The following is a 72,089-nucleotide window of genomic DNA, read 5'->3' on the forward strand; positions in this document are numbered from 1 at the left end:
TAAACCATGTTTCATCACAGTGATTTTATGGGGGTTGCGCATGGAAAGGAGGTGTTGACAAATGCTTCTTCAGGAAGAAGGAAGACAGAGACATAGTAAAAGTCTATGTCACAAAGCAGGCAGCCAGAACACTCCCTTCTTTCACTGGCTTATGGGCAGAAAAAGAGGAAGAAATCATAAGATATCACGGGGAGGAAAACAGTCAGACATGGGGTTTTGATGAAGGATGTGCCCTTTAAGGAAAATCAAGGCAACGAGGGTTTTGGCCCAGCCGCCCATTAGGTCTCTGGGAGGAACCCATGAACAGAGTGGCCCCACAAAATGAAATGGCCCACATCAGGTAAGCAGGTGGACTGGCATACACACACTGAGTCAGAGTTCTGTTTTTCCTCCTGAAACCCCCTTAGGTACTGTGTAATGTGAATGCTGAGTTGACAGCCCAGTCCCTGGCCAAGCCAAGCATACTCAACCACAAGCTCATCAGATATAGATGTCAGCAGTAGACACTAGCAGAAAGCCCAAGGGTGGGACTGTGCCAACCACAGCTCACTGGATCTCAGCCAAGTACACAAACAAGGCAGCACAGGATGGTGGTTAAAGACATGGGTTATGGAGCAGTCTGCCTGGGTACAATTCTTGTCTCTGTAGTAACTTTGCATAAATCATAGTGCCTCTCTCTGCCTCAGTTTCTCCAACTGTAAATCAGATTAATAACGGGACAGATGCTTTTAGACTTATGATGGGATTGTGGCCCAATAAACCCATTGTAAATTGAAAATATCATAAGCTAAAAGTGCATTTAATAGGCTGCGCACGGTGGCTCATGCCTGTAATCCCAGCACTTTGGGAGGCCGAGGTTGGCGATCACCTGAGGTCAGGAGTTCAAGACTAGCTTGGCCAACATGGTGAAACCCCATCTCTACTGAAAATACAAAAATTAGCTGGGCATGGTGGTATACGCCTGTAATCCCAGCTACTCAGGAGGCTGAGGCGGGAGAATCACTTGAACCCTGAAGGCAGAGGTTGCAGTGAGCCAAAATGGCACCACTGCACTCCAGCCTGAGCAACAGAGACTCTATCTCAAAAAAAAAAAAAAAAAAAAAAAAAAAAAAGGCGCATTTAATATATCTAACCCACTGAACATTATAGCTTAGCCCAGACTACCTTAATTAAATGTGCTCAGAACACTGACATTAGCCTATGGTTGGACAAACTCATCTAACACAAAGCCTATTTTATAATGTGTTGAATATCACATGTAATTTATTGAATACTGTAGTGAAAGTGAAAACAGAATGGTTTTATGATTACTCAAAGTAGGATTTCCACCGAGTGTGTATTGCATTCACACCATCATAAAGTCAAGAAGTTTTAAGATAAATTATTGTAGGACAGGAACTGTCTGTGTTTACCTCACAGAGTTGTGATGATTAAATTAAGCAATGCATGTAATCAACTTAGAACAATTCTGGGATTATAATAATCATTCATTAAACATGCTTGAGTTACCCAAGAACCAGCATGAGGCCAGGAAATTCCCTTTCCGTATTGCTATGATGACACATAAATACTTCCCCCTTTTCCAACTTGAGGAAAGCAAGGAGTTCAGAAGTCATGTAAAAAATGAAATAATTGTATCAAACAAATCTAAAGGTGATTTAAATCCTTGGATTGAATTAAGTTTTAAAGTGAAATATACTACATAGAATTTCTTTTTCACTTTTCCTTGCTACTAGCTGGTGTGGTTGGGGACAGGCTCATGAGTAAGACCACATTAGTTAACAGACCAAGAAAAAAAGACTTCATTTTCTTTGCCTTTAATAAATTGTAGTGTAGGTAAAAGCCTGGTCCTGGGCCCAAGTAAATGAATGACCATTTTCTGATAGTAATGATTTGTGACAAAACTTCAAGTGAATAAAATCATGTATAATAACGGGTCAAAGCAGGAACTTTAGAGCCAGGGAAGAACTCACTGAGAAGGTAACATTGGAGTTTAGATTTGAATTTGAGAAGGAGCCACACTGACTTATATTTGGAGGAAGAGCTTTTCAGATAGATGGAGTAGCAACACAAAGGTCTGTTGGCCACAATGAATTGCTGTGTTTTCGGAACAGAGGGAGAGCCAGTGTGCCCAGAATGATGGAGGTGGAGGCACATGACATTGAAGTATTTGCAGGCTGTGGTAGAGAGTCTAGGTTTTATTCTAAAAGTAATGAGAAACCATAGAACATTTTTAATCAAAGAGTAAGATGACAGATGTACATTTTTACAAGTCACTTATATGCATGGAATATGGATTCTAAAGGGACATTAGTGGAAGAGATGTAGACTGTCCACTGTAGGTAATCCAGACAAGTGAACATGATTTGAACTAGGGTGATGGCAGTGGATATGGGAGAAAGTGGATGGATACAGAATATATTTGAGTAGTAGAGACAACAGTTTGTGCCGATGCATTAGTTGTGAAGTTGAGAAATTAAATACCCCTTACTGAGGTGAGAAAGAATGGTTTTTGGGGTTTGTGGCCACAAGACAGAACAGGTATCAAATAGTCTGTTTTGAATGTATTTAATTTAAGGTGCTTAGTACCTAGCCAAGTATAAATGCCAAATAAGTAACCAGTATGAGTGAGTCTAGAGCTCTCAGTAAAATTCATGTCTTTAACATCTAAATCTAGGTGTCACCATCCATATAGAAAGATTTGGCATCATGGGACCATAAGCAATCATCTATTTGGAGAATGTAGATAAAGAAGAGGAGAGTGCTCAGATCTATTTAGGATGAAACAAAACCAAAACACAACACATAAAGAACAAAAATGTTTCTTTTTTTTTTTTTTTTTTGAGATGGAGTTTCGCTATTTTTGCCCAGTCTGGAGTGCAATGGTGCAATCTCGGCTCACCACAACCTCCGCCTCCCGGGTTCAAGCGATTCTCCTGCCTCAGCCTCCCGAGTAGCTGGGTTTACAGGCATGCGCCACCATGCCTGGCTAATTTTGTTTTTTTTTTTTCAGTAGAGACGGGGTTTCTCTATGTTGGTCAGGCTGGTCTTGAACTCCCGACCTCAGGTGATCCACCCGCCTCAGCCTCCCAAAGTGCTGGGGTTACAGGCGTGAGCCACCGCACCCGGCCACAAAAATGTTTCTTTATCTGTCTTTTTTGAATCTGCCAATACAGTGGAAAAGTGTACAGAGAATACAAGCTAAACTTGGAACACTGACTCTGACATGGTTGTGGGATTGGAGGAAGTTGAAGGAAAATGTTATCTTTTTGCTTTATGCATTCTGTATTGTTTGAAGACACATGGCTTCAAACATGGAAAGTATCATAACTAATACATATATATTATAGACAATTTAGAAGATAATACCAACCCCAAAAATAAAAGAAACTTTATTCATAACCCCACACTCAGAAGCAACTACAGCTAACATTTTAACATACAGTCCTCTGGATTTTTCTTGTACAAACATATTTAGATATAGAACCTTAAGTATTTTATTGTTAGTATTTCTCAAAAAAAAGTTCCCCAGAGTTTGTGTCGTCAGTTTTCATACTATCCCAAGTTGATTTTTCTCAATGCCTAAGTTCTGATACCATTTATACCTCTGATCCAGAGTTTAATTCTGCTTATCCTACTTTTGTATCCTTTGACTACCTGTAGTTCCACCTGTGTGCCCTCTCAGAAGCCCAGATTTAATATATCACACTTGAAATGTATGTTTCCCCGATCTGCGCATTCTGAATTTTCCAAACCAGAATTTTCAGGCAGGCTCTTATCCTTGACCTATTCCATTCTCTTACTTTCCATATCTAAAGAGTTAACATGTTCTATATCTTTTATACTCTGTACGTCCTTTAAATCCAAATTTAGATATCCTTATTGCCACTGCTTACATTCAAGCTTTTAATTTTTTTATTTAATTGTTTTGTTGCTGTGTTATAATCTGATTTTTCTAAAAAAGTAAACCTGAGTATGTCACTCCCTCATTTAAAGCTACCTACTGCCTTCAGGATAAAAGCTGAACTCCATAGTTTCACATAAGCCATTTGCTGATGGGGTTCCTCTGCCTTGGCTGCATTGTATCTTATCACCTTCCTTCTTGCATCTTTATCTCTAGCCACAGGGAGGCACTTGCAGTTTCCAGAATATACTCCAGCCTCCAATTTACCTACAGTTTCTGACGGACTCCCTGGAACCAAATAGTCATTCCTTACATGCTTATTGAATACCTAAATATAAGTTTAAGAAGGCCTCTAAAACTTACAATGTGGACATGAGAAGTAGCCGACTATGTAGAGACGAAAAGTCCAAGTGAAAACATGAGCCACAAATATCAAAAGGGTTCAGAATCAGGAAGGAATATTTGAAACTATAGGGATGTAGTATCCAGGGATTCATATTCTAATCCAGTGCTGTCCAATAGAAATATGATGTGAGTCACATAGCTAATTTTAAACTTCCTAGTAGCCACATTTTAAAAAGTGAAAATAAACAGGTAAAAACAACTTTATTAATGTAAGTAATATAGCCAATATATTGCAAATATTTTTCAACATGTAATTAGCATTTAAAAATTAATATTAAAATGACTGAGATATGTTACTTTTTGAATAGTACTCAAAATCTAGTACAGGTGTATATATGGCAATCGTTACTTTTTAAAGTTTTATTTATTTATTTATTTATTTATTTATTTATTTAGAGACAGAGTCTCGCTCTGTCACCCAGGCTGGAGTGCAGTGGCGTGATCTCGGTTCACTGCAACCTCTGCCTCCTGGATTCAAGTGATTCTCCTGCCTCAGCTTCTTGAGGCAGCTGGGATTAGAGGCGTGCGCCACCACGCCCGGCTAACTTTTGCATTTTTAGTAGAGACAAGGTTTCACCATATTGGTCAGGCTGGTCTCAAAGTGCTGACCTTGTGATCCGCCTGCCTCAGCCTCTCAAAGTGCTGGGATTACAGGTGTAAGCCACCATGCCCAACCTAAAGTTTTATTTTTTTAATCAACTTGATTAATGAGATAATTTTTCATTAAGTTGAAACAGTAAGATTTTTTTGTTGTTCTTCTTTTGATTTTTTTTTTTTTTTTTTTTTGAAGCAGGGTCTCACTGTGTCACCCAGGCTGGAGTGCAGTGGTGTGATCAAGGCTCACTGAAGCCTTGACCTCCCTAGGCTCAGTAATCCTTCCACCTCAGCCTCACAAGTGGCTGGGACTACAGGCCTGTGCCGCCGTACCTAGCTAATTTTTATATTTTTGTAGAGATAGGATTTCACCATGTTGCTGAGGCTAGCCTTGAACTGGGCTCAAACAATCCTCCCACCTCAGCCTCCCAAAGTGCTGGGATTACAGGCATGAGCCAGCATGCCCATCCTGATATATAGTTCTATAAATTTAACATATGTATAGAATCATGTAATCATCCATAAATGAAGGATACAGAACATCTGTATCACTCCAAAAAATTCTTTTTAGAAAATTGACATGTAATAATTGTACATATTTCTGAGATACATAGTGATGTTTTAATACATGCACTGTATAGTAATTAGGTCAGGATAATTAGTATATCCATCTCAAGCCTTTCTCATTTCTTTGTGTTGGGAGCATTCAATATCCTCCGTCTAGCTATTTGAAATTACATAATATATTATTGTTAACTATAGTCATCCTACAACTTCTTTTTTTTTTTTTTTGAGACGGAGTCTTGCTCTGTCGCCCAGGCTGGAGTGCAGTGGCCGGATCTCAGCTCACTGCAAGCTCTGCCTCCTGGGTTCACACCATTCTCCTGCCTCAGCCTCCCGAGTAGCTGGGACTACAGGCGCCCGCCACCTCGCCCAGCTAGTTTTTTGTATTTTTTTAGTAGAGACGGGGTTTCACCGTGTTAGCCAAGATGGTCTCGATCTCCTGACCTCGCGATCCGCCCGTCTTGGCCTCCCAAAGTGCTGGGATTATAGGCTTGAGCCACCGTGCTCGGCCTGTCATCCTACAACTTACGGCACATAGTAATATACTCAATATATACAATATAATTAAGCCACATTCTCAATATAGAGTAGTCACATATATTGCACATATGTACAATAGATAGTATACACATCATAATGCAGATTAGGGCTCCATAATCTCATGTGGCTAGTGACTACTGTATTCCTATAAAATCTCCTAATCTTCTTCTACAGAGAAGAAACTGGGGTGGGTGCAGGGAGATCTGTTGAATACCATGTTGCTGTCATTGGGGTAAGAGCAAGCATCCAGAAGTTCAAGTTTGAGGACTTTAGGAACACCAGTTCACTGTCTGTGGATGAGATTTGAGATGAGTCAGAAAAGTTGAAAGTAGTGACAAGAGTAAAAGTGTTAGTAAGAAATTTCATGATGAAGGGTGACAATAATAACCATGATGCAGAAACGGGAAGTCCCAAATTAAAAGTTCTATGACTGTGGTACAAGAAAATAGACCTACTTCAGGTAGGCTATCAAAAAGTTTATGTGACTGGTCATGTCATGGTGGTTCATGCATGTAATCCAAGCACGTTGAGAGGATGAAGCAGGAGGATTGCTTGAAGCCAGCAGTTCAAGACCAGTGGGGGCAGCATAGCGAGATCCCCATCTCTGCAATACATTTTTAAAAAGATTTTCCAGGCATATGGTGCATGCCTGTAGTCTCAGCTACTTGAGAGGCTGATGTAGGAGTATTAGTTTGACCCTGGAGGTTCAAGGCTGTGGTGAGCCGTAATTGTGTCACTGCACTCCAACCTGGGTGACAGGGCAAGACCCTGTCTCAAAAGAAAAGAAAATATTTTTTAAAAGTTTATGTATTTAGGCTTTGCAAAAGCTGAGTGTATTTGCTATTTTTTTTTCTGGTTTACTTTTCATGGCCTCATAAAAACAACTGACCAAATATTTCAGAGGTTCTTATAGTTTATTATTTATTTCACAGCACTTTTCATGTGTTGTTATTAAAAATCCAAACCAATGGTTTTCATTTTTGTCACCTTGAATATCAGTGAATCAAAATCTCTAAAATAGTACAGGGTGGCCATGATCTCTAAACCAACTTGATGACAGTACCCCATCCTGCCCTTCAATAAATATGCTGTGAGTCCAGATAGAGAAACCTAGCACCTTTATTAGATAAGGACACTAATTATAGTGAGGTAGGGTGCGTTCAGTCACATCCTCTGGTACTTCTGAAGAAGCAGGAGTAATGATGTGTCAGAACCGATAAAAGGTGCTCAGAAACATGTTTCCTGCTTTTTATCCATAGGGAATACACATCTGTGACTAAAGACATGTTAGTCTTTCTGTGAAAAACTCAACAGGCAATCTTTATAAGGAAATTTTTCATTATTAGGCTATCTATTTGCTAATAAGTAATACATCAGAGTTTGATTTATGTATTTTTTTTTCTGATGTAATGTTTCAACTCTTGGAAAGGTAGTTTATGAAATTTTTAAAAAAGAAGTGCAAAATATTACACTAAAAGCAGAAAATCCTTTTACATATTAAATTAATTGGCTATTTGAACAGTGTCCTAGTTTTCACCATATCTGCAAGCATCTCTTGATATAATATACAACAAATATTAGCAAATGTTATTCTGCTATAGGGTCTTTTCTTATGTTACTACTCCTGATTATATTACCCAAAAGGAGGAAACATTTATGGTATTATTTAGCTTTTTTGTTTTTTAACATTCAATAAGCATTTAATGAGTTTCTTCTATGTCCATTTCAATTAAGAAGCTAGATTTTCTTTACTGATTTTGATTTGATTTTTTTTCTGCCAAACTTAGACATCTTTTAAAAGTTGGCACTAAAATAAGAACAGTAAGAACAATACTTAATTTGTATTACAAATAGCAAAGATTGATGCATGTAGACTACAGAAGCTTGGCTACAAAGCTAGACTTTTGGAGCTAGTAATATGAAGTCTCTCTAATGATGTATAGGTCTTCGTGACCCATATTTGGTTCAAACTTAGCCCTTTACAGGTGGGGGAACGTGGGGCAAAGAGTGGGGAACAAGTTGGGTTCTATTAGCAGGCTGGAGAGTGAAAGGGGTTCTATTAGCTGGATGTAGGAGTGAAGTAAGTCTACCAGCTATTGCACAAATAATGAGTTTTGAATATTGCAGGGAAAACTGTGGTTATTTGTTGCAAGAAAATAAAGTATCTGCCATTTCTGCATTTGTTTCAGGTTAAACAAATGTTTAAATGTATTTTTAAGAAAGACATGTGTTCATGGAAACTAGTAATTTTAATTCTACTTGAAAAATCATGACATAATTTTCACTTTTTTCTTCTCAAACAAACCCATGCTTCCCAGTTGATCTTAAATTGGGACCCCTTCCTCACAAGTTTTAAACAGGTCTAATTCATGACAGTTCATATCCATATCTGAAATTTATGGCAGTGACTCTCTATGCCAGTGGTCACTATCACATGGCCCCATTCAGTTCCCAGAAGGACAATAGTGAGTCAAACTTCTCTAACCCCCATCAGGCTTCAGGGAGAGAGAACATTCTCATCAAGGAGATCCTTGAGAACCCTGGTTTAAAGTCAGCTCCCGTCACTTTGAACCTACAATTTTGCTACAGTACATCTGCTGATTATCTTATACAATCATACACATTTATTTGATATAGAGAACTGTTTTCCTCTGCTTCTTCTAAGCTAATTTTCTATAAGTATTTTCTGTAGAACTGGAAATAATTTGACCAGAGGGAATTGTCAAAGCCAGTCCATACAATAGAGGAATGAGGTTTAGATAATTTGTATTGGCCCAGGATTTACTTTTACTTATAGAAAACTTTAAAAAATTGCTTTTAAAGGCTTGCTGTATTGGGCCTATTTGTTTGTTTCTCTGTTTTGCTTTTGCTTTTTAATTTTTTATTTATCTATGTATTTTTTGAGACGGAGTCTCCCTCTGTCACCCAAGCTAGAGTTAAGTGGCATGATCTCAGCTCACTGCAACCTCCAGGGTTCAAGTGATGCCAGTGCCTCAGTCTCCCTTGTAGCTGGGATTACAGATGTGTGCCACCATGCTCAGCTAATGTATGTGTTTTTAGTAGAGATGGAATTTTGCCATGTTCTCCAGGCAGGTCTCAGACTCCTGAGGCTCAAGCGATCCACCCACCTAGGATTCCAAAAGTGCTGGGATTACATGTGTGAGCCACTGTGCCCAGTCTGCTTTTACTTTTTTAAAGACAAGAATATAAAGTTACTTTCTGAGGGATTAAGTAATACAGTAGGTGTATTTAGTACAACTAGTTACTTCACTTGGTTACTCACTCTGTAGCCACTAAAAGTACAAATCTAATATGTAATAAGACTTTAATAAGAAGAAATAATTAATGAAAAATTAAAATTTAATTTTAAGCATTTAGACCAACTATAGTTGAAGCATGTCTTAATAAAGCTTCTTTTAAAAAGGGATGGAGACCAGGCATAATGGCTCATGCCTGTAATCCCAACACTGTGGTAATCCCAGCACTGTGGGAGGCCGAAGCAGGAGGATTACTTGAGCCCAAGAGTCTGAGACTAGCCTTGGCAATAGAGTGAGACTCTGTCTCTACAAAACAATAAAAAGATTAGCTGTGCATGGTGGCATGCACCTGCAGTTCCAGCTACATGGGAGGCTGAGGCACAAGCATCAGTTGAACCTGGGAGGTCAAGACTGCAGTGAGCTGTGTTTGAGCTACTGAACTATATATAGCTACTGAGCTATATTGCCTGGGCAATATAATGAGATCCTGCCTCAAAAAATTAAAGTAAAATAAAAAGTAAATAAAAAGGGAGAAGGAGCTATTATCAAGGCCCAAAGTAAAAATTATAGTGAGATTGATGTTCAAAGTTAATAACACCTGTAATTTTAACATGTTCTGATGTAGACTTTATTGTCAAGTAGTTAAAAAAAAAAAAAGACTCAGTCTCCATTTATAGGACAGTCAGTGGCCTGTGGCAATCTGTAAGGATGAGAGAGAGAAAAAAGCAGGATTAACATCTCACTCTCCTGTGGGACTGAACCATGGGACCTGCAAATCCCAAGACAGAGGGGGACTCATACAAGGTCACTTGGGATTAGGCATGCAAACTAATGGCCTTACTAATTGTTCCAAGGGGTCCTGTGATTGGGCGTAAGGCCAGCACACTTCAGCCAACAAAGCCTTTCAATTAGGTACAGTCACAATGCCAAGTTCCTCAGCAAGAGCATGTGAAAGGGCTGCTTTTGACTTTTGATCAAATCCATTGAAAATCTTTGCCATGGGACCCTGAAAATCACCCTTGTAAAATATGCCTGGAATGTCTCATACCTGGGAGCTAATATTAGATATTATTCTTACTATAGAGCTTATGACCAGTGAATTGGTTCATAATGCTCTCAAGTAAATGGATTTCAAAACAAAATACTGCTGTAGATCAGGCTGGAGACAGGAAATCAACCCGCATCTGCCAACAATGTTAGACTATCTCCTTTTGAAGGCAGGGTCCTTGTCTTATACCTCTGTGCAGGTGCAGAGCCCAACATATGGTAGACATTTCATGAATTGTTTTTCTGATTATATTGATAAGACAAACAGTGGATTTCTTGAGCTTGTAAAATATGCCTCAATCAAATAGGTGGTTTACGGTTTGGAAGACTCTTTTCTCCTCTATTTTCTTGGCTACCCATGGTGAGACTTGAAATATTTGTGCTTTTAGGATAGCAGAAGAGCTTGTTTTCCTACCCTGGGAAATCCAGCCCAGTGGCAGTGTGCCGGCTTCGTGGTGGTTGTCTAATCCCTCCTGCTTTGGAACGCTCGTTTGTGCGAGATGTGAAGTCTCCTGTCTTGGATCTGATCATAGAACTATGGAGAAGGGCTTTCACTTCAGTACGCTTTATTTTCTTTTCAAGTGTAAGAAAAACAAGCTTGGACCTACACGTAGTCCTGGATACTTTGTTTTCAGCTCTTCTTTGTCCTTTCTATTGAATTTTTGGTGACAGTAGTGATTCACAACCAAAAGAAGGATTCAGATTTATTCTCTTCAAAAGGGATACTCCCATAATTTCAACTCTGGTGAGGTAGATAAAATAAGGGAAGTTATGGAACCCCAAAGCAAAAGAGTTAGGACGGACTGCAGCAATTTCTGTGGCCTGTGCACACAATCATCTGCCTGTTCTGCCAACCTCTATGTGGAATCAAACAAGTCGTCAGAGAAAGGAATTCAATTTGTTGTTTTTCTGGTGAAGAATGCGGGAATTTAGGAGACATTGAACTTACATCTTAACCATGAAAGTCTGGAGAATGTAACCTGGAAAAATATACTTTTAAAAATTTCAACAATATTTGCAAATTCAAATGCCTACAGAGACCAAAAAGGTAAGAAATAAATTTGTGAAGTGGGGCAGGTATTAGGTGAAAGAAGTGTTAGGGCTGTGGCAGAGTGGTAAATTTATGCCTGTTCCAAAGTTATTCAAATTATTGAACATACACACACACCTTGGGCCAAACATTTCAGTGGCTATATGTAGTTTTTTGGCCATTATTTTAACCCATAGATCCTATCTGGCATTTTGTTTAGGTTTTCCATGTTAGGAAAGTTTTTCCACGAGGGACTTAAGCCTAGATTCGCTTACTGTCATGTGACATTTAAAGACAGGTATGATTTCAAAAGAACTAAAGATTGAGCCATGTGGAAGCAGGACCTTCTTAGCCCTTCGTAATTCACCAAAAGCTCAATCTGCTACTACAGTGACCCAGTGAGGACTGTCTGGACCCTCATTCAGTACTCTTCTCCTTGAGCTCCCCCTAGAGGTCAGAGTCCTCCATTAACAGGCCCCCTGCTGTTACCCAATATCTTCTGAAAGGTGAGATAAATACGCTGGAATAGGAGTGGTACTGGTGTTGATGCTAAGAAAAGAACAATCAAAAGAGAACTAAGAACAATATTTATATGTGTTTATTCCTCATGTCTTGTTCAATAAATATTGAGGGCATACTACACGCATAAAATTATGATAGGTGTCCTGGAAAACACAGAAATCAACAATACAATACCTCGCTCTTTGGGGAAACTAAAAACCTGCATAAAGCAGCCATTCTTTCTGCCATTTAACCGTTCTTTCTGACGTCTTACAATTATCTTTCACTAATTTTTCTACTATGTACTTCTTAAGTAATGATGTTCTTAAGAATTCTTTCTGAACTTTCTTTCCTCATTTTACAGACCTTTATTTAGGTACTCCTGTTCTATCTTCTGGTTTCAGTTACCACCTATTTTCTGAAGATTTTCACCTTTATATCTCTGTATCTCTAGACTGCACCCTTCCTGAGTGACAGACTTAAGTTCACAATTTTCTGCTGGAATTCTCCCTTAGAATGTTTCAAAGTCAATTCAAATCCAACATATCTCAATGAAAATTCAAGGCCATAAGTATTTGGTGCCATATGTGCAATACTAGCGATAAGTGCTATGAATCTAGATCACTTTGAGCTGAGATGCCTGGGAAAGTCTTATGGCAGAGGTAGACATGGGCAAGACTTCAAACAAAGGATTGTTTATTGGGCAACACTGAACAAAATCAGGAGCACACCTACCATTGTTTCTTTTTTTTTTTTTTTTTGGAGACAAAGTCTCACTCTGGCTGGAGTGTAGTGGTGCAATCATAGCTCACTGCAGCCTTAACCTCCTGGGCTCAAAAGATTATCCTGCCTTAGCCTCCTCAGTATCTGGGACTACAGGCCAGTGCAGCCACACCTCGATAATTTTTAAATTTTTTGTAGAGACAAGGTCTCACTTATTGCCTAGGCTGGTCTCGATCTCCTGGTCTCAAGCAATCCTCCTGCCTTGGTCTCCCTAAGTGCTGGGATTACATGCATGAGCCACAGTGCACAGCCTTATCCCAATACTTTGGAGGTTCAAGCTCGGTTTTGACCTCTATTACAATCCATATATTTTTTTTTAAGTGGAAACTTCCCTCATGGCAATCTTTTTCATTCTGTCTGTTTTATTTTTCCTCTTCTAATTGAGGAGCTTGGAGATTGAAGACTAGATAAGCAGAAGTCCCAGCCATATTCAGCTCACCTCAAAAGTATACATATTTTCCAAACATTTGTAGATTTCTTGATGCCTAGGAAACAAAAAGAACAATCCTGAATCCCAGTTGAGAGGCAGCTTTTGAATTCCAGGCATTTTCTTTATTCACTCTCCCTCCACTTAAGAGTAGCTCTGGCTCTGCCTTTGTTTCAGCCAGTAGCTGAATGCAGCCTCTCAGGCTCACAGCACTGCCCTGTAATCCCCTGAAAGGACTGCTGTTCTTTCTGTTCCCTCCCTTACAGTGTGGCACTTCCAGCTTAAGCAACTCTCAGCCCAACTGAACTCTTTTATAATCCCACCAGGCAAGCTCTTTTGATGCTTATTTCAAAATAAAATAGATGTTTTCTTCTTTATATCTTATGCAATGTTGCTTAGAAGGAACACAGAGAGGATTTTCTGTTCCCTGAGTAATCACAGTAGTTGCTTTTCTTCCTAGAATTGTAGATAATTAAGAACATGATTTTTTTTTTTTTTAATCTACAACTGGGTACACCATGAAAATCTTAGCTGTGTTGTACTTTTTCACGAGAAAAAGTGACAGCCTCAGGGGTGAAATAAGTTATACTATGACAGCTTACAAAAAAGGCAATATACTTGTGAAAATTCGATAGAAAACAAGAGGCTCTATTGAAGAGTTTTAATGTCTTGTGGTTTTTCCTTCCACAATGACAGTTACTAAAATTTTTAAAATTTAATTAATTTTTTTGTAGCCTCTGAATAGAAAACTGTCCATTTGCAAAGCAGGTAAATAGCTTTAAACATTTATCAACCAGGGTCATGAAAGAGATCTTTTATAATTGTATCTACTGAAGTTAATTAGGCATATTATATATCATGGCTTGTTTACCTTAATACTGGCTTTGTTCTTAATTGAAGTGTTATTTGGTGAGTCTGTTTAATGGAGGCTTATGTGTTTTCTCTTGTAATTCTAAAAGTCACAAAAAATTTAGCCCAGATGAATAAATGAAGTTAAAAAGCATTTGAAGAAAGAAAGGAAGTTTCCCAATTTTTGTTAGTTTGTTAAGCTAGTGCTCGCATTGGAAAGTAGTGAAAAATCTGTTTTGTTTTTAAAGGCAAAACCAGACAACATTGCACTTGGCTTAGGTTTTGATGGGATAGTCATTTGGCTTTTAAAAATGCATTCTACTGATACTAAGAGCATGCACCGACTAGGAACCGGCATGACTTGTTTCAAAGTTAAGGACACAAATATGGTTATAATATAGTCATCTCCACCCTACCTCCACCAATCAATCGTTTACTCCCCTGTACCTCTTTTTAGAAAACAAAACAAAACAAAATGATATCTTTCTTTAACACCCAACTTGGCTTTCCCTGCTAGGCAAAAAAAAAAAAAAAAAAAAGAAGAAGAAAAAAAAAAAGAAGAAAAAATATCCAAGAACCCTAGGAAGGGTGACACTTACCCTGATTCCAACACTAAGCAGAAAGGAAACTATCTGCCCAATTAGACTCCTTCTGCCACTGCTGTTCCCTGACACACAATATTGATGTTAAGGCCTGAGCCTATAAACTGATGGACAGTGGTTATGTACCATCGCTGACGTATTCTTGCTGTTATATATACATGCCAGGCCATAGGGGTGTCCTGTATTATGTGCCAAGGTGATAGCTCTTTTTGGTTTATATCACCATGCTCAGCTACTGTTGCTGAAAGCACTTAAAATGTGAGGAAAGAATATTTCAGAGGTATAAAATAGCATGTGTTACACTTCGAGACAGAAGAGGTATGGTTATGTCTAGACAGAAATACACTGGAAAACATCACTTTCTAACAGTGAATAACTTTGGACTATAGGATCATAGATGACTTTGTTTCAACTTTCTTAGTCTTCTGCAAGAAAACCACATTACCTTATTATTTAAAAATGTTTAAGTAACCAAAGGAGTAAAAAATCAGTGACAGAGGAAAAAACAAAACCTAGAAGTGATATTATTTTTATTTTTATTATTATTCTTTTTGAGATAGGTTCTCACCGTCACCCAAGCTGGAGTACAGTGGCCTAATCATAGCACTGCAGCCTTGAACTCCTGCCCTCAAATGATCCTCCCACCTCAGCCTCCTGAGTAGCTGGGACTACAGGAACATACCAACATGAATAGCTAATTTTTAATTTTAATTTTTTTTTTTTTTTGTAGAGATGGAGTCTCCCTTTGTTGTCCAGGATGGTCTTGAACTCCTGGCTCAAGTGGTCCACCTCAGCCTTCCAAAGTGTTGGGATTATAGGCATGAACCACTGTGCCCGGCTAGTAATATTTTAAAAAGTGTTATGGAGCAGTACTCAAGCTATATAAGAAGAAGAAAATGAAAAAATGAATTCATCAGATTTAAGGAAAGCATAGATATAGGAATCCAGGTCTCAAATAAAGCCTGGATCTAGGTACTGGCAGATTCTGTGGAGAAGGTTATGGAGAAATGAGAAAGAATATAGGGCTGAATTCAGCATGGAAGATTTTCTTACCTGTTTTTTCTATGTCAAAGGTGTCACCCACAGAGATGCCTGAGAATTTTCCTTAGTCCTTCACTCCCATCTATTTCAAGATTTTGCTTTATGTCTTTGTTTTCCTGCATCTTGAATGTAATATACCAAAGTATAAGAATTTTTATGTTCATCCTGGCTGGTGTCCTCTGAACTTCTTAGATCTGTTGTTTTGTGACTTTGAGGGGAGACAACTGTCTTGCCCTGCTCAAGTGCAACAAAGCAGATAAAAACATGCAGATTATCAACTAAAGTAACTAGAATCAGTCATTAACCATGCCCCTTGTTCCTCTTCCTATCTCCTTTTGGTTTTAATAGATTTTATTACTATTAAGGCATAGTAAAACCAACAGACCAGGAGATAACTGCCATTGAAAAGGTGGTTTATTATACTCTCAGATTTCAAGAGAAGGAATATAGGTCATGCCACAGAGGCCACACGGGGAAGTGCCAGGGTTGGTCCCGAAGCAGAGGGAGAGGGGAAAACTGGTGCCCATGAGCCTTCACCATGGTTTCTATGGGAAAAATGGGCAAGGCAGGGCAATCAGGCTTAGAATGGGAGAGCTTGAAAATTCCAGTGAGTTCTGGGGCGTGTAGGTTGTCCCTAGTTGTCTGGCATCTAGCCCTAAGGTGATTACAGCAGGTGTATAGTGGCTTGGAGTGTGAGATAAGGGAGGTGGTTGAGGGTATAGACTCTGAATTAGTTTCAAGCTTACAGAAGCTGGCAACATGGTTAATATACCCTTCTCCCTCTCATCCTCTTTCTGTCTCCCTCTGGCTTTCATACCTCTGTGAAGAGGCTTATGACAAAGGTCCAGTGTACTTTGCTGATGCATAGTGGGTGGAGAGCGGTGGGAGAGTTGAAAATGGGATGGGGCAACAGCATGAATCTCCACTCTTGGGTGCCTCACAGCATTCCCAGTTACTAAAGAACTTCACTTTATTGAAGAAGTCTTTGGAAGAATTTTGTGTGTAAAATCATAGCTAAGAAAGATGTAACATTAAACTAGTGATAGCTCTGTTGTAAAAAATTACCTTAATGATGAATAATTTTAAAATCATTAAAATGCCTTTATGCATAATTTTTACTCCAAATTTGAATATTTATTAAGCTATGTATGTGTATATATGTGTGTGTGTGTGTGTGTGTGTGTGTATGGTTTAGAAAATACATATTTAGAAAATATAAAGTACATATTTTACAATCTTGGTTTGTATATTAAAAATATAAACACTATATTGTATGTTTTCTATTACAAATATATTTATACATATATAAATGTATAAGTGTTATAAGAATTAAAGTGATAATGCATTTATTATACATGGTGTTGACCATGGTTACCAACTTCCAACTTTCTAAATCACAAGTCTTCTTTAAAACCTATTTAAAGTACCACATCCTTGGGGAACTTGGGAGTAAGCCTTGCTCCCTAACAGGCTCATCCTGCTCATGGTATTGCAGGATTACACTTGCTAATCTACCCCAGGATATGGCCAGTCGTGGCCACTGGACTGCCACAGTGTTCTACAAATAAAGGCTTTTTTCTGAATATTTCTGATCACAGTACTCCTAAACCTGAGTTTTTATCTTGAGTGTCATTATCTCTCTCTTCTCCAACTCCCCATGTCCTCACATTCTGTATGCTCAATTCCTAGAATTCTATCTTGACCTGTGTTTTGAGTTTTTGCAATGGTATCCTGCCTTGCTGCTTGGGTCTGCTGAAGGGTTTCTGCCAGTACAGAATCCTAGTCTTTGTACATCATAGACTTCCTAGATGGTGATGACAAGCCTGTCTCTACTGCCAAGTATCTCCTACTGTTATTATGTGTCTTGCCACCCCAAACCTGCAATTTACTAACAGATGAGTCTATTTCTAAATCTTGGACATTATCTTAAATTAAACCTTACCTTGAGTAACTAGCCATGCCTAGATGATGAGTTGTAAAATAATATACTAAGCGTTCCAGCTAGTTTTGCTCTCTTCTCACACACTTTATGTCAAACACATTGACTTGTTTTGCAGCCAACCGGATTCAGGGAATCACTTCTCCTGTTACATTTGGAGGAGCTGTACTTCCTCCTGTCTACAATTCATCCTTCCACTTGAGCTTTGAATTCTCCCTGCTCCCTGCTTCTGAGACCTCTCACATGTGATTATTTGATAAATGTCTACCTCCCACAGTAGGCTGTAATTTTTAGGAGATCAGTGATCTTATTCTATTTTTGATTCCTATTGCACCCCTAATGCCTGGCAGACTGCCTGGCACATAGTAAGTGCTCAATAAATATCTGTTGAATAAACAAATGAAAATGCTAAGGCCCTTGAAGTATGGGACTGTATAATGTAAACTCTATCTTAGAATCTACGGTTATGTTACTCAGACTCTCAAAATGTATGTAAATGATGAATGAAGACACTCTTGAAGAAATATATAATTTAATGCTGTGTTAGAATTCATAGACTTTGGAAGATTAATCTTCAATTTCAGATAAAATTATTCTGCATAGAAGTTTGGACCTAAATGAAAGAGAACATATCCCTAGATAAAAGTTCAGACCAGCTCTCAATGATATGGTGTATTCCTAGGCTCATTTTGATAGTCAATATCCACATTCCTATTTTGAAATCTGTTTAGATAATTTTCTCCTTTTCATATTGGCAACAAAACAGAATCGGTTTGATCAAAAGACTCAATGCAGTTTCTAACCATGGCACAAGCCAACAGAGGCTCACTCTGGGTTCATTCTTGGGTTAGTCCACATCTCCATCATTTATTATGGAATGTAACTGGTATTTCCTGCTTTCAAAAAGAAACTCAAACCCCAAATGAAATATCAAGAACTCAAAAGCATGAAGCTGTGTTTTCTCCATTCGTAAAACAAGGAATCCTCCCTCCACAAAAGTCTCAAATAAGACCTGAGGGCCTAACAACAGCAGTCCCAATTCTGTTTGCTCTGTAGCAGTGCTGTCCAGTAGAAACTTAATGCCAGTTTCTTAAATACAAGCCACATGTATAATTTAAAATTTTCTAGTATCCACACCTAAAAAACGGTCAGAGAAACGTTGAAAATGATTTTAGTAATGTATTATTAAAACGTAATGCTGTTTATTTAATTTCAAAAATATTTCAGCATTCTAAACATACAAAAAAGAAAAAACAGAATGTTGGCGATCATGTTTAAGTACAGGAGGTTCTTGAACTTTCATTGATGCAGTGGGTCTTCGCTTTGTTGACAATGAAACGTTCTACAGTTTAAAAACAAATGGTTTAAAAACTACCACACTTAACTGAAAAAAAAAAGCAGAAACAGAAAGTAAACACTTCTGAAGTCAGCTGACCACCTTTTGTTCACAGCTAGGAATGGTAGTAGAATGCTATGTCATTAGATACAGAAACAAGACAACCTGAAGTGAAATGAATGCACAGTGCAGTCAACAGGCCCAGCTTCATAGTGCACAGCCTGAGCTACGGCCACTCCCAAAGGCATCTTCCACCACAGCCCGAACGTCAAACAAAGAACAGCAAGAGTTTGTCTTGGTTGTTTTTACAAACTATAGATATATGCAGTTGATAACTCAGGATTTCTAGCCAATAACCATGTAGTTAACACTACCTTCCAAATTAAAAAAAAAAAAAAATGCCAGAAGCACCTTTAAAGGCCTGATCGCACTAACAACAAAGCACACAGAGTGAGGGGAGCATGAAGTTGCCTTTTCATTTTAAAAATATTTGGAAATATGTACAACTTTGATACAGTTTCAGGTTGCTCTAGACCCACTTGGCCACTTCATGTGAACAGTTTCTAGTTTGAGAGACAACAATATGATCGTAATCAAACTTTGTAATTAAAACTAATGAGGGCAACAGACACTTCTCAAATAGGAGATGTGTCAGTTACAGCTCTCCCCTACTTTAAGGCAGGGGTCTCCAGTCCCTGGGCCATAGATAGATAACAGTCTATGTTATCTATGTGCCTGTTAAGAACCAGGCACACAGCAGGAGGTGAGCGGCAAGTGAGCAAAGCTTCATCTGTATTTACAACCACTCCCCATGGCTCACATTACTATCTGAGCTCCGCCTCCTGTCAGATCAGCAGCAGCATTAGATTCTCATAGGAGAATAAACCGTGTTGTGAACCGTGCATACAAGGGATCTAGGTTGTCTGCTCTTTATGAGAATCTAACTAATGCCTGATGATCTGTCACTGCCTCTCATCAGCCCCAGAAAGACTGTCTAGTTGCAGGAAAACAAGCTCTCGGCTCCCACTGATTCTACGTTATGGTGAGTCGTATAATTATTTCATTATATATTACAATGTAATAATAATAGAAATGAAGTGCACAATAAATGTAATGTGTGTGAATCATCCCAAAGACCATCCCCCCACCCATCCGTGGAAAAATTGTCTTCCACAAAACTGGTCTGGTTTCCAAAAAGGTTGGAGACTGCTGCTCTAAGGTATTCACAAGGAGACAGAGTTTTTTAAATTTTTTACTCCTCCTCTTCCTCTTCCTTTTCTTCCTCCTCATTTTTTTTGTTGTCCTCTTCCACCTTTTTTCCAGGCAACTTTAGTGGAACCCTTTGGGCCATCAAACTTTCCTTTAGACTTACAGTCAGCAACGTCCTTCTCACACTTCTTCAGCTGTGACACCTTAGTGATGTAAGGCTGCTTTTTACTGTCTTTTACTGTCATTTAAGTTATTCCACATCTCACCCAGCTTTTTGACACGTCTCCAATAGAGATGTCAGGGTTTGTAGATTTGATCTTGTGGCAGAATTCTGAACAGAACAGAAAGAATCCAGATGGTGGCCTTTTGGGGGCATTAGGGTTCTTCTTGCTTTCCTTAACTGGTTCGTAATTCTTCATTTCCCAATCATAGTGTACTTTATCTGCCTTTGCCATTTCGTCAAATTTAGACTTCTCTTTCCCAGATATTGTCTTCTACCTCTCAGAGCAATTCTTGGAAAATTCTGTAAAATGAATAGGGAACTCTAGACTTTTCTTTTTATGTTCTTCTCTGCCCATCTGCACAAAGAAGGCATAGGTGGACATCTTGCCCTTAGCTTTCTTCGGGTCAACTTTGTCCATCCTGACTATATTGTTCCGATATATTTTATTTAGCTTAAAATATCAAAAAAGTCATTTCGACATGTAATCAATACGAAAATTATTGAGATATTTTACATTTTTTTCTATGCTAAGTCTTTGCAATCTGATGTGTACTTTACACTTCAATTCAAACTAGCCAAAATTTGAGCGCTTAATCGCAAGGTGTGGCTAATGTGCCACTGGGCATAGCTGTACCCGCAGATGACTCCCTCTCCCCGGGTCAGCCTGCGATGTTTCCCCTTAGTCCTCATGCATACTGAGCATCACATGGGCTGCTTGGGAGAGATGGAGATAGTGGGGCAGATTCAGAACCCAGGTCTCCATTCACATTGGGCAGCATAGTTCTAGAATATGCTTCTGTGCTGTTGTTTCCCATACAGTTGAAAGAGATGTCCACATTTATTTCTACTGCAGCCATTGGTACCATAATGAGGAAAGGCCAGCTGCTGAAATCTCTGAAAAGTTTTAATAGATTCAGTAAGCAAGATCTATCCAAGTGCTTCAGTTCTCTCCAAACCTCTGCTCACTGCAGCTGCAGTTGCTAGATTAAGCTCAGCTTTGATACAATGTGACTGGGTTCATGCTGCTGCTCTGATTGCTGCCCTCATTATACAACCTTGTCCAGGCTCACTGTGGCCAGACACAGGAAGAACTCTTTTCCCTTTCATGTCAAGTACAACCAAGTGTGCTCAAGCCAAAACTGACTTGACATCTCAGTCCCACAGCTTTTGTCAGATTCACTCACATGTATTCCTTCTGTTTATCTTACTCTGGGTAACTCTAACGATCAGGAAGCATCCTTCTAGGCCAAGTACCTATAAATGCTAATACCTAGAATAATATATATATGAATTTTTAAATTTATTTTTATGAGACAGGGTCTCACTATTACCCAGGTTAGAATGCAGTGGTGTGATTATAGTCCACTGCAGCCTCAAATTCCTGTACTCCAGCAATCCTCCCTCTTACCTCAGTGTCCTGAGTAGCAGGGACCACAGGTGCACACCACCATATCTGGCTAATTTTTTAATTTTTTGTAGAGATGGGTTCTATGTTGCCCAGACTGTTTTTGAACTCCTGGACTCAAGCAGTCCTTCTGCCTTGGCCTCTCAAAGTGTTGGAAATACAGGTGTGAGCCACCCAACCACACTCGGCTGAATACTTTTTTTTTTTTTTTTGAGATGAAGTCTTGCTCTTGTCACCCAGGCTGGAGTGCAATGGCACGATCTTGGCTCACTGCAACCTCTGTCTCCCGGGTTTAAGTGATTCTCCTGCCTCAGCCTCCTGAGTAGCTGGGTTTACAAGTGCATGCCACCACGCCTGGCTAATTTTTGTATTTTTAGTAGAGACGGGGTTTTACCATGTTGGCCAGGCTGGTCTCGAACTCCTGACTTCAGACAATCCATCTGCCTTGGCCTCCCAAAGTGCTGGGATTACAAGCGTGCACCACCACACCCGGCCCCAAATAATATTTTTTAAATAAGATTTTAACAGACAGGACGAATAAATTTGTGGACAATTAATAAACCAAGCTTTAGTGTCATGAGAATAGCATAAGTTTTCTTAAATTTTCATATGTAGTAAACCACAAAGATTATACTGTGGATTCTGATAATTTCCAGCTCATCTTTAATAGGGAGTGACTGATAGTAGATCTAACCTAAGATGATGTTGTTGATTTTTCAAACTATGTCGCTTGGACCTAATGCATCTGCTGAGCCTGCTGCTGGGAGCCCTGGGGCAGAGGAGAGAGGCAGGTGTGGATAAAGGGTGGCAGGCAGCAGGGCATTGGCTTCTCATTCTCCTCTTCCCAAATCCCCGTCATTGTCTTCCACTGTTTTTCTTTCAATGCTTCTGGGCAAGATCTGGTATGAATGAATGGTTTCTGTGCCCAATTTTTAAAAGCTCACCTACTTAAGGGAATTGTCTCTGTTTTGATTCAGTCTGCATATTTCTTGTGCTCCCCATATTACATTTTTATCCTGCCATCTGTGCTGAGATGTCCACGTTTTCCTTAGAGGCTTTACTACTAAGTACTGTCTTTGCTTGTGCAACTGTTCAAAGAAAAATCTTTCGGTACCACATATTTTAAGCTCATTTTTATTGTGTGTGCGTGTGTGTGTGTGTGTGTGTGTGTGTGTGTGTGTGTGTTTTGGCTTTCTGTTTATTTAAGTAATATTCTTACTGTGGAGGAAGAAACTAAATAGAAAAAAGGACATAAAAGTCATCCATAATCGCATCACACAGAGATAAAAATGTTAACATTTTGATAAATTCCTCCTGAAATTTAGTTCATGTATATTTTAAGCTAAATTTGAACCATCTTTTATGTGGTTATCATTATTGTGATCTTGTGTCTATTTCATTAAAGCATAATTGTTATTAACTTTAAAATTCTTTAAAAAAAATTTTTTTAAATTACACTTTAAATTCTGGGGTACATGTGCAGAACGTGCTGGTTGTTACATAGGTATGCATGTGCCACAGTGGTTTGCTGCACCCATCAGCCCATCATCTACATTAGGTATTTCTCCTAGTGGTATCCCTCCCCTACCCCACCCCCAACCCCTGACAGGCCCCAGTGTGTGATGTTGCCCTCCTTGTGTCCATGTGTTCTCATTGTTCAACTCTCACTTATGAGTGAGAACCTGCAGTGTTTGGTTTTCTGTTCTAGTGTTAGTTTGCTGAGAATGATGGTTTCCAGCTTCATTCATGTCCCTGCAAAGGGCATGAACTCATCCTTTATATGGCTGCATAGTATTCCATGGTGTATATGGGCCACATTTTGTTTATCCTGTCTAACATTGGTGGGCATTTGGGTTGGTTCCAAGTCTTTGCTATTGTGAACAGTGCCACAATAAGCATACATGTGTGTGTGTCTTTATAGTAAAATGATTTATCATCCTTTGGGTACATACCCAGTAATGGGATTGCTGGGTCAAATGGTATTTCTAGTTTTAGGTCCTCGAGGAATCACCACACTGTCTTCTACAATGGTTGAACTAATTTACACTCCACCAACAGTGTAAAAGCGTTCCTATTTCTGCACATCCTCTCCAGCATCTGTTGTTTCCTGACTTTTTGATGGTCACCATTCTAACTGGTGTGAGATGATATCTCCCTGTGGTTTTGATTTGGATTTCTCTAATGACCAATGATGATGAGCCTTTTTTCATATTTTTGTTTGCTGCATAAACGTCTTATTTTGAGAAGTATCTGTTCACATTCTTTGCCCACCTTTTGATGGGTTTGTTTGCCGAGACCAGCTCAGTAGCGGAGACCCTAACCCAGTGGCACTAGAGGAATTAAAGACACACACACAGAAATATAGAGGTGTGAAGTGGGAAATCAGGGGTCTCGCAGCCTTCAGAGCCGAGAGTCCCAAACAGAGATTTTTACCCACATATTTATTAACAGCAAGTCAGTCATTAGCATTGTTTCTGTAGATATTAAATTAACTAAAAATATCCCTTGGGAAACGAAGGGATGGGCTGAATTAAAGGAATAGGTTGGGCTAGTTAACCGCAGCAGGAGCATGTCCTTAAGGCACAGATCGCTCATGCTATTGTTTGTGACTTAAGAAGGCCTTTAAGTGGTTTTCCACCCTGGGTGGGCTACGTGTTCCTTGCCCTCATTCCCATAAACCCACAACCTTTCAACATAGGCATTATGGCCATGATGAACATGTCACAGTGCTGCAGAGATTTTGTTTATGGCCAGTTTTAGGGCCAGTTTGTGGCCAGATTTTGGGGGGCTTGTTCCCAACAGTTGTTTGTTTTTTTCTTGTAAATCTGTTTAAGTTCTTTGTAGATTCTGGATATTAGTCCTTTGTCAGATGGATAGATTGCAAAAATTTTCTCCCATTCTGTAGGTTACCTGTTCACTCTGATGATAGTTTCTTTTGCTGTGCAGAATGTCTTTAGTTTAATTAGATCCCATTTGTCAATTTTGGCTTCTGTTGCCATTGCTTTTGGTGTTTCAGTAATAAGGTCTTTGCCCATGCCTACGTCCTGAATGGTATTGCCTAAGTTTTCTTCTAGGATTTTTATGGTTTTTGGTCTACATTTAAGTCTTTAATCCATCTTGAGTTAATATTTGTATAAGATGTAAGGAAAAGATCCAGTTTCAGCTTTCTGCATATGGCTAGCCAGTTTCCCCAACACTGTTTATTAAATAGGGAATCATTTCCCTATTGCTTGTTTTTGTCAGGTTTTCCAAAGATCAAATGGTTGTAGATATGTGATGTTATTTCTGAGGCCTCTGTTCTGTTCCATTGATCTATATATCTGTTTGGTACCAATATCATGCTGTTTTAGTTACTGTAGAATTGTAGTATAGTTTGAAGTCAGGTAGCGTGATGCCTGCAGCTTTGTTTTTTGCTTAGGATTGTCTTGACTATGCAGGCTCTTTTTTTGGTTCCATATAAAATTTAAAGTAGTTTTTTCCAATTCTGTGAAGAATGTCAATGTTAGCTTGATGGGGATAGCATTGAATCTATAAATTACTTTGGGCGGTATGGTCATTTTCACGATACCGATTCTTCCTATCCATGAACATGGAATGTTTTTCCATTTGTTTGTGTCCTCTCTTCTTTCCTTGAGCAGTGGTTTGTAGTTCTCCTTGAATAGGTCCTTCATATCCCTTGTAAGTTGTATTCCAAGGTATTTTGTTCTCTTTTTACCAGTTGTGAATGGTTTAGATTTTCTAGATATTCAGTCATGATTTGACTCTCTGTTTGTCTATTATTGGTGTATAGGAATGCTTGTGATTTTTGCACATTGATTTTTGTATCCTGAGACTTTGCTGAAGTTGCTTATCTGCTTGAGGAGATTTTGGGCTGAGACATTGGGGTTTTCTAAATATACAATCATGTCATCTGCACACAGAGACAATTTGACTTCCTCTTTTCCTAAGTGAATACTCTTTATTTCTTTCTCTTGCCTGATTGCCCTTGCCAGAACTTCCAACACTATGTAGAATAGGAGTGGTGAGAGAGGGCATCCTTGTCTTGTGCTGGTTTTCAAACGGAATATTTCCAGTTTTTGCCCATTCAGTATGATATTGGCTGTGGGTTTGTTATAAATAACTCTTATTACTTTGAGATACATTCGTTCAGTTGGTTGAGAATTTTTAGCATGAAGGGCTGTTGAATTTTAGCGAAGGCCTTTTCTGCATCTTTTGAGATAACCATGTGGTTTTTGTTGTTGGTTCTGCTTATGTGATCAATTATGTTTATTGATTTGTGTATGTTGAACCAGCCTTGCATCCCAGAGATGAAGCTGACTTGATCGTGGTGGATAAGCTTTTTGCTGTGTTGCTGGATTCTCTTGACCAGCATTTTATTGAGGATTTTCACATCGATGTTCATCAGGGATAGGCCTGAAATTTTCTTTTTTTGTTGTGTCGCTGCCAGGTTTTGGTATCAGGATGATGCTGGCCTCATAAAATGAGTTAGGGAGAAGTCTTTCTTTATCTATGGTTTGGCATAGTTTCAGGAGGAATGGTACCAGCTCCTCTTTGTACCTCCAGTGGAATTCAACTGTGAATCTGTCTGGTCCTGGGCTATTTTTGGTTGGTAGCTATTAATTGCTGCCTCTATTTCAGAACTTGTTCTTGGCCTACTCAGGGATTCTTCTTCTTCCTGGTTTAGTCTTGGGAAGGTGTATGCGTCCAATAATTTGTCCATTTTTTTCTAGATTTTCTAGCTTATGTGCGTAGAGGTGTTTATAGTATTCTCTGATGGTAGTTTGTATTTCTGTGGCATTGGTGGCGATATCCCCTTTATCATTTTTTATTGCATCTATTTGATTATTCTCTGTGTTTTCTTTATTGGTCTGACCAGTGGTCTCTCTATTTTGTTGATCTTTTCAAAAAACTAGCTCCTGGATTCATTGATTTTTTGAAGGGTCTTTCATGTCTCTATCTCCTTCAGTTCTGCGCTGATCTTAGTTATTTCTTGTCTTCTGCTAGCTTTTGTATTTGTTTGCTCTTTCTTCTCTAGTTCTTTTTATTGTGATGTTAGGGTATCAATTTTAGATCTGTCCTGCTTTCTCTTGTGGTCATTGAGTGCTATAAATTTTCCTCTACACACTGCTTTAAATGTGTCCCAGAGATTCTGGTATATTTTGTCTTTGTTCTCACTGGTTTCAAATAATATCTTTATTTCTGCCTCATTTCATTATTTAGGTTACCTAGTAGTCATTCAGGAGAAGGTTGTTTAGTTTCCATGTAGTTGTGAGGGTTTGAGTGAGTTTTTAAATCCTGAGATCTAATTTGATTGCACTGTGGTCTGAGAGACTGTTTATTATGATTTCCATACTTTTGCATTTTCTGAGGAGTGTTTTATTTTCAATTATGTTGTCAATTTTAGAATAAGTATGATGTGGTGCTGAGAAGAATGTACATTCTGTTGATTTGGGGTGGAGAGTTCTGTAGATGTCTTTTAGGTCAGCTTGGTCCAGAGCTGAGGTCAAGTCCTGGATATCCTTGTTAATTTTCTGTCTCACTGATCTGTCTAATACTGACAGTAGGGTGTTAAAGTCTCCTACTATTATTGTGTGGGAGTCTAAGTCTCTTTGTAGATCTCTAAGAACTTGCTTTAGAAATCTGGGTGCTCCAGTATTGGGTGCATATGTATTTAGGATAGCTCTTCTTGTTGCATGGATCCCTTTACCATTATGTAATGACCTTCTTTGTCTCTTTTTAGCTTTGCTGGTTTAAAGTCTGTTTTATCAGAGACTAGGATTGCAATCCCTGCTTTTTTTTGCTTTCCATTTGCTTGGTAAATATTTCTCCATCCCTTTATTTTAAGCCTATGTCTTTGCATGTCAGATGGGTCTCCTGAATACAGCACACCAATGGGTCTTGACTCTTTATCCAATTTGCCAGTCTGTGTCTTTTAATTGGGGCATTTAGCCCATTTACATTTAAGGTTCATATTGTTGTGTGTGAATTTAATTCTGCCATTAAGATGCTAGCTGGTTATTTTGCCCATTAGTTGTTGCAGTTTCTTCATAGCATTGATGGTCTTTACAATTTGGTATGTTTTTGCAGTGGCTGGTCCAGTTGTTCCTTTCCATGTTTAGTGCTTCCTTTGGGACCTCATGTAGGGCAGGCCTGTTGGTGACAAAATCTCTCAGCATTTCCTTTTCTCTAAAGGATTTTATTTTTCCTTTACTTATGAAGCTTAGTTTGGCTGGATATGAAATTCTGGTTTGAAAATTCTTTTTTTTTCGTTTCTTTCTTGAGATGGAGTCTCACTCTGTCACCCAGGCTGCAGTGCGGTGGCATGATCTTGGCTAACCGCAACCTCCACCTCCCGGGTTCAAGTGATTCTCCTGCCTCAGCCTCCTGAGTAGCTGGGATTAGAGGTGTGTGCCACCATGCCCGGCTAATTTTTGTATTTTTGTAAAGACAGGGTTTCACCATGTTGGTTAGACTGGTCTACAACTCCTGACCTCATGATCTGCCCACCTCAGCCTCCCAAAGTGCTGGGATTATTAGCGTGAGCCACTGCACCCAGTCTGAAAATTTTTTTCTTTAAGAGTGTTGAGGCTGGACACGGTGGCTCATGCCTGTAATCCCAGCACTTTGGGAGGCCGAGGCAGGTGGATCACAAGGTCAGGAGATCGAGACCATGGCTAACATGGTGAAACCCTGTCTTTACTAAAAATACAAAAAAAAAAAAAATTAGTCGGACATTGTAGTGAGCACCTGTAGTCCCTGCTACTCAGGAGGCTGAGGCAGGAGAATGGTGTGAACTTGGAAGGTAGAGATTGCAGTGAGCCGAGATCACGCCACTGCATTCCAGCCTGAGCTACAGAGCGATACTCTGTCTCAAAAAAGAAAAAAGAAAAAACAAAAAACAAAAAACAAAAAAGAATGTTTGATATTAGTCCCCTCTCTGTTCTGGCTTGTAGGGTTTCTGCTGAGAGATCTGCTGTTAGTCTGAAGGGCTTCCCTTTGTGGGTAACTTGACCTTTCTCTCTGGCTGCCCTTAACATTTTTTTCTTCATTTCAGCCTTGGTGAATCTGATGATTATGTGTCTTGGGGTTGCTCTTCTCGAGGAGTATCTTTGTGGTGTTCTCTGTATTTTCTGAATTTGAATGTTGGCTTGCCTTGTTAGGTTGGGGAAGTTCTCCTGGATGATATCCTGAAGAGTATTTTCCATCTTGGCTCCATTCTCCCCGTCACTTTCAGGTACACCAATCAAACATGGATTTTGTCTTTTCACATAGTCCTATATTTCTCAGAGTCTTTATTTCTTTTCACTCTTTTTTCTATAACCTTGTCTTCTCACTGTATTTCTTTGAGTTGATCTTCAGTCTCTGATATCCTGTCTTCTGCTTAATCGATTTAGCTGTTGCTACTTGTGTGTGCTTCATGAAGTTCTCGTGCTGTGTTTTTCATCTCCATCAGGTCATTTATGTTCTTCTCTAAACTGGTTATTCTAGTTAGCAATTCTTCTAACCTTTTTTCAAGGTTCTTTATATTTGATTTTCTGGGATCTCTCTCTCTCTCTATACACACACTCTCTCTGTATACACTCTCTCTGTATACACTCTCTCTGTATGCACTCTCTCTGTATATACACACACACAGAGACACTTTCCTGTGTGCTATAACACAGTTCCTTTGAGTGCTATAACAAAGTAGCATAGATTGAGTGGCTTATAAGCAACAGAAATTTATTTCTCACAGGTCTAGAGGCTCAATGTCTAATATAAGGGTGCCAGCATGGTTGGGTTCTGGTGAGGGCCCTCTTCACAGTTGCTGACTGTATTATTTCATTCTCATACTGCTATAAAGAACTACCCAAGACTGGATAATTTATGAAGAGTTTTAACTAACTCACAGTTTTGTGGGCTGTAATGAAGCATGGCTGGGGAGGCCTCAGAAAACTTAAAATCATGGCAGAAGGCAAAGGGGAAGCAGGCATGAGTGGGGCAGGATAGAGAGAGCAAAGGGGGACGTGCCATGCACTTTTAAACCATTAGATCTCGTAAGAACTCAGTATCATGAGAACAGCACGGAGGAAATCTGCCCCATGATCCAGTTGCCTCCCACCAGGTCCCTCCTCCAACATTGGGAATTACAATTCAACATGAGATTTGGATGGGGAGGCAAACCATATCACACTCTCTTTACTTATGCAAATTTCTGCAGCCAGCTCCCCACAAAATGGATTTTTCCTTTATACTACATGGTCAAGCTGCAAATTTTCCAAACTTTTATGCTCTGCTTCCCTTTTAAATATAAGTTCCAGTTTCAGACAATCTTTTTGTTCATGCATATGGGTGAGTGCTGTTAGAAGCAGCCAGAGCACATATTTTTTATTTTTAATTTGTTTGTTTTCAAAAATCAAATACAGTCATGTTCCTTAACTCCATACAGCAACAGCAGAATGGCATAAGTCAGTTGTGCAACAGAGAGAGCCAGGATTTTTCTTGCACTACAGTGTAACCAAGAATGGGGAATATTCCCATCCATAGTTCTAAATATAGTGCTACAGATCACATCTTGAATGCTTTGCTGCTTAGAAATTTCTTTCACTAAATAACTTAAATCATCTCTCCACAGATCTCTAGAGAAATGGCACAATGCCACCAGTTTCTTTGCTAAAGCATAGCAAAAGTGACCTTTACTCCTGTTAGTTCCCAACAAGTTCCTCATTTCCATCTGAGACCACCTCAGCCTGGACTTCGTTGTCCATATCAGTATCAGCATTTTGGTCAAAACTATTGAACAAGTCTCTAGGAAGTTCCAAACCTTTCCTCCTCTTCCTGTCTTCTTCTGAGCATTCCAAACTGTTCCAACCTCGTCTGTTATCCAGTTCTGAAGCTGTTTCCACATTTTCAGGTATCTATATAGCAATGCCCCACTTCTCTGATACCAATATTCTGTATTAGTCCATTTTCACACTGTTATAAAGAAATACCTGAGACTGGGTAATTTATGAAGAGGTTTAATTGATCACAGTTTTGCAGGCTGCATGGGAAGCACAGCTGGGAAGACCTCGGGAACCTTGCAGTCATGGCAGAAGGTGAAGGGGTAGTGTCTTCACGTGGCCAGGAGAGACAGAGAGAGAGAAGAGGAAGTGCCATACATTTTTAAACCATCAGATCTCATGAGAACTCACTCACTATCATGGGAACAGCAAGGGGGAAATTTGCCCCCATGATCCAATCACCTCCCACCAGGTCCCTCCCCCAGTATCAGGAATTACAATTCAACATAAGATTTGTGTGGGGACAAAGATCCAAACCATATCACAGACTGTCAACTTCTCATTGTATCTTTACATGGTAGAAAGACAGTGAGAGAGCTCTCTGAGATCCATTTTATGTCACTAACCCCACTCATGAGGGCTCCACCCTCATGACCTACTCACCTTCCAAGAGTCTCACCTCCTAAACTGTCACATTGGGAGTTAGGATTCCAACATATGAATTTTGACATTAGGTATATAGCAATTCTTATAGTAATTTTTCCTCGCAAATGTCAACAATTTCAATTTTATTGATGAGGACATTTTGTGTTTCAAGGATAAAACATAAATCTTGACCTATCATATTCATTGTAAATGAAAATGACCCAGATTTTCTTTAATTTTTAATTTTATTGTTTTTTTGAAGGGGTTGACACACAGGTTTGGTCATAAGCACTCTATTTATTCTGTCACTTCAGGCAGCTTCATCCACACACGGCTTCTATTACACTGAATTCACACAAACTTACATATCCCAGAGCCTGAAATAGAGAGGGCCTATCTTAAAGATACATGTTGAAGGCTTTTATCTAAAAGAGTAGAAAGTAAATTGATAAAAATAAAGCCCATAAGGTTTTATAAGAAATTGTATCAGCTTGAACTATAAGACAGAGAGGCAATACAAAATTAAGAGAGGCCTTTGGAACTCCTGAATTACTATAGGCAAAAGGAAGTTAGCGAAGATGACTTAACTGTGAACATGAAACACTTTTTATGAAAATATCACTCAGAGGGATGAGCCAAAAGTCCGGAATATAGTCAAGAGTCATGGAGAAGTATTCCCAGGTAATAGGATTGAGCCTTGGTCAAGGGAATGGAAACATGTCTCTACATATATTTCAGAATTGCTATGGACCATGACTGTTTTGCACCTCTTTTGAATAGAAATGTCTATTGCAGGTATCCTATATTTATCTTATGACTATATGTTGTGGTTGGTGGGGATGTGATGATTAATTTTATGTGTGAATTTGACTGGGCTGTGGGCTTTCCAGATATTTGATCAAGCATTATGATGAGTGTTTCTGTGAGGGTGTTATTTGATAAATATAACATTTAAATTGATTGAGTAAAGAAGGCTGACCTCCTGCATGTGGGTGGGCTTTACCAAGTCAGTTGAAGGGTAAATAGAGCAATAAGTTGACTATTCCCAGAATAAGAGGAAATTTCTTCTGCCTGAATGTCCTTGAGTTGGGACGTCTTTTATGTTTGTTTGTTTTTATGCCTTTAGACTTGAATTAAAATATTGGCTCTTCCTAAGTCTGAAACCTGCTGGCCTTTTATCTGCATATAGACCTGATTTAGAGGACTTACACTTTCAGCCAAAGCCTGATGCTACAATGAGAAAAGACTCGTCAGGGGTCCTGGCAGAGGCTTAATGTATTTTGTTTTTATTATTTTTGTGATTTCAGTAGTTTTTGGGGAACAGTGGTGTTTGGTTACATGGATAAGTTCTTTAGGTGTGATTTCTGAGATTTTGGTGCACCCATTACCCAAGCAGTGTACACTTCACCCAATGGGTAGTCTTTTATACCTCATGCCCTCCCACCCTTCTCCCCAAGTCCCCAGAGTCCATTATGTCATTCTTATGCCTTTGCATCCTCATAGCTTAGATCCCACTTATAAGTGAGAACATATGATGTTGGATGTTTGGATTTCCATTTCTGAGTTACTTCACTTAGATTAATGGTCTCTAATTCCATCCAGGTTGCTGTGAATGTCATTGTTTCATTCCTTGTTATTGCTGAGTACTATTCTAGGGTGTGTGTGTGTGTGTGTGTGTGTGTGTGTGTATGTGTGTGTATGTATATATGATATATATATATCTCACACTTTATCCACTCTGTTGATTGGTGGCCATTTAGGCTGGTTCCATATTTTTGAAATTGTGAATTGTGCTGCTATAAACACGCATGTGCAAGTGTCTTTTTCATGTAATAACTTCTTTTCCTTTGGGTAGATACCCAGTAGTGGTATCGCTGGAGCCATTAATACCTCTTACCCTACCTGTGGCTTGGTTTCTTCTTGACCACCTTTCTAGGCCCTGCCAAGAAAACCCTTAGCTTCATTTTGCCTTTCATAAGTTACATACCCTTTTATTTGGATTTAGTTCTTGTTCTCATGGACTTCAGAGCCCACTTGTGCCCGCTATTTGGGATCCAAATTCTCTTTAGTCCATGATTACAAGCAAGAACCAGCCCCAATGACTTTCATATCAGACACATGGTTTTAGAACTTCAGACTCAGTTACTGCCTAGAAGGAAAGTTTGAGTAACACACAGCAAATCTACTAATGTTCTATTCGGTCACAGATATAGACTGGTCAAGTTATAACATGACTATTTAATACTTTAGGTTTTCATATTATTGTTGAAAAAATTTCAGTAACATATTGTGTAGAAAATCTTTCATGTTGAGATATTTGCATCTATAGACATAAAGTTCTTCATGGTAATAGTTCATATTTTGTTTTGTTTTGCAGAGGCAAGGTCTTGTTATGTTTCCCAGACTGGTCTCAAACTCCTGGTCTCAAGAGGTCTTCCTTGCTTGGCCTCCCAAAGGGTTGGGATAACAGGCGTCAGCCTCCATAACTGGCCTTTCATATTCTGTTGTTTTCCCTCTATTTCTTAATTTTGAATTTTCTCCATAGTTTTTAAATTATATTTATAAAAGTTTATAGTTTTTCCTTAAAGATTTATATCTTGAGTTTATTAATTCTACTATCTTTAGATTTTCAAATGCTGGATTTCTGCTTTAGTACCTACAGTTTTCCTTCTTAGAGTTTGTTTTGTTGAATTTTTCCCCTGAGTGTTTGAGTTGAATATATGGTTGGTGCCTTTACATTCTTTCAATGTCTTCTGAATATTGAAAACTTTATATATATAATATAATCTTCTTATTTTTTTAATTGACAAAATTTTACATATTTATAGTGTAAATGATGTTTTAAAATATGTATACATTGTGAAATGGTTACAAAAACTTATTAACATGCATTACCTCACATATTTATTTGTAGTCAGAACACTTAAAATCCACTTTCTTAGCAACTTTCAAGTATACAATACATTGTTATCAACTATAATCACCATGTGGTACATTAGACCTCTTAAACTTACTCCTCTTGTGGTGTAATTGAAATTGTGTATCTTTTGACCATCATCTCCTCAATCTCTTTACTTTCCCCACCACCAGCCCCTGATAGCCACCACTCTTCTCTCTCCTAGCATGAGTTAGACTTTTTTAGATTCCGCATGTAAGCAACATCATATGGTGCTAGTATTTCCGGGCCTGGCTTATTTCATTTAATATAATGTCTTCCAGGTTTATCCATGTTGTTGGGAATCTATGGAATGGGAGAAAGTATTTGCAAACCATACATCTGATAAAGAGTTAATATCTAAAATATAGAGGAAATCACATTGTTCAATAGCAAGAGAGCAAATAACCCAATTGAAAATGGGCAAAGGATTTGAATAGACATTTCCCAAAAGAAGACAAATATGTCCAACAAGTACATGAAAAAAATGCTCATATCAGAGAGATATAAAATAAAACCACAATGAGATATTACTTCACACGTGTTAGAATAGCTGTTTTGAAAAAGGTAACACGTTGGTGAGAATGTGAAGAAAAGGGAACTGTAGTACACTATTGGTGATCATGTAAATTAGTACAGCCATTGTGGAAGACAGGATGGAGGTTCCTCAAAAAATTAAAAATGTAACTATCATATGATCCAGCAACCCCACACTGGGTATATATTCAAAAGAAATGAAATCAGTATGTCGAAGAATATCTGCACTGTTATGTTTGTTGCTACACTATTCATAGTAGCTAAAATGTGGAATAAACCTAAGTGTCCATCCGTGGATGAATGGATAAAGAAAATGGATACAGGCCGGGCGCGGTGGCTCAAGCCTGTAATCCCAGCACTTTGGGAGGCCGAGACGGGTGGATCACGAGGTCAGGAGATCGAGACCATCCTGGCTAACACGGTGAAACCCCGTCTCTACTAAAAAAATACAAAAAAATAGCCGGGCGAGGTGGTGGGCGCCTGTAGTCCCAGCTACTCGGGAGGCTGAGGCAGGAGAATGGCGTGAACCCGGGAGGCGGAGCTTGCAGTGAGCTGAGATCCGGCCACTGCACTCCAGCCTGGGCGACAGAGCGAGACTCCGTCTCAAAAAAAAAAAAAAAAGAAAATGGATACATACAGAATACTATTCAGCCTTAAAAATAAAAATGTTACATATTTAAAACAGAATTCTTGCTTAAATTCTGCTTTGGTCACATCCCATGTTTTTTGACATGTAAGATTTCATTGTTTGAATTTTATTTTATTTTTATTTTTATTTTTTATTTTTTTTGAGACGGAGTCTCACGCTGTTGCCCAGGCTGGAGTGCAGTGGCGCGATCTCGGCTCACTGCAAGCTCCGCCTCCCGGGTTCCCGCCATTCTCCTGCCTCAGCCTCCTGAGTAGCTGGGACTACAGGCGCCCGCCACCGCGCCCGGCTAATTTTTTTGTATTTTTAGTAGAGACGGGGTTTCACTGTGGTCTCGATCTCCTGACCTTGTGATCCGCCCGCCTCAGCCTCCCAAAGTGCTGGGATTACAGGCTTGAGCCACCGCGCCCGGCCTTATTGTTTGAATTTTAAAACTGACCTGCATTAGTATCTTGATTTTTATTTTAATCTTTCTTTTTTGCCAGAGAATATTTTAAAACTTAAGTGTTTTTGTGTTTTTGGTAGTTTGTCAGTCAACTTTATGTGTGTGGGTTAATTTTATTGTAGCCAGCTACTTCGGTCTATTCATTCTCAACTTTGGGGAATATATAGTTTTTATTATGTCCTAGTGTATGATTAACTATTGTACAAACCTTAGTATAGATATCGTATCCTAATTCAACTGCATTATTTTATTCTCACTCTCTTTAAATTTAAAATACAAATAAGTATTAAATTTTTGTATTTTGTACAAATAAGTATTAAATTTAATTTGCATAAAATACAATTAAATATTAAATTTTGCTTATTTGAGATCAAAAGCTGAGAAAAGAGTGTGAAAGTCTTCCATTACAGTTGTGTTTTTCCTTACTTACCTGTATTTCTAAGTTTTGGCTTTTTATAATTTGATCCTGCATCCCCATGTTTGTCATGACTCTTACAATGTTATTGTGAATTGTATATTATTTAAAATATGAAAACATTCTTGATTAATAAATGCTTTTCCCTTTTCAAAATCATCTTTTTAAAAATTCAACTTTTAAGTTTAGGGGCACGTGTGCAGGTTTGTTATATAGGTAAACCTGTGTCATGGGGGTTGTTATATAGATTATTTCATCAGCCAGGTGTTAAGCCAAGTACTCATTAGTTATTTTTCCTGATCCTCTCCCTCAACCCAACCTCAACCCTCTGTTGGATCCCAGTGTCTGCTGTTCCTCTCTCATCATTTAGCTCCTACTTATAAGTGAGAACATACAGTATTTGGTTTTCTGTTCCTGCATTAGTTAGCTAAAGATATTGACCTCCAGCTCCATTTATGTCCCTCCAAAGGACATGATCTCATTCTTTTTTATGTCTGCATAGTATTCCATGGTGTATATGTACCAAATTTTTCTTTATCCAGTCTGCCACTGATGGACATTTAGGTTGATTCCATGTCTTTGCTATTGTGAATAGTGCTGCAATGAACATATATGTGCATGTGTCTGATATAATAGAATGATTTATATTTCTTTGGGCATATACTCAATAATGGGATTGCTGGGTTCAATAGTAGTTCTGTTTTTAAGTCTTTAAGGAATCACCACATTGCTTTCCACAATGGGTCAAAATCATCTTTTCATTTTAGAATAGCTTTAGATTTTTAAAAAAGTTATTAAGATAATACCTTTCCCCACAATTTTTCCTATTACTAATATCTTACCTTACCATGATACATTTGTCACAGTAAGAAAATATTGGTACATTACTACTAACTAAACCTCACACTTTATTCAGATTTCACAAGTTATTATTATTATTTTTTAAACTGGTATCTTTTCTCTATTCCAGAATCCCATTTAGTAATACCACATTACATGTACTTGTTGTAGTTGTTGTGTCTCCTTAATCTCTTCTGGTCTGTGACAGTTTCTTAATCTTTTCTGTGTGTGTGTGTGTGTGTGTGTGTGTGTGTGTGTGTGTGTGATCTTGAAAGTTTTAAGGAACAGTGATCAGTTATTTAGTAGAGCAGAAGATTTATCTGACGTTTTCCTCATGGTTAGACTGGAGACATGACTTATTACTGGTGATGTTATCCTTCATACCTGGGCAAGATAGTGTTGGATAGTTTTCTCCACTGTAAAGTTTCTTCTCCTTCCTGTCTCCCCTCTTTTTCTCTTTCTTCATATTTGATTCTTTGGAAGCAAATCATTCAGAACAGTCCATATTTAAAGATTTAGGATGGGAATAATTAAGTTTCACCTCCTGGAAGGGAGACATCTTTCACATTTAATTGTATTTTGAGATTTCTTTCATTTGCACTTGACTTGTGAATTTTTATCTGCCTTTAAAAAAAATTGTTAATCTGTATCATTTTTTCATATGTTACTTTTACAGTTGAATTCTATTTTACAAGCCAATGTGTACCTCTTTGTCTTTTATCAGAGTAATTCCTCAAGATTTTATCTTTATTGATTGATTTCTAAGGGATACTACTTGCTTCTAACATGTTAATCAGCAATGTAGGCTCTGGCATAGCTTACCAACCCTAACAGTGGCAGGGAGTTGCTCTGTGTAATGGTGTAGTACTCCGCTGTCTTCTCCATGGTGGGTGAGTTCTCTGGATGGGGTCAGCTTTCTTCACATATCATGGAAGTGAAAGGGGACAATTGAAACCTATTTTGAAAGAGTGAGTAATTTCTAAGCAAGCAATGTAACCTAAAAAATAATCTCTTATTTTGTAATACCATAATCTTTCTGGTTCAGATTTTAATGGCTACCATTTGTACATTTGGCATTATCCTGGACGCTTTACGTATAACATTTTATTTCATCTTCCCAACATTCCTAGGGGTAAGCCTTGTTCTTCCCATTTAAGATGACAAACTCCTCCTAGGAAATAGCAGAAGTTTGAAAACAAGCCCATCTTACTTCTACACCTTCTTTTCTACTGCACCAATCCCCTAGTAGGCAGAAAAATCCCTGACAGCACATTCCTTCTGCTTCCTACCCTTTCCTGGAGGCTTCCAAAATGTTACTATTTATCTGATTCAGGCTCAGAATCAAATAGGCAATTTTACTCTTCTGCTCCCATTAAGTAGTGCAAAAATCAGTAAGTGGTGGTCTAATGCAGGCACACAACAAAGAAAACAGTAAAAGTCACAACGTGAAATTGTAAGGAGAAAAGAAAGCCAACCTTAAATAAATTCAATTCGGCCAGGCACGGTGGCTCAAGCCTGTAATCCCAGCACTTTGGGAGGCCGAGATGGGCGGATCACGAGGTCAGGAGATCGAGACCAGCCTGGCTAACACGGTGAAACCCCGTCTCTACTAAAAATACAAAAAACTAGCTGGGCAAGGTGGCGGGCGCCTGTAGTCCCAGCTATTTGGGAGGCTGAGGCAGGAGAATGGCGTAAACCTGGGAGGCAGAGCTTGTAGTGAGCTGAGATCTGGCCACTGCACTCCAGCCTGGGTGACAGAGTGAGACTCTGTCTCAAAAAAAAAAAATAAAATAAATAAATAAATAAATAAATTCAATTCAACAAACACTAAATTAGTCCCCTGCTCTATGGAGATCCTTGGGAAGATCAAAGAGTGAATTAGACACAGTATTTCTACATTAGGAACTCTCAGATTTTTATTGAAGGAAACCAAAATGTTTCTCTCCAAAATAGTGAGGATTGTTAGATTACGAACACTGAAAACACAGGGGAACACTCTGTCTCAGGCTCTGCTTGCCTGATGGCAGGCTATCAATCCTTCCTTGAGACAGAGCTTGCTTATCAGCCCAGAGAAGTCACCAGGAGGCAACAGAAAAAATTGCAGACATATTTTACTGTCTTCCTACGTTTTCCTACCTTTTGAAAGACTGAAACTGCTCTCTCCTTTGTCTTTCTGCTATATCAGATTGATGGTTCTTTGTGGAAATACTATTTAAGCAAGTCCCCTAAGCCACTGCCTTGAGAGAGGAATACTTTTGAACTGAGGCCTCTCCTGCATGATGGGTACAACATGCATTAATAAACTTCCGCTTGTCTCTTTTGTTAATCCGATGTTTGTTTTCAGGAAACGATCTCAACGAAGAGCCTAAAAAAGAAAGAAAAGAAATTTTGTTTTCTCCCCTACATAATAAATAAGCAAGAGTTGCTTTTTATAAGAATGGGAGTATCCAGAACAGGAGACCGTATCACGACAATGAGGATCACAGTCAGAGGGCTTGTCTCCATTGACATTTAAGCACCATGCTCTGAGCCCTGAGTCAGTGACTCAGTTGGAAAGAATGACCTCAAATGGCCTGTTGTGTATTAGCCAAGAAATTGCAAATTTTAAAAGACTTAAGAAGTTTCCTAGACCGTTCAACTTCTCCCTAGCATACAAAGGAGAGAGTATAAAAAGTATAGAAGACTTTTTTTTTATTTCAAAATTTTTTTATTTACCTAAATTTGTGTCAAGTAGACACTTCACAGACTTTTCAGAAAGTTACTAAACATTAGCTCGGCATAGCACAATATTTCTAATATTATTGTATTAATATTACCCACATAAATTGATTATAAATTTGTTTCTCCCACTGTGAGTAGTATCATTTTTTAAAAACCTAATGTATTTCAAGGAAACAGAACATATTTGTGATAGATAGTTCAGTTGGTATTTGCAATGCCCAAGTTGACTTGGAAGAATTGAAACCTACCATACTATTATTCCAAATTTTGATCATAAGTGCCCAAAGTGTATGTTTGAATCTTAGCTTACAAAGTGCATTTGAAACTAAAATGTTACAGATTTTTTTAAGCTCAAGACTATCTGTACAGTCTTCTCTCTGATTTGAAATATTTTTTTTCAGATTTCAGTGGGGTTATCTTCAAATCTGGTATTTGTTGAAATGGTGTCTGTTCAAAAGTTGGACATTGTGTTACACATTATCTAATTTGGTGACATTAGTTGTATCAAGTTTCCTGTGTGCAGTCTCTGTCCCTCTGCAAAACTTGTAAAGAGAATCCTAGCCCACACTGGTAGTTTAAGATTTTTAAAATCTTAGTGTACTAAAGTTTAAAAATAAATAAGTTCTATTAAAGAAGATAAGTAGAAAAGTACTGTATTTAGCTTCAGGGACGTGGTATGAAGCCTTGCCTTATGATTTAACTACATTTCAAATTGCAAGACGTGAATAAAGATAAAACTTTATGAGACTATAGTTATTTCTTGTGCAACACTTGCTAGTAAAAATTCTTCTCTGCCTTCATTTATCTTTATTTTTAGTTTAAAAGCTAAAGCCAAGTCAGGAAGAGGAAGACAAGATGAGAAACGCCAAATCAAGGTAAACATTGCTTTAGCAAAGGATAGAATTGTGAAGTAAACCAGAAGGAACATTATCATGCCTGTCATCTAGGTATCTCCCCACATCTCCTCCCTTGCAAAAAAACTTGCTTTACTTCTCTTGATAGTCTTTCTATAAAACAGATATTGTGTGGTCTTTTTTTTTTTTTTTTTTTTTTTTGAGATACAGTTTCGCTCTTATTGCCCAGGCTGGAGTGCAATGGTGTGATCTTGGCTCACCGCAACCTCCGCCTCCCAAGTTCAAGCGATTCCTCTGCCTCCGCCTCCCTAGTAGCTGGGATTACAGATGCCCGCCACCACGCCCAGCTAATTTTTTGTACTTTTAGTAGAGACAGGGTTTCTCCATGTTGGTCAGGCTGGTCTCGAACTCCCAACCTCAGGTGATCCACCCGCCTGAGCCTCCCAAAGTGCTGGGATTATAGGCATGAGCCACCACGCCCAGCTTAAAACAGATACTGTTAGAGAAAACATTTCTGCATTCTCATCTTGTAGAAAAATATGTTTCATATGAAATGTGTTTCTTTTTCTCATTTCCAGCTGATAGAAATATGAAAGATATTTAAGCCTTGCCCAGATGTTGAACAGATTTCTTAATTAATACTATAAAGGCTAAAAAAAAAAAAAAAAAAAAAAAAAAAAAAACTTTAAAAATAGCTTAAATTTGATAATCATCTGCACATTTTGGTCTACACCTGAGTTTCAAACTCATGTGAAAGTACTGTGAAGGTTTCAGAAGATTCTCTATTTCTTCTTATTTTCAGGTATATATACCTAAGTAGAAGGTATTTCAAGGGCTGTTTTTAAAAGATGGCATTTTGGCATCTTTGCTTCCAGCAGTAGTTGGTCAAAGAGCTTTTTTAAAAATTTTGTTAACCTTGCATTTCATGAAAGTGGCTAAAAAGAAGAGTTAAAACAGCATAGTTGATGGCCTGAAAGGCAAAGATAATTACCACATGATACTAAATATAAAGCGCTAAATTTCTTCAATTAAACTGAAACTTTTGATTACTTTAATGAGGGAATCAAGTCAATGGATTAGTTAACACAAATAATTAACCTATTATCTATTACAGGGACAAAAAAGCTGGAATTGAATAAACAGTAGTCATTGGAATACTTATAATAGTAATAAACTTAAAGTTTTAATGTGCAAATTATTAGGATTATAAAATATTCCATTATTTTATATTAACTGAAGGTGATAAAATATGGGAAAATCACTTTTAATTTAGTAAAATTGCTACTCAAAGATAATTTTTATTTTAAAAAAAGGGTGCTTGGTAAGACAGCTTTCTTTTCTCTTCAAGTTAACAGTATATAATAGACACAGAGTTGAAATAACTCATATTAAATTAATGTTGCAATGAGTTAAAACTTTAGGGCCTGTTGGAAGGCATGCTTGGTTTGAGATTTGGGAGGGGCAAGGGGCAGAAAGATATGGTTTAACTGTGTCCTCACCCGAATCTCACCTTGAATTGTAATAATCCCCACGTGTCATGGGAGGAACGCAGTGTGAAATAACTCATACTTACTTTACTACTGCCTCCTTCATATGCATTGCCTCTCAAATAAACCTGGTCTAGCCCATTCATGGAAAACAAAAAAAACAATAAATCAACATATCGTAACTTGGTAAATATATGAAGCTGAATTCAGTTCACCCATCTGATGAACCTGACAGTTAAATTCTAAGAAAATGTCTATCATGTTCCCATGAATTTACAATGAATGACACTGCCCAATTGTTGCATATAACCTAACCCTTCACACATCTCCACATGCAGACACTTGGCAGTTTTGGTGTGATCAAATAAGCAACAAAGTAGTTGTGTGTCAAAAAACAAAGGAAAAGAAGAAAAAAGACTTTTCTATATCAACATAAGTCCCATAGTAGCTTAACAAATTATAAAATACAAGAATTCCAAAAGGCATAGTGGTGAACATAAGCCAAAATACTGTAAAAGTTTGAAGAGTGGCTGAAGTTAGATAACTTTGGTTGGTTTCTGCCATGTGTTCCCTGCCTTTTTTCTTCTCTGTGCTCCTGCCTGCCACTCTGTCCCCTAGTGGCCACATACAGTCTGACCCAGGAGATCATAGTAGGCTAGGAAGTAGGAAGTAGACCAGGAAGCTCAGCCACCACTGAGTGACACTTAAAATGAAGTCATGTTACCAAGAAGACATGACGTTTTGTGTGCCTGGATTAAGCCCTATTAACTAGCGTGGGATTTTTAACGTTCCCTTCTGTTCTAATTTTCCTGGATACCTGACTTATTTAAAATAACAAGTCTGACTCAATCCATCTTTGTTTCCTTAGCACTGCATCTTAGTTGCTGTGCCCCATCCACTGCCTGGGGCTCATTGTGATTGGACACATTGCCCAGAAATCAGGATGGAGCATCTCACTATCACCTGAGAAATATTAAGTCAAAGGACCTTTCACTGTTGTCCCTTATTTATTCATTTATCCAGTTGTTCATTCATTCATCCATGTATTAATTAATACATTTATATATTTATTCAGTATCTCCAATAGAAATTTTTTAAGTAGAATCATCAATAATTAGTAACTGATTGGATATACGTGGAAATAAATGGAGACGTCTACCAATTCTAGTTTTGATAAAATCCAGACTTTGCCCCACAAGTATCTGCTACCAGGGAGTCAGATTACAACCCTCAATTTTGCACCCCTCTCCTTCCTGACTCCATGATACACCCTAGTAAAGGAATACCTCTGTCTATAGCCTACTATTCTCTCTCCTCTCCATGCACTTCTTTTACAGCCTGCCTTTTATGCTTCTTGGGGAGGTTGCTTCCATTCTCAATTTGACTTAAAACTTCAGAGAGATAATTTCATATTAGAAGTTAAACATGTAAATTGCACAACCTTATTTTTGCTATTTAGTATAAATGGCAATTAAACTCCATATTCCAAAAGCTTTCCTTAAAAGGAATAGTGACTGGATAAGCTAAATATCTTTAGGTATTTATAAAGCATAGTAAAATATTTAATCAGCAAATGGAATTTGGTGTACATTTCTTATTTTCAGAAAAACTTTCTTTCGGTGTCCATTCTGTGATTTTATCATGTTACCCTTATAACGGAAAGGAAAAGCTTAATTTGGAGAATTGTATTAGTCCATTCTCATGCTGCAAATAAAGACATACCCAAGACTAGGTAATATATAAAGGAAAGAGGTTTAATGGGCTCACAGTCCAGCATGGCTGGGGAGGCCTCACAATCATGGTGGAAGACAAAGGAAGAACAAAGGGACGTCTTACATGGCAGCAGGAAAGCAGGTATGTGCAGGGGAACTCCCCTTTATAAACGCATCAGATCTCATGAGATTTATTCACTATCATGAGAACAGCATGGGAAAAACCCACCCCCATGATCCAATTACCACACCCTTGGTTCCTCCCATGACACGTGAGGATTATTACAATTCAAGGTGAGATTCGGGTGAGGACATAGTCAAACCATATCTTTCTGCCCCTCACCCCTCCCCAGTCTCATGTCCTCACATTTCAAAACCAATCATGCCTTCCAACAGGCCCTAAAGTTTTAACTCATTACAACATTAACCCAAATGTCCAAGACCAAAGTCTCGTCTGAGACAAGGCAAGTCCCTTCTGCCTATGAGCCTGTAAAATCAAAAGCAAGTTAGTTACTTCCTAGATACAATGGGGGTATAGGCGTTGGGTAAACACACCCATTCCAAATGGGAGAAATTGGCCAAAGCAGAGCGGGTACAGGCCCTACGCAAGTCCAAAATCCAGCAGGACAGTCAAATCTGAAAGCTCCAAAATGATCTCCTTAGACTCCATGTCTCACATCCAGGTCACACTGTTGTAAGTGGTGGGTTTCCATGGTCTTGGGCAGCTCCAACCCTGTGGCTTTGCAGGCTACAGCCCTCCTCCTGACTGCTTTCATGGGCTGGCATTTAGTGTCTGTGGCTTTTCTAGGTGCATGATGCAAGCTGTCAGTAGGTCTACCATTCTGGGGTCTAGAGAATGGTGGCCCTTTTCTCACAGCTCCACTAGGCAGTGCTCCAGTAGGTACTCTGTGTAGGGGCTAGCACCGTACATTTCCCTTCCTCACCGCCCTAGTAGAGGTTGTCCATGAGGGCTCTGCCCCTGCAGCACACCTCTGCCTGGACATCAAGGCATTTCTATACATCCTCTGAAATCTAAGTAGAGATTCCCAAACTTCAATTCTTGCCTTTGTGCACCCACAGCTTCAACACCACTTGGAAGCTGCCAAGGCTTGGGGCTTACACCCTTTGAAGCCACAGACTGAGTTATATCTTGGCCCCTTTTAGCTGTGGCTGACGAAGCCAGGACACAGGCACCAAGTTCCTAGGCTGCACACAGCAGGGGCCTCTGGGTCTGACCCATGAAACTACTTTTTCCATTTAGGTCTCTGGGCCTGAGATGGGAGGGGCTTACTTGAAGGTCTCTGACATGCCCTAGAGACAGTTTCCCCATTGTCTTGGTGATTAACATTGGGCTTCTCATTACTTATGCACATTTCTTCAGCAGGCTTGGATTTCTCCCCAGAAAATGGGTTTTTCTTTTCTGTTGCATGGTCAGGCTGCACATTTTTCAGACTTTTATGCTCTGCTTCCTTTTGAACACTTTGCCATTTCTTCCACCAGATACTCTAAATGATCTTTCTCAAGCTGAAATTTTCACAAATCTCTAGGACATGGGCAAAATGCCACCAGTCTCTTTGCTAAAGCATAACAAGAGTCACCTTTGCTGCAGTTATCAACAAGTTCCTCATCTTCATCTCAGACCACCTCAGCCTAGACTTCATTGTCCATATCACAAGCAACATTTTTGTCAAAACCATTCAACCAGTCTCTAGGATGTCCCAAAGTTTCCCACATTTCCTTGTCTTCTTCTGAGCCCTCCAAACTGTTCCAACCTCTGCTTGTTACCCAGTTCCAAAGTCGCTTCCACATTTTCGGGTATTTTTACAGCAGCACTCTACTCCATTGGTACCAATTTACTGTATTAGTCCATTCTCATGCTGCTAATAAAGACATACCTAGTCTGGGTAATTTATAAAGGAAAGAGGTTTAGTGGACTCACAGTTCCACATGGCTGGGGAGGCCTCACAATCATGGCAGAAGACAAGGAGGAGCAAAGTGACATCTTACATGGCAGCAGGCAAGAAGACATGTGCAGGGGAACTACCCTTTATAAAACCATCAGATCTCATGAGACTTACTCACTATCACGAGAACAGCATGGCAAAAACTCACCCCCATGATTCAATTTCCTCCCACTGAGTCCCTCCCATGACATGTGTGGATGATTACGATTCAAAGTGAGATTTGGTTGGGGACACAGAGCCAAACCTTATCAATAATGAAAAAAATGTAATGAAGAAATGACACGTTTCAAAAATGTGAGCTACTTTTTAAGTTATCCTCAGTACACATCTTTTATTTCTATAAAGTATTTAAAGCAAATACTTTGTATGTAAAACTGCATTCCATGGAAGATATGTGATTGATTGCCAGGCAAGTGATAAAGACTAGCTTTGACATGGTCTTTTTATTTTTTCATACATGAGAGAACCCTATGTTTGAACTCACTAGTTCAGAGTCCACCTTGTCAGCTAACAATTGGTGATTAGAAGAGACTTAATCCCAATGTAACTCCCAGAGGTATGCTGGCAAAAAGAAAACACTGGTGATTCTGCACTTCCTTCACATAAAAATCTATTCTGAAGAGGTTATTATAAGTCTTTTTTCATCCCCTGTATCTTTGAAGAAGTTAGGAATGGTAACTATTACCTTTTTGATTATGAATTTACAAATAAATACTAAGTGGAAAGTGTTCATTTTCCTGGCTCAGTTATGTATAGACAAGGCATATCTTTTTACACTGGTCTACACAAAGCCTAGGTCTCTTTTCTAAGATGTTGGAAAATCAAGTGAAAAACTATTTTAATAGTTCCTGTTCTAATTTTCTCTAAATCTTCTTTCTTTCTTTCTGAAAACATTGAAAGCTAATAAGAAGACATAAAGAGTTTACCTTAGTTTCAGAAAAAGTAAATTCACATGCAATTTATTAGGCATCTACAATCCATTTTAATGATACCTACATTGGCCAATGCCACCTCCTAACAATGAAATTATCCAAAATTTCTGTGTCCTCTATGTCAAAAAGATAAACTCAAACAACCTGTTTAGGGCAAACATACAATTTCCTTACAAACATATAACTATGGAAACAAACAGAAAGTCATTGGAAGGAAAAATGATTGATAGTGCTCAGTATACTGGAGCATGACAGCCTGGTTATCCTGGCTCCACTGTCGGATGTCTAGGATGGCTAATTTCATTCAGAACCTGAGGCCCTCTTTTGAGAGAAGAACATCTCAGACAGACCCTTGCAGCCAGTGTCTTTCACTGTAAGTCTCAGGATAACCACCAACCCAATTTGACTTATGTCTGGCCTCCAGCACGTTCTTTCTGCTGTCAGTTTCCTTGACATTCCACAAGTGGAACCAGAATTCAGATTTGTTTCATTTAGATCAAAGGTCAGCAAACTTTTTCTGTAAAAGTCCAGATAATGGGGCCGGGTGCGGTGGCTCACGCCTGTAATCCCAACACTTTGGGAGGCCGAGGCAGGTGGATCACGAGGTCAGGAGATGGAGACTATCCTGGTTAACATGGTGAAACTCTGTCTCTACTAAAAATACAAAAAATTAGCTGGGAGTGGTGCCAGGCACCTGCAGTCCCAGCTACTCGGGAGGCTGAGTCAGGAGAATGGTGTGAACCTGGGAGGCGGCGCTTGCAGTGAGCAGAGATCATGCCACTGCACTCCAGTCTGGGTGACACAGTGAGACTCCATCTCAAAAAAAAAAAAGAAAAAAAAAAAAAAAGAATTTTTTAAGCTTTGTGGGCAAAGAGGCAAAATTATGGAAATTACATAAATGTTACATGATCAGAGAGAAAACAAATTTCCACATACTTTTTAATTGATGAAGTTCAAATATAATAACAATTATAATTGAGTACTACAGCATTCAAGTTATTTTGAGTACTACAAAATATGTATTTTTTTAACTTTTTTACTTTGTACCCAAATGAGCTGAAATAATTTTAATACAAGTCTAATAATGAGAAGAATGGAGTTCTCTCTTCTGGGAGTTGCAGGTTTGCTTAACTGAAATTCATAGTGTTTTTTCTTATCAAAATCAGTTACAAATATCATCTGTTAATGCTATCCATAATGAACTTTTATGTGTTTCATATTCCAAAACATCTTTTAGCACAGATGGCACTGCCAAATACTGTTATCAATCCACTAGCATATGATTATAATCATAATTAAAACTTGAAATACATTAACACACTCGTATTAGATTCTTTTGATATTTCGCTTTTAGCACGTCACTACATTTTGGATGAATAAGTTCTAATTGAAGGTTAGGTGAAAGCTTCTCAATGTCTTAGTGAAATATATTTTGAAATATGAAATTTCCTTTTCATTTGCATCAAGGTCTAAAGAGTTCTGCTGAAACTGTAGTTTGAGTTCAAAGAACATATCCACTAAATATTCATATAAGGATGAAAATCTTGACTGTTGCTTTAACTTTTGCCAACACGTGGTTCAAAATTGTCATTGAAAAATATTCGTTTCAAAAATGACTTCATTGCAGTATCATTCACATATAAACTCTAAATTCCCTTGCAATTTTAGATTGAATTAAGTAATCAAGTCTGCAGTAACAGAAAATTTCCAAAGCTGTTTAGTATTAAATAATACTGATTTTGGGCAATTATTCATGTTCAAGACAATGTCAAAAGCTTAGTAAAATTGTCCAAATAAGTCATTTTCTACTCTACACTTTTTTTTTTTCCCATCATTAATTATAACATATCTTAGCAGATACCACTTCAGATTTTACTGAATTGTTGCTTTCTCATTTTTGGGGGGGAAAATACTCTCTCCTGTAATTATTCCACATGAACTATTCATATACACTAATTCTTCAGTCATCTCAAACTTGGCATTAATTCCTCAAGTGAAAAATAACTCAGCACTATTGGTAACCCCTGTTAACTTACCAAGAGCCAAAAATAACCACTAAACACAATTTGCTTTGTTTATTAATTGACTATTGACATTGCTCCCAATGTCCTCAACTCTTTGAACTGTTATTCTCATTAAAAGGCTAATAATCTTCAGTAGAGTTTTCTCTAGGCAGATATTAACTATAGCTGCAATCAAATGTGATTTAATTAATTCACCATTTGTAAATGAATTTCCTTGCTTAACAAATGAGCAATGTAGACATGTACTTTGGTCACAGTCTGATTTTCATTTTTTATTTTTGTGAAGAAATTCTGCTGTGACAAAATAGTCCATGTTACATTTTTTAATTATTACCTTTTCTGTGAGTTGGGAGAATACTGTAGTGCATGCATAGTTTTTGGTGACGCTGATGTATGTTGCATTTTATCACAGCTATAGTGTCACTGCATAATAAATATAACCCTTCACAATTGAATTCAATAATAAAATAACCTACATTCCATTGTGCCTCAGAGGTGCAACTTTCAGAGCCCCATTTTCTCTTCTTCTTTTGACATAATAAATACCTATTGATAAATTATAAAAATTACGTTATGGTGGAGCAATATGCATGACATATTGAAATACTGCTGAGTTACATTTGAAATATTGTTGAGTTACAATTGCATCACTGTGATCTGTAGTACATTGAGCAGGAGTGTGAAGTCATGAGAGTGTCACATATGGTTTCTGTTGTCATTACTTAACTTTGCCAGTATAGCACAAAAGCAATGGTATATAGTATATGAACAAATGAGTGTGGCTGTGTTCCAATATTATTTTATCTATAGATAATGAAATTTGAATTTCATATCATTTTCAAGTGTCACCAGATACTATCTTTTTGAGTTAATTTCAACCACTTAAAAATGTTGAAAAAAAAAACCAGCTGGGTGCATTGGCTCATGCCTGTAATCCCAGCACTTTGGGAGGCTGAGGTGGGCAGATCACAAGATCAGGAATTTGAGACTGGCCTGGCCAATATGGTGAAAGCCTGTCTCCACTTAGCCAGGCATGGTTGTGGGTGCCTGTATTCCCAGTTGCTCGGGAGGCTGAGGCAGGAGAATTGCTTGAACCCGGGAAGTGGAGGTTGCAGTGAGCCGAGATTACACCATTGCACTCCAGCCTTGGCAACAGAGAAGACTCTGTCTCAAAAAAAAAAAAAAAAAAAAAAAAAGTTAAAAATCATTCTTAGCTCATGGATGTACAGAAAGAGGCAAAGGGCCAGGGCCAGGTTTAATCCATGGGTCACAGTTTGCAATCCTATTTAGATCAAAAGTTTCACATTGCTGCCATTTCTATTTTCATTCATTAAAAAGGAGGAGGAGGAGAAAGACGAGGAGGAGGGAAAAGAGGAGGAGGAAAAGAAGGATGATTTTTAAATGTCTGAGCTACTTAATCTTACTCCTGTCCATGTTGTGGAGAGAAGGAGAGATAGAGGAGGAGAGAAAGGAGTAAGGGGAAGATTAGGTATTTATGTACATCTCACTAAAGCCAGCTCCTTGTGGTCATAGTTCACTTTCTATCTCTAGAATCACACTTGAGCCCTTTGTGACTCTAGTTTTATACTGAGAATATGAAATAACTCACTTCTATAGTCCCAAAGTCATATTTAGAATAAATGTTTTAGGATTATTAGTCATACAAATATTTACTGACTTGTTCTCCATACCTCAATATAAACCATAAAATGAAGCAGCAAAATGTTCATACATTTTCAAATGTCTGGGTTGCTCATTCTTATCCATGTCCACGTTGTGGGTATACATTTTTGAACATGTGTTATATATAAACTGTAGCTCTCTCCATCTCTACGTCTGCTCTCAAACACATCCTTAAGAAGGAGAAATCATATGGAATTTGATTGAAATACTACTTTGCAGGAAGGGAAACTAAGACTAAGCAATTTATATTTAGTATGATGTCTTTTATAATGACACCACACTCAATGGGGCATAAAAGAAAAAAAAAAGCTTCTTAGAAGAATAATGGTGGAGTCTATTGCCCTAAAAAGGACAGGACAAAATAAAGCTAAATAACCATAGCCTTTCATTTCACATATGCATATGTGTGTGTGTGTGTGTGTGTATCTGTTGTGAGATATATATATATATATATCTGTTGAGAGAGATATATATATATCTGTTGTGAGAGATATATATATATCTTGTGAGATATATATATATCTGATGTGAGATATGTATATATCTGATGTGAGATATATATATATCTGTTGTGAGATATACATATATATCTGTTGTGAGATATACATATATATATCTGTTGTGAGAGAGATATATATATCTGTTGTGAGACATATATATCTATTGTGAGACTATATATATATCTGTTGTGAGATATATATATATATGTTGTGAGATATATGTATGTATCTGTTGTGGGATATATATATGTATCTGTTGTGGGATATATATATATCTGTTGTGAGACATATATATACACACACACATTTGCTTTGTGAGATTTTGTTTTATAATCCTAGTGACCACTTTGATGAAGATTAACTGTCAGATGATCTAGAGTGAAAAAAAGCAAGTTTTCTTTTGGAGGATTTACTGAACCTGAACTGAAACTCTTACCTACTTATAATCATGTAATTAGAATGCATTCCATCTTCCTGAACAAATGAGATTGTTATAAACATTTGAACAAAGTCAGAGGTGTCATTTGAGTTGGTAGGCATGGAATAGACCAAAAAGGGAAACTTCTAACTGCTGAGGAAAGTGATTAGATTTCCGAAAAGGGGGTAAAGGATTGAAATAAGAAACATGAAAAAGGACTTCTTTAGGAAAATGTGATTTTTCAAATTAAAGAGGGAAGTTGTGAAGGAGGATATTTTGCGAGGATGTCTAAGTGTGGAAATATAAAGAAGTAACTACATTAACTACACTGAAAACAGTTCCAATTTCCTTCTTTCTTGTTGTATTACCACCTAGAAATTTGTCCATCTCCTTATGACCTTTGCATATCAACATGTTTAATTTGGTGGAGGCTGATAATTGAAGGTGGTGGAGGTTAGGAGGATACACTGAGAAATGGACAGAAGAGACAATAGGGTATCCTTTCAGTGGAGTATGGGGTGATTTTAGACCTTTTGGGGAATAATCCAATTTAAAAGTATACTAAGATATTTTGCTACTCAATAGGGGTAGGAAACTGATCACTTATAGGAAACTACAGGTAATTCAGATGAATCTTTTCCATAACTATGCAAATGAAATTGATCCTTTAGAAATGCAATCAGTTTAAAAGTTTATATTATATTTCATAGTCTCAAAGGGTGATTCACAGTCCACATGTGACCCAGAGATTCATTCCAGAGTCCTAAAAGGTCAAAACTATTTACATAATAATACTATGATATATCTGCCTTTTTCACTTTTATTCTTTCACAAGTTTACAGTGGAGTTGTCCAGCTACAGACATATGATATCACCACAGATGACTGCCAAGGCAAATATGAGATTCCAGATGTTTTCTATTAAGCCAGACATTAAGGAGACTTGCAAAAATGTAAAACAGTGCCACCCTTCTCACTAGATTTGTGTCAGTTTTAGAAAATATGACCAATTTTCATAAATATATTACTTAAATTATAATATAAAGTACTATCTGCCACCTCAAGATTATATTGTCATTATATTTCTTCTAGTATTTCAGTGTTTCAATTTTCTATTATGAATTTTTAGTACATTTGGAATTTACTCTGCCATGTGCATGAGGTAGGGATCTAACTTTTTTTTTCAAGCCATTAGCCAGCTCGTTTACTAAATAATCTTTTCTTTCTCAATCATTGTAAATGGCATCTCTGTCATATATAAGAGTCTTTTATATACTTATATGTTTCTGGATCTTCTAGTGTATTACATTAATTTGCCTCTATCCTAATACCAGTAATAAACTTTAAAAATTATTAAGATTGGCCAAGTGCAGTGGCTCAAACCTGTAATCCCAGCACTTTGGGAGACCAAGGTGGGCAGATCATGAGGTCAGGAGATTGACAGCATCCTGGCTAACATGGTGAAACCCCATGTCTACTAAAAATACAATAAAAAAAACAAATTAGCCGGGCGTGGTGGCGGGCGCCTGTAGTCCTAGCTACTTGGGAGGCTGAGGTGGGAGAATGGTGAACCCGGGAGGTGGAGCTTGCAGTGAGCCTAGATAGTGCCACTGCACTCCAACCTGGGTGACTGAGCAAGACTCTGTCTCAGAAAAAATAAAAATAAAAATAAGATTGTATAATATATTTTAATGTATAGTACAGCAAGGAAACCCTCACTATTCTTTTTCCCATTTCTTTCCCAAAAAACATTCCTCTTAAAGAAAGCAAATATGTTCAAAAAATTGCAAGTAAATATATGAATTATGTGTAAGCTGTTAGCAAAGCATTGAATACTCTTTAGATGGAGTTGAAACTCAGTCTACTAAAACCCCAAAACCCATAATGAGCAACTACTATGTGCCACGTAAGTGCTTTTTAAAGCTTTAACAAGTGCTTTTTATTAACATATATGTTGGTTTTGGTATAACTAATTTTTCTTAGCATCTCAACTCATGTTTTAGTCTTGCATGGAATATAAGATATCCAGAAAGTATTAATGTATCATTTCAAAATTTATCTATATTTAATTTTTCCCAAATCACAAGCCACTATTTTTATAGTTAACTTTTAGTTTGAAAAGAACAAGAGGTCTAATATATTTTTCATTTTCAGCAAGATTGCTTTCTGGTGTGCTAATTATAACAATTATTGTTGTTCAAAAACAAAGTACCACAATTTTCTCTGTTCCATTTTGGGCGATTAGGTTGTCAGGATTATGTAGAAACTTGGAAGTTTCCTCACCTATTCCTTTGTAACAGCAGTGAAGAATGGCTTGATAAGAGACAACACAAATTGGCAATGTCATAAAAGATTTCATTCTCTAAAATCGTATGTTAATTTTTTGTATAAAAGGTGATACATATTAACAAATAACTACCTTAGGTGTAAACAAATACAGAAAAGCAGCAACAGTAATAGCTGTACCATTTTAGGAACATTTGAATGACTATTCTCTAGTTCCCTGTCATTCAAATTATTCATTCATTTATTTGTACTAAATATTTTGTTAATGTCTCTTTTAAAAGATTTCAATGGTTTTTCTCTTCTTTTTAGTTTAATTTATGTAGTATGAAGCTACATATATAATGTCTATAGTTTCTTTATACAAATGTTTCTTTTCTCAGTTCTTCAGGCTTTCTATATAAAATGTCTGAGCATAGCTAAGTTATTCTACATTTTACTGCCTTTGAAATTCCAAGAAATGTTTCCTGTATTCTGTTGGTCCTTTTTCAGTTTCTTTCTGTTCTTTTTCCCCTCAGATTCTCCTGGGCAGTAATATCAAATAACCATGAAGACATCTGATATTTCCAGAGAGAGGATTTTCTTGTTGGGGCGGGGGGGGGAAACAACAAAAGACCTTTTTGGAAACAGGAAATCATTTTAAGTTGACCACATTTAGCGTTCCAAAGCTAGAAGCTTTGGAAAGTTTTATTTTATTGCTTTTTGATGTCAGCCTAATGTAGGGTTCCATACTTAGTCTGGATGTCTTTCTTAGAATTACTTTAGAAAGCAATGCATAAAAACGTCCTCAGAATGCAGCCTTATGTATGCACCAATAGTTCTACCCACCTGTCGATCTAGTTCCTCCTAAATAAGCTTTGTATGTAAAACAAGAGTTATATATTGCAAACAAATTCAATGAGTGATAATAAGCAATGATTTATAGTATAAGATGAAGGAAACTATACTGATACTCTGTGATAATTATTTTAATATATATTTGGATTTATGGGCTTGCTTCTAGATATGTAAATTACTTCTATGAATTATAAAATGTTTAGAAGACAAGAAACATAACACAATTGTAATATATTATTTTAGTTTATATAGAGACAATTGACATTACTTTGACCCAAGTTATCCATGTTTAAGTCATAGAATCCATAGAAAACGGATTGAAATACAATTAAAGAGAGATAGATAACATTCCCTCTGTATTTTGTTTGCTTCTCTCTACTCAAAATGTGAAATCTAAGACAACAGAGAAGAAAATTAGTAAATCACCCTTTTTCCAATTTTTCAATTTTTGGTTGCAATGGGCAGAACTTGTAGAGAAAGTTGAAACACAGGCTAAGTGCTCATCATTTTTGGAAGATCTTTTTAATGCATTCTAGGATCACTTAAGTTCCTTTTGCATGACCATATTGGGAACTAAACGAAAACCAAAGACACATCAGCATTTATTTCCTATATGTATCATGTATACATGAGGCAGATAAAGAATTACCATCTCCTCTGGTGAACTGAATTTGTACCTGCCTAAGACAGAATGAATGACTCTACAATAAAACACTTGAGCATCCTGGCATCAATAACAGTCAAGAGAGCTCACCCAATGGGAAAGTGGAGTCCAGCACACTGTAATCTGCTTCCAGCCATGAAAGGCACTGAAGAGAACATCAGGCGCTGTGTTATTACATAGGTCAAATTCCCAGTGCTACTATGGGGAGCTCTGAACCAGTGGTTGTCTGGAGGAGCTCCAGGGGAAGTGACTCTCCTTACCCCATTGTATGTTCTTGTCACAGAAATCCCATCTGTAGTATTCATTATTGTATCCACAGTGTGTACAACATTGTGATGTCCAATGAATTGAGAATATAATAAATGTTATAAACTGACCCATAGTAATAATCACACTGAGCATTCCAGTCTCAAAGAGACCCAGGGTCAAACTGAAGATTTTAAAGGGCTCTACTGGGAGATGACCATCACAGGAGCTATGCCTGGCAAGAATCCACTAGTAACCACAAGTCACTGAGTACAGAGGGAAGTATGAGAGACAGCAGAAGGAGACCTGCCTTGACTTGCATCTTTTGCTAACCGAAATTGCCTTTGAAAGCATAAACCCCAAAGCATAGTTCTCTGCTCTCTGCTGTGTTGGAAAGTTTTTAAGTGACAGATTTGGAATTGAAGGGACAAAGGGAAAAGTATAGAAAAAGCAGATGACTCATGTGTACCACTCAATTTAGAGCAATGTAGCATGCACCTTTTGTGAATTCACTAAGAGTTTGGCAAAGTTGTTAATCCACATCTCTTTGTGCCTCAGTTTCACACATCTGTAACTTCAATTGTCAGCTCTCTGAGGTTTGCTGGGAAGGACTGACTTAACCCACATAAACCTAGGTTATACCAGAACCAATGATTCCATAATTGAAGAAATTTTTAAGATCAATAAATTGCTCTGGGTTAATTACACAAGGACATGCCTAAACACGGTTCAGAGTATCCATTTCATATATTTTTCCTGAAGCATTCCCTGGCTAGAAACTATATTCATGTTCATTTTTCTCCAGTTCATTTCCTCACACTAGGTACCTCCATTCAAAAAAGATCCATCTATGTAAAGGTCATTTTCATTATATTACAGTGAAATTTATTCCAGGAATAGCCGGTATTCACAGGTGTTGCAGGTGGATTTCCTGCCGAGGAGTCATATTCTCCTAAAAGGAGGTTACCAGTTTCAAGGAAAGCAAGCTCTGCTAGCTAAATTGACAAGTCCTGAAATGGGTATTGTCAGGTGAAATAGTCTTCTTCATCCTAAACCACTGTTTACCAAAGGATGTGGACTGCCGATTGAAAATTACAGCCTCAGAATTTCCTTAGACTATGCTAGAGGCAGCTTTTCCAAGTTCAGTGTTCTCAGTGTGCCAGCTTAACCTCTTAAATTCATACTCTGTGCTAAGTGAGAGTCCCGTGTAAATACTCTTGGCTACTCTTTTTTTTTTTTTCCTGTAGAATCCACATCTTTACACTTAAAAATGAGTTTTCTGGGATTGCGAACTGCTCGATCATTGGAAATGTGTTCACAGAACTAATCAAATAAAAAAAATGGTTGCTGTAATAAATTTAATATAAAACCTTGAGACTGTGTCTGATTTCTTGCAAATGAACTGAGGTGGATAACAACGTCAACCTCTGTATACTGAGATTTCTTGCTACTGCCAGGAAAGTGATGTCTTTCCTTAGCCAAAATTCTATTTTACTTATTAATGAAAATTCTGGAAGATATAGAAAATTAGAATGAAAAAGGAAACATTCATAATCTTATATTCACAGTCAACTATATTGATATGTTTATATTTGTCTGTCTAGCAAAATCCATTTTCTATGTATGTGTTCTGTGTTCTCTGCAGTTATATTGTCAAGCTAATACTTATGGAGCATTTGTTAGCCATAATCCCTAGATTTTCCACTTATTACTTTGTTTTGTCCTCACCCAAATCCTATTAATTAGTTTTATATTTTATGGATAAGGAAACCAAAGTTCAGATAAGTCCAGTGAAAGCCCCTTACCACAAAGTTAGTAATGGAAGGATTGAGATTCACATCCATGTCTGTCTGGGTTCAATAACCATCTGTTAGCTCTTACTTTGTGTTGCTAATAGTGTAAGGAATGTGTCAAACACAAAAATGTTTGAGAATGGATCATCCCCAACAATAACAATCACTTTTTTAAGAGCAAAAATACTGAGTTGCATTCCTTGAAAAACGTTAATGTGTGCATTTATGGTTATATTCAACAAGGCTAGAGACCACTGAGACCTAAATATCTTTCTAAAGCAAATGTCGCCTTTCATAGTCAGAGATATTTGGCAACCCTAACAGAGTCACATGTGTTCATTTCTTCCATGTGCAGAAGCAAACAGATGTGTATACACTGCAAAGCACAAAGGAGCTTGTCCTGGAGACTGTTTTGTCCCAAACGTGATATTCAAGTCCTCTGGGGAAGTATTAAGTCATTGGCATTGTATGCAGTTCTAGCAAGACCTCAAGGGGTTTTAGTAGTTTTGGTAAAAAACATATGGATGATTATTAGGAAACAGCATAAAGCCCAAATATACTTACTTTGACTTAAAAAGAATTGGAATAATTGGATTCAGATTTTCCCGATGACAAGGGTGATTATATACAGTTTAGCTTGAGCTCAGGAGTTAGGTGACACATGTTGAAAATCACACCTGTATCAACACCTGTTCTATGCCTTTCTTCCTCTGAAAAGTCGGGATAATAACACTTTTGAGCACTATTATGAGAGAGAGAGTGCATAATCCATGTAAAGTACTCAGGACTGGGCCTGACTCAGAGTTTGCATTTAAGAAATGCTAGCAATTCAACACTAGAACAGATTAGTTAATGGAATCCTTACCTTAAGCATATTTTTTCTTTCTTTTTAATGGATTTTGTATAGTGTAGTATTTCTTTTCATCTTTCAGTGTATGACTTAAAACTCTAGAAAAAAGCTCTAGACATACATAATTTTAAAACATTGTTTGTAGACTTTCATCTCATTTTTCTTTATACCAGACTTAAGTCTTCATGATTTGATTCAACATTAAGAGCTCTCACGCTCTTTTCTCTTTTGCATCAGTTGCCCAAGTCATTTAAAATACTGATCATATACCTTTATTCTGTTGATTAGCTTTGTATCTCTCTGATCTTATAGTATCAAGTCTTTTTTTCTCTGTGTTTTTAATACTTTATAGAGAAAACTCCAAATCAGTGTTTAAAACTGCAAAACTAAAGTGATTAGACACAGAAAAAACGAGTAAGCCAAATGAGCATTAGAGAATCAGAAAAGAAGCCTGTACGCCTTCATATTGCCCCTTAGTTGGTATGTGACCTTGGGCAAATCACTCATGATTTCCTGGTTCAGCTTTCTTGTCTGTAAAATGGAGATTATAATATCTGTCAGGCCTTTCTCAAAGGATATTGTGAAACAAGATAGCAAATGTAAAAACCCTCTGTGTACTCTATAGATTGAGGGCATGAAAGCTTGTTTATTTAAGCTCTGGGATATGCGAAAGCTCTATGTGCAAAAGTGCACATGACATTGTATGGGCTCCTGATGCAGGCACTGTGCTATGATCTGGGGTTTTGCAACATGGTAGCAGCTTTCCAGGAAAGGGAGTTTGCAACTCTAAGTAGAATCTGATGAGAGCCAAATAGGTGATCTTGAGAGTGTGTACTCTAGGTGTCCAGGGAAGGAAAGGAGAACCGAGGACCAGCTGAGCTCTTAGGAAACACCTACAAAAGAGGTGGGTTTCTGACCCTTGCAGTAAATATTGGATAGGATGGAAATAAACGGAGGACAGAGGAAGTGTTCCAGATGGGAGGAACAGCCAGATCAAATATATACAGTGGTGGAAGAGCACAATGGCTGAGCAATGGACTGATTTGAATGAGTCAGAACCTTCCTGTGGGGAAGTAATGAGAGATGAAACTGGCAAGGCTGAGAGAGGCTTAATGGGAGCCCAAGATAATGATGCACTTGGTTAACACATCACATTTGAAACGAAGGCCACTGAAGGGTTTCTGAATAGGAGAGTGACGTGGTAAAAATTGTGAACTCGAGCTTCAGACAAACCCATTTTTAATCCAAATTGGCCTTTTAGCCAATATTTTCTTAGGCAACACTTACTGGACACACATGGTACAGTGGAAAAAGTGTGAGACTCGGAGTCAACGGAGGATCTTTGGAATGTAAGGCCTCTTTTCTGGACCTACCTTTGGGCCAGAGTGGCAGGCAAAGCCATTGCCTCAAATCCTGCTCTTTCCCAACTCTTCTGGAAACATTCCAGCCACATTCTTGCTTCATTGAATTTCTACCAGTGTTCTCCAGGTTAAGAGTACAAAAAAAGATTAAAAGATGTTTTCACTGAAAAGTCTTCAAAGAGATTTGAAACTGTCCTGCCTGGTATTAATTCTTTTTCTATTCCTTTATTGCTCAGTCTTGTTTTGTTGGTCATGCTGCCTTTCAGCATTGAGTGTGCTATTACATCACAATTAGAAGCATATGATTACATTTTAAATGACCATTTCCTGTCCAAATTCATCACGAAAATGGCCTTTAACGTTAGTAAATTCCAACCCATGTCTAATGTTATTTTAACATCAGATACGTTCTTACTATTTAGAATTGTCTTAAGCCACGCTTTTACATGGAGAGTTTGAAAATCTTTTTTTTTTTTATGTGCAGAAGCTCATGTTAATGATGTCTTTAGCCCTTTCTGGGCCAGAAATATTTGGTTTTAAAGGCATTTGTGGATTTCATATAGATTATTTAGGTTATGACATGCTAGCGATAAGATTTTTCTTTTAAGTAGGGAAAATAGATTCATTTTGCCCATCTGCTCTCTGTTTCTCAAAACTGAAAAGAGGACTAAACTTAAGATTTTACATATTGCTTGATTTTTATCTTGACCTCTAGAGAGAGGCAGAAACTTGTCACTGCATATACATGTGGAGATTTGGAACCAGCATTTTAAAAATCGTGCTCCACATAACCTAATTAGTACACAAAGGACAAGTCTGCTATAACTGCTGAGCCAATAAACAGGACTGAGTAGAGTCTCCTAGCAAAATGATAAATATGGTATCCCCTTAAAGTATAAAATTGAATTGTTAGGAGCCTAAATCACTACAGTAGAGAATCAACCATCTCAGTTTCTATTTCTTTCTTTCTCATAGAGATTAAATGTAACTTTAGTTGAATTGTCTCCATTTCAAGAATGTATTATTTTTCACATTGTGAAATGATATAGATATTTTATGTCCCAAATAATCATGGACTGACTATGGGTCAATGTGAGATAGTTGGAAAACAAGTAAACAATGGTGGAAATGCCTATGGTAATTTGAGTCTGGAAACCATGATAATATTGCCATCTGAGTTTTAAGTTGTTATAAATGAGAATGGATCTAGAACAGTGTTACTATGAATTTATTCCCCATGCCATAATCAGTAACATTTTATAGATAAAAAAAGATGTTTCAAAATGATCTTTTAGGGTAGTTACCTTGTAGTTTATTGTTCTTACAATAAAAATGCTCAGACCTTAAATTTTCTGAAACTGAACAACAAGATGGTCAACATGCGTTCCTCAATTTTCAACTAAATTGGTTATGCTCTGTTATGATATCTCTTTGGAGAATCATTCAGATAAACCCACTCTCTGTTTCAAATGAAAGTTTGAGGTAATTAAAAGAGATTTTTATAAAAACAACTTTAAGCCCTGTTAAGAAAATCAGGAATCATTACTGACATGAGATATTTTAAAAAACCTCATGACTCCTTACAAGAATAAAGATATCCCTTGCCACTTTTTGAAAGCCATACTTTAAATTGCATTTTCAAAGCCAGCACTTCCCCCAGATGATGAAATAAATTGAAAACGGAATGTTTTCAATCGAAGAAAGAATTCTCATGCTGGAAGGGAGAGGAAATGGAAAGATACCATTCTTAGGATTATACTTCATTCCAAGTACAGTTATCAAGTCTCACCTTTTAAACTCAAGAAGTCATTAATATTTGTACATGCCATTGACATAGTCTAATGATAAAAAAAGACATGGTCACTGGTTATATTCATATTTGGGGGGAAAAGTGACTGTGTATATTTGTACATACATAAAAGTATGAGAATGGATATGTAATAGCAGAGTGCATGTTAAGAACATAAAAATAAGGGTACATTTTACTACTGTCACAAGAGTGTACACATAAATTAAAAACTAGAGTCTATGAATTAAACCAGATAGTTCAAGAAAAGATAATATTGTATCATTTGGAAGAAGGATAGGGCCGGGGGTGTTGGTTTACACCTGTAATCCCAGCACTTTGGTAGGCTGAGGCCGTCAGATCTCCTGAGGTCAGAAGTTCGAGACCAGCCTGGTCAATATGGCAAAACTCTTCCTCTACTAAAAATACAAAAATTAGCCAGGCATGGTGGTGCACACCTGTAGTCCCAGCTATTTGGGAGGGAGGCTGAGGCATGAGAATTCCTTGAACCTGGGTGGTGAAGGCTGCAGTGGGCCAAGATGTCACCACTGCACTCCAGCCCGGGTGATAGGAAAGCGGTTTCGCAGAGAGGAAGGAAACAAATACCATTGTGTCATTTGCCTCTGTGTGACCCCTTGAGCCACTCTCCCTCATCTATCTGTCCTTGGCCTCAAAAATGGACCTGCATTGGTCACATCCACAGACCTCCCATGTCCTCTGGCTCTGTACTGTTTCATTTGAGGTTCTATTCACTTCTCCCTTTCCTCAATACTTTTGGATTAAGAGTGGTAACAGTTTACTGCTGCTGGCCACGTGGTAATTCACTTCCTCTCCACTCAAACATTCATAATCTGTTACTTTTTAAATAAATACTCATCTAATTATTTCTATTCTGCTGGGACTTTGGCTGATACATTCATTGGTACTAGAAGTGGCCCCAGGAAACAGATCTCTTGAAAGGAGATCATAGGATTCATACATCATATCTTTGAGGAGTATAGAGATAATTTTTTGTTTGTTTGTTTGTTTGTTTGTTTGTTTTTGCTGTGGGTGGGAGGAATCAGATAGGGTATATGGCATATGAGAGCATCATAAATATTCAAGTTATCTCTGGTGGTTGCACATCGGATAATGTGCTAGCAGAGATCAAGTGGTTGTGGGGCTTAGCTGTTCTAACAATTAAGATTATTGAGTCACTTAATTTCTTGTTACAGTTCTACAAAATATACATAGGGAAAAAGAGAGTTATAACTATAAATGTGTAATTAAGAGTGTATACAGAGAGCCAGAGGGTTTCCTGAATAACTTAGGGTAAGCACTTCTCTCCTATAGTCACAGGACAGATGCAGCTGACAACCAAGCTCAGGGTATGATTGTAAATATTGCAAAGTTTTAGCACTAATTATAAACTTGACCTGCCAGGTCTCATGCTAAGTAAAAGGTAATTGTCAGGAATCAATGAAACTCTGCCTCAATGGGTGAGGACATTTTGGTAGATATAGATGAAGCTAAGAACTCTGACTCTCAAATTCCCATAAACTTTCCTTGTCTCACAACAAATATTGACTATTGTTTCAGACCCACCAGTAGGCCTGTGATAAAAGTTGGAGCCCAGTATAGATTGCACTGAGAGTACAAAGACTATTCACAAAAGGAGGAATGAATATTCTAGTCATCCCAGTAGACAAAAACCTCTCATCCAGCAGAAGTACTTCCAGATGCTAAGAGAGCTTGGAATTGGATGGTGGAAGCAGGCAGTTATGATCATCGATTTATGCTAGTGGCCACCTACAGAGGGAGAATTTAGAGGTTATATTTTATGATACTTCATTACTTTTTTCTTCCCTTTCCCTTGTATAGCAGGCAAGGCCTGCTGGTTCATGCCTGTAGTCTCAGCACTTTGGCCAAGGTGGGACAATAGATTAAGGCCAAGTGTCCAAGATCAATTTGAGCAATATAGCAAGATCACATATCTACAGAAAATAATAATAAAAATTTAGCTGGACATAGTGGCATGCATCTGTAGTCCTAGCTTCTCAGGAGACTGAGGCAGTGTCATCTTTTGAGCCCCAGGGATCAGGGTTGCAGTGAGCCATGATCGTGCCACTGTACCCCCACCTGGGTGATAAGCAGGAGTTGAGCAAGACCTTGACTCTTAAAAAAAAAAAAAAAAAAAAAAAAAAAAAAAGGAAGAATTAGAAGAGTTAACTTTTTAGGCTTCAGGAGGTAATATGATTGAATTGATATTATCCTATAGTAATATGATAGTTGATGAGACTTTGTTTCTTCTGTAGTTGCAGGTGTAGGCTTTCCATCCAGGCAGTCACATTATTGAGCAGAAAGCGCTGACTGTCTTGTAATACAACAAAAAGCCTCCTTTCTGACTTCAGTCAAGGAGGAGCCTAGTAGGAGGCAGGAAGTAGGGAAGAGAGTGACATCAGGGACTTATTCCTAGGACTGGCTGTGCCCTCAATGAGAAATTCCTGCTCCTCTCCAGGTGGCCTTCTGCTCTCACCTTTTTCCTAGCGAGTTCCTCCTCTCACCCCACTGGCCATGGGATGGGAGAGGAGAGTGAGAGCTCTATTGATGCTAGTGCTGGGTCCCTGCATGATCTGAGTTGTTTCTTAAACTGTATTCACATCTCAGTCATTAGTCCCTTTGTAAACAAACCCTTCTTAAATTATTCTGATGTGAATGGGCCATCTGTTTCCTGTGAGGAAGGTTTCTGAATGACACTTAGATGTCTGATAACAAATATGCCAAAACCAACTTTAGAATAAGGAGAAGCAATCTTGGCAAGCTTCACTGTTTTAAAAAAAAAAATAAAAAAAAAAGAGGTCACTAAGATTTTTCCTCTATTGTGTATCTTTTATGAAAAAGATATCACTGGGTCATCTCAGAGGACATATCCAACTATTTCTGAAATGATGCTGAGCTACTGCTGACATTATCCATGAAGCGTGCTAAATGTCCCAGTCATGGAAAAACTGGGATCTAGGGAGAAACTTTCTCCAACACTTTGGATAAAGACACAATGTCTTAAACTGCTTTGCTTCCTGTATATCTAACAATAAATCCCCATTTAGCAAAGCAATCTCTTTGTGAAAAAGGTTGAAATAAAATTTTTCTCAAGTAATATAAAATTTCCACAATAATCCTTTAAATGCCCCCTCTTTTCATTTATATCCTCAGTCAAAATAAGCATGACTGTATTGTGTAAATCATGTGCTTTGAGAATTTTCAAGTTGCCGTGGTGGATTTTCACTGATCCATTCAATCTTTCTCACTTATTTCTCTCTGGTGACTAATGACAGGTTATCAGAGAAGGCAACTCATCAGTAATTACATTTTCTATCTGGTCACCAATCTACTAATGGGGTTAAGCTAATAAACTCTACCAAACTGTGGAAACACATTCCTAGTAATTAAAATCCATTAGGTTTGCTGGCTTCTACATAAGAACCTAAAACAAACAAAATGAAACCAAACAAAAATAACAACATTGTCTCATGCCAGAATTAGTTATTATTATTCTTTTTTTGTAGGTGGTGATTTTACCTGACATGTTTATTAATTCTGTCAATATTTGAATACCAATTGTTAGTTTAGGTACTGGCGATTAAAAAAAAAAATAAAGGCAAAGCCAAATAATACATGAATTCTTTTGAAGAGTTTCTAGTCTGGTTGAGAAGAAGCAATTATGAAACAATGGGATTAATACTATGGGAAAGATAAGATAATACCATGGACACACACAGGAGGGACAGTTATGTCAGGTGGGAGATGGTACAGAAAATCTTTTTCAGGGCATCACATAGAAGAAAGGTTTTGAAGGATAAATAGATAGACCAAGAAAGGGAACAAAGACATTCCTAGAAGAGGGACAAACACATACAAAGGTCCATATGTGAAGATCTCAAACAGCACAATGTGTTCACATCATCATGGTACCTCACATCTGGAGAAACAGGTGAGTATGGGAAGACAACCAGTCACAAAGCAAGAGAAGCAGGAAGGAATCAGATCACAAAGCGTGGATCAGGCTAAGAAGTTTACAGAAGGTCGTAAGGATTATGTCATTTGTAATACTATTCATTGTAAGGATCAGATTATCTTATGGTAAATGGCTTAAAAATAAGGGAACATACTGGTTGTATAACTAAATCAAGGAACTCACTGTGACTTCCTGAGGATGGTTTTTCCCTGTCTCCTGGGTCCAATGTCAGGCTTTGAAAATGAGTATTCTAGTCCTTGGACTCCCACGTGCACACCACAAGGTCTGGAGGAGGAGAAGGAAGCTTCTATCCCAGCATTTGAAATGAGAGTTCTGAGATTCAGCCTAATTGAAACTTTTTAGGTCACATGCCCACTCATAAACCAACCAGGGCCTTCCCCTGGGAGTGGAAAAATTTCTTATGAGGCACATATACCAAATTCTCAAAACTTAAACATTTCACAAGTAATGGAAATACTCCCATTCCCACTTTTTAAACACTTTATATTTTATTAAGAAGCTCAACTAATGCTCTTAAAGAGATGCTTTATTTCTTTCTACCATAAGCAGTTGGGAAAAGGATTTAGTATCATTTGACCGTGGACACATTATAAACCAAATGGAAAAGGACACATCATAAGCCAAATGGAATTTCATTATGTTAGTATTTTTTTATAGAACCAAAATTTAACAGCAGGCTTTCCATGTGTTAAAAACCTTTGTACAGACCATACAAAGGTAGAAAGCGTACTTTCGGAAGATCTGAATTCTAATGCCTACCTCCCTACTTACTTCCTTTGGGCCTGTGAGCAAAAGACTCAAACTTTCCAAAGTCTTAGTTTTTCTCACTTGTAAAATACAGATAATTATCTGTGACCTGAACACATTACAAGATTATCAGAATCAAATAACTTCATTAGAAAGTGTTATGCAATAGTAAAAATAAAGTAAGTCTAAATAGTATTATGTTTTCAAATTATTATTCTGTGTAGCTAACTCAACAGGTAAAAATCATTTATTTTCCACTATCTTGCTTTTAAATGAAGATTCTAGGAATATGATTCAGCAAAATAAATTTCTGACTTTATGTTTTATAGCCAACTCAGGTAAGAGTAAGCCTTAAAGGCCTCTATAAAGGATGGCTTCTTGTCTTACCAGAAGATAAATTTTATTTTTTAAATACATATTTATTGCAGAAAATTAGGAAATACTAATAAACATAAAGAAAAAAAATTCCCTTAGTTTCACTAGATATACATTATCAGCATTAAATCCTAAACATATTTTTTCAGAATGTTTTTTACTCATATACATAAATATGCTATATATATACATAAGTTCACACTATGAGGCTTATAATATTTTCTTACAGCTTAGTACATCAAAACATCTTTCAATATTCATCAGATTTAATTTCAAATGTAAACTGCATGAGGACATTTTGTTCATTGCACATCTAGCATGAAGTCTGTAATAGGGGCTTAGTAAATATTTGTTGAAAGGAGAAATGAGTGAATATACAATCATTTAAATATTCTCCCAACACAAATCAGGCTACATAATATATTACAATGAGAAATAATAAAATATTTTATATTCCTTAAATATATGATTTTGATTTAAAATATCCAGAATGGTTGTGTACATTTACATGTTCATCAGCAGTTCATATAATCTTGACAAATTTGCTCTTATTTTAAAACATATTTGCCATTTTGTAAGGTGAAAACTGACATGTTAATTTACATTATTTGAATCTGACGAGAATTGTACATTTTTGTGGTACTTATCCATATTTTGTTATTTTGTTAATTGCTTATTCAAATAATTTTGGATGTGACTTCGAATCTCTAAAGCACGTTATCATCTACAAATTCAGGTATTCATATTATAACAATAACGATAAAATGATTAAAGAGATGTGCTGAGAAATATTCAACCAAATTCTATAATGAGAAACATAAATAGGATTTTATAACATTATGTGCAACAAACAAAATTATGCATTGAAGGCATCAGAATTTCAATGCCTGTTCCTTTTCTAAAGAATAGGTGAGAATTTTTATCCAGTATCAGAACAGCAAAAACAGTATCAGTCTCAAATGCATCCTCTCAATAAGGGTGGTTCACTATTCTGTATTGATTAGTCCATGTGGAGATGTTCACATTTTATTTCAGGCATTTCTTATGAGATTCTTAGTTCTTGCCTAGGTATTTCTTCCACATGCAGTCTTTGAGGATGTCATCTTTGACATTTCTTTTCTAAACCCCGTCTCTACTAAAAATACAAAAAATTAGCCGGGCGAGGTGGCAGGCGCCTGTAGTCCCAGCTACTGGGGAGGCTGAGGCAGGAGAATGGCGTAAACCTGGGAGGCGGAGCTTGCAGTGAGCTGAGATCCGGCCACTGCACTCAAGCCCGGGCTACAGAGCAAGACTCCGTCTCAAAAAAAAAAAAAAAAAAAAAAAAGTTTTTGTAGTACTTATGCATTCCTCTAATGTGTTTTGCACAATGTTGCCTCTGCCTATTCCACACTTTGTCTTTGACTGCTGCATTGTCTCTGGGGTAATCTGCTTGTTTTCATCTCAATGTTCTCATTGTCTCTGGGGTAATCTGCTTGTTCTCATCTTAAATGTGATAGACGTATTTAAGCTCCCTTCGTGAGAAGTTGTTTATTCTTAGGCGTTTGAGTTCATCACAATGCCTTGACAATTTATGAAAATGAATATTTAACTCAAAAAGATAATCCCCCTGTTGAGTATTATATAATGTACAATATTGTCTAGGCTGTACTTCTAGCAACCAATTAATTTTGTGAATCTTTATATTCATGTTTATTAAAGTTCATGTTTCATTTGCATTAGTATAGACTTTCCCTTCCCTTCCAAGCTGGCTTCTTTCTGGCTTTGATTGTTCTTTAATGTTGTTCTGCATCTGGACAGGACTGATTAGTCTCCTCTCAGGTACTATCTCATTTCTAACAGTGTTTGGGTCAACTTTCGCATATGACTCACAGTGATATTACGTTAATTATATCTCTTCATTAGATGACTCACATTGATATTACATGAATTGTATCTCTTCATTAGATAAAAAATTTAATGGTAGCATTAATGTTTTCTTCTCAATCATTCTGTATACTTTCTAGTGCTTGGAGGGCTACACTTCCATGAATATTCAATATATAGCTGATAAGACACTCTCTTAAAATCAGTTAGAAAAAGTACTCTTAATCATAGTCCTTTTGCTTGTATAAATGGTTAAATCAAATGTCCTATCTAAAGATGAACTATCAATATGAAATAATATGGGATTCACTAATGATGTTCGTGATTTTCATTCACCATCTCTGTTGATTACTTGAATTACAGAGTTAAGAATTTGCTTATAAAATTTGTTGATAATTCTAAATTTACAGGGGTAACAAAAACTTGATTAAATGTGAACTTAATTTTTTAAATTATTAATTTAAATATGCTGTGATAATTTGGAAACATTAATCAACAAAAATCTAATGGAATTTATATATTCAAGTATGTAAAAAAATTTTAAGGGCACAAGTCATAAGATTTTATCCAAAAGTGACCAATATAATAATAGAGTACAGAATCAACAAAGGGCTACATTATACAACATGTTTTCCCGTTATTATTGGTTGTTTGAAAGTAGAGATATTGCTTTACATTGTTATCATTTCGAGTTTTTAACGAAACAGGCATTTCATTAAAATAGAGTACTGTTTCATAGTAGCATCAGTTTTACCTTTCTTTCTTCGATGTGTAAACCTCATGCTCTGAAGAGTCCTACATCCTAGGGCATGAGTTTGTCACCCTTAATTTGGGTAGCTACCTTGTGTTGGAGTGATCAGACCCAATACCAGGTGGTGGGAATGACGAAGTCCGGCGGAGTCAAAGGAATGAGAAAAGACAGTTTGAGAGAGAAAGTGGGTCCAGGGGGCCATTGCTAAGTATGGAGGCTGTGAAGGCCCCGAGCTCTGGAAGCCTAGACTATTTATTGGTGATCAAACAAAGAAACAAGTGGTGAGAATGTAGGGGTGAAAGGGAGGGTTGCATTAAGCACATGATTTACAGCTGTGATAGTTTAGCATATGCTCTGCTCCTTGAGATAATAGAGAGCAGGTTCTTTTAACTCAAGATACAATCAATCCTGGGAGAGCAAGGAGCAAGGAGCCAGCAAGTCTAGACACATTCCAGAGGCCACGAGCCCTGGATTCTATCCAAGCCATGAGGGGTTTTATGCCCTGGACTTAGATTATGGTGAGTCAGGGTAGCCTTCCATCCTTTAGCACAGAGCTTGGTGTTCCAAAGGCCACAAGGGGTTTTAGACCCTGGACCCCGGATATGTTCCAAGACTCTTACATTATGTCAGACGTGCAAGCCGTGCCTCAGCTTCTCCCAACACTCAGCTTTTCTCCCAACACCTGATGAAGCTGATGGATTTTTCTGAGGTCATTTTCAGGTGTCTCTTCTACCATAGTTGTGAAAAAGGAATCATTACGATTTAGAGTAGTGAGAAAATGTGGAAAATTTCTCCTCTCCATCCTTTGAACCCCATGGAAATTTATATCTTCATTTGCTTTCATAAAATTTGTCTTATTTCTCTATTATTTCTTTAAAGGTAGGTAGGGACTGTGGTATATCATCACACCTCTTGCATCAGTAGGAAAATTTCCTTCATAGGAAAAGTAGAACCACAAGTTTGGTGAATTGAATTGGCTGTCAGGAAAACCACATTAAAATCCTCCTCTTGCTGTTAACTATCCATGTGATATTTGATGAATCACTTACTGGCCTGAGATTTTTTCATCTGTAAAATGAAAGGATTGAACTAGCTGATCTTGAAGCTGATCTCTACTCCTAAAATATTACCAAGTATATAATAGTAATAACCAATCCTTAGTCATCTCCATTAACATAACACAAAAGGAACGTGTGGAACATGTTTATATCCCAAACTAGTTGGATTTCCTTTGCTGAGAATCACCCACAATCTACAAGAAAGTTTGGATTCCACAGTTTAGGCTCTTTTTATTAGCAAACATGCTAAGTTGTATTTATGTAATGTATACTGATAACTGCTCCTAATTGGTGCCAATTCTGAGCAAGGAATCCTCTGCTGGATAAATGACTCTGGAGATGTACCTTCTGTAAGAATTGTTTAGATCCTGCTATTTGCATGACTTTGCCATGTTCCTCCAGGGACTGAGAAACTTGTTTGTTGATACAGGTGAAATAATTCCAGCAGAAAGTTTTATTTTGTACTCCTGCTTTCTATCCGACTTTCAAACCTGTCCTAGAGCAAGTGAACCACCACTTTTTTTTTTCCAGCTTACTTAATTAGGAAAAAATAATAAGGATATATAAAAGCTGCTGTGTATATATAGTATATATAGTAAAGATCAAATTAGTTCATTGTAGATAAAATTTTTACTGAAATAATGTTTCCTCAGTTCCTAAAATGATATAGGTGTGTGGATATAATATATATACTTTGCTGAGCTGCACTTTGACACAGAGGGTGTGACTGCAAAGTCATAATAAGCAGAGTAGCCAACAAAAACCACTTAACTAGGCCCACCTATACAGTATGACCAAGTTGAGGATAAGCCTCACTAAAATATTTCACCTGGCATGTGTTCAAGTTTTGAGGTTGAATGAGTCTGCTTTTGTTTCTCACTAAGCCTGGAAGAAAGGGAACTTGTTAGGGAGGAGGAGAGGAAAGAAGGGAGGAATGAGTTAAGTCCTTAGCATCTTTAGTGCTTTTTCTTTGCTTCTTTTCAAACAAGCACACCACATTGAATAGCATGTGGAAAATTGGCATTTCCAGTGAATAGAAATTAACTGGCAAACAACGAAAGGGAAAACAGAGGAATGCTGCTGGATGCTGTTTGGCTTGTCTCATCTTGTCAGGGAAGGAACACGTGTGAATCAAATGGTTTAAGATGAATTTACCTACATGTTTGGCTCCTGTTCAGATATTTTAGATTTCTTAGTAATTTTGTTTACTTGGGAGGGTTTTTAAAAGTATGATTCTTCTGTAAGTTAGAAATAAAAAACAGAAGACTTAAAAGTAGTATGAGTGAACAACTGTTCAAATATGCCTCTTCAGAAAATGTGCTCACTTTGTTTTCTTTTGGAGAAACACACACACACACACACACACACACACACAGACACGCACACATACACACACACTTATTTAAATAGCCAGAAAACCAACACAAGTATCTACAGTGTTCTTACTTTTAGAAAAGATTGCTAGTGTGGTATTTTGAAAAGAAATTTGTTTTTTTAAGAATAGAAAATCTTCTTCAATATCAAAATCCTTTCATATTCACATACAGTAATTTTACCCTCCCCATAATATGATGTATGCACTTCAAAGTTGGAAACTGAAACCTCATTTTATTCTAGTGTATTGTAAAAGTTTACTGTGAACAAGCTGTGTTGTGACATCATCTACTGAGTGAATGTGTATGGGTTTAGCAAAAAGCAGGAAGCCAAACTCATGGCTCACCTGTTCTTTGCACTTTCTTTGGAGAAGAAAACCATATGATACAAAATGCAAATCATATTTTTTATACCAATCAATGTTTTCCTGAATATGGAACAGATACTCTCTGTCATGACAACTCAATCATGGCAACTCAATCATGACTTGTGATTGAAGCAATTAATCAAAAGAGGGTATTTGGTTAAAGAGCATATGTCCAGTGACAGAAATCAGCCTTCATGAAGATTACCTCTATAAAAAGTTATATAAGCTTATATTTTAGTGACAAAGTTGTTAAAAAATTCATCACATATGTAACATAACATAACCATGACCAACAATATCAAGATCTTAGAGTTTTCACAGGTGTCAGACATTGTCATTAAATTATGGTGACTGATTTGAAAAAGGGTGTAGCTTTCATGATAATTGAGCATTAACCTTAGGGAAAAATATATCATGAGAAAAAAATGCCTACAGATGATATTGCTCAGTAAAGCTGGACTTCGTTATTTTATATCAGGTTATAGTCATCTGAAAAGTAGGGACTTTCAGAATCACAGACTACTTGAGTTGGAAGGAAACTTAC

General features: G+C 37.6%; 1 long non-coding RNA gene and 1 other non-coding gene across 2 annotated transcripts; both read right to left on the reverse strand.

Annotated features, from left to right (window-relative positions):
- Window positions 1–30,061: 30,061 nt before the first annotated feature.
- LOC112423858 (small nucleolar RNA SNORA46) lies at window positions 30,062–30,198 on the reverse strand. Its single transcript, XR_003014427.2, has one exon. It is a non-coding gene; the product is annotated as a small nucleolar RNA SNORA46 (small nucleolar RNA).
- A 6,963-nt stretch (window positions 30,199–37,161) lies between these two features.
- Window positions 37,162–59,449, reverse strand: LOC139363289 (uncharacterized). The gene is made up of 3 exons (XR_011623323.1): window positions 59,222–59,449; window positions 39,018–39,246; window positions 37,162–37,836 (listed from the first exon to the last, which is right to left on the reverse strand). It is a non-coding gene; the product is annotated as an uncharacterized lncRNA (long non-coding RNA).
- Between the last annotated feature and the right edge of the window lie 12,640 nt (window positions 59,450–72,089).

The sequence above is a fragment of the Macaca nemestrina genome, chromosome 5, assembly GCF_043159975.1.
Source record: "Macaca nemestrina isolate mMacNem1 chromosome 5, mMacNem.hap1, whole genome shotgun sequence".
In the NCBI taxonomy this organism is placed as follows: domain Eukaryota; kingdom Metazoa; phylum Chordata; class Mammalia; order Primates; family Cercopithecidae; genus Macaca; species Macaca nemestrina.